This window comes from Eimeria necatrix, genomic scaffold (genome assembly GCF_000499385.1).
Source record: "Eimeria necatrix Houghton genomic scaffold, Enh_scaff10, whole genome shotgun sequence".
In the NCBI taxonomy this organism is placed as follows: domain Eukaryota; phylum Apicomplexa; class Conoidasida; order Eucoccidiorida; family Eimeriidae; genus Eimeria; species Eimeria necatrix.
This window is the reverse complement of record NW_013651812.1, coordinates 1-62,014: the sequence shown is the minus strand read 5'-3', so window position 1 is coordinate 62,014 and position 62,014 is coordinate 1. Positions and strand designations below refer to the sequence as shown.

Sequence of the window (62,014 nt, the reverse complement as noted above, 5' to 3'; positions counted from 1 at the left end):
CTGTACATAATGCATATCTATTGACAAGACCAGTCTGCGTCGTCAGGTTCGCTTGAGCATAAAAGCCTCTTCTGCAGGACACCGTAAAATTCACACTGCACTTTCCATACTTGAACCAGCGCAGTTGACTCTCCGTACGCACAATGCAGTACAAAGACTAATGATCTGGTGCCGTTTGCTGAGTATAAGAGGTTACTGACAGCTAAAGCGGTAACTAAAACGCATTAATGACGCCCAGCAGCGTGACTGTAGTGCACAGACACTACAATGGGGCTGGTTAGTGCTCTAGAGAGGATAGCTAGCCAGCGACCGACGAGGGGTCGCAAGACTGGAGGGAGACAGGGCCCTCTTACCAGACAAAAAGTAAGAAAAAGTGATTATATTTTATATGCACACGTGAATTCGTGGAATTGCGTGGAGACTGGGGCTGGAGACAGCGCCGGCGCCAGGGCAAAGCCTCCCTCCCTTAGGGACTAGGAGGCGAGCTCCCAGGAGGGTGCGAAACAGACAGACAGATTTGATAAACTCATGATTTTGTATCCTTAATCACAATAGCAGTAGTTTCTAGGGAATGGATTAGCGTAGGGTGCAGCTTATAGACCCGGCCCAAGGGACTGAAGCACGTAGTCGCAGCTGCGGGCGCAGTGCACTACAGTGACTAGACTATGCAAAGCGTTGCAGGCATGCACGGAGAGTGAAAAGTGGCACCGCCCTTGACGTGGCCTTGATAACTCGTGAGAATGCTGCAACCAGAGGATCAATGAACGCCTCGCGTAGAGACACAGCGTCACGTATTCTATCGCTTCCACTGACTGTTCCTTTTCAAAGGAGTACGCGAAATTGCCAGAAGTACGCTACAGTCGTCGACACTTTTCGAGTAATTAGTGCTCGGTGGAGCTGAAAGAATACATACGGAAGCCACTTTGGGACGCAGCAAATCGGTGGTGCATTGTCCGCCTCTCTGCAGACGGCGTCTGCCTAACTAAAGGTGTGCCGTTTCACCATGATGCAACAGCACGCGCCCTCTTCGATGGCAGGCACGTCAAAACTCACTTGTTTGTTTTCTGTATGAATGTAGCGGCGGCCACAAGGCGCCTAATGGGGTTTCGTTTAACAATTGTCCCTCTTTTTACCTTTTCTCTGGGTGGATCTAATTCCAATGGTCTCCTTAGGAGACCCCCGGTCACTTTGCAGAGCTTTTGTGTAATCTAGTTCACGTAGCATCGTCTTGCTGAGCGTTCGTCTGACAGCGTACTTGCAAGATTTCATTCTAAAGGTGCAGCTATGTTGTCCCGTTGCATAGCATCTAGGGGTTGTAATCCTGCTTGAGTAGGGGCAGAGGAGCTAACCGAATTTGAATTGGCTATTGTAAGTAAGCTGGTTCCAGTGCAAGCACAGTGAACCGCGACTGAGCGGATGAACGAGTCATGGAATTCCACATAACCAAAAATTAGGGGGACTCCTGAATGCCCGAGTGTTAGTGTCCCACTGGAACATAGAAGCGGGATACGCATAAAAACCTGGCGTTTTTCGAAAAATCCACGGCAAGGCCCTTGAAATGGTAGATTCCCGAAGCTGTACCATGGCTCAACGCGGCTTCTGTATGGCAGACAGGCAAACTGGTCTAGGCAGTTCGCTGCGCTGGCGGTAGGAAGTCGGTAGATGACCTATGTTGTTACTTTTCTAGAAAAGGAATAACTGAACTGTTGCTTCTGTGGACATTTAAGCTTCTCCTCTCGGTGGTGCTCAGCAGTGGAGCTCTAGCTAAAACTGAATAGGTGTGCGAGTGAGTTTTGTCCTGTGCCTTTTAACGCCACTCCCGTGGCTGTCCAGTGCGTTCTATTTTGTTGAGCATTTTTGCTGTCATGCGCTTCTGTCGTGTCAGCGCTTGCTCATCCGAAGCTGGTCTAAAGGATGTCCCCAGATGCCCGTCAAAACCGCAACCAGAAACTTGACGGTGTAGTAACGTCGCTTGTACACTGCGCAGATTCGCATTCTGACGCGTAGTGACTGCGTCTCAGGTTAAACTAACGCTCTCGTTTACCGCGAGCATTGTAAAAGAGCTTTGCAGAGCGGTTTACCAGGTCTCGAAATAGAGCACGGGTAGTGCATTAAGTGCCACGCGAATTAAGCAGAGATCAGGAGAACAGGGGGAATTCATCAGGATACTCATGGTGCCACGTTAACACCTACCTTGGCAGTGGCCTGAAGCAGATCACAACAACGTCTTGATGATAGTCTCTTACGAACTTAATTTGCGGCTGAGAGGTAATTTGCAGCCCAGAGGAACTCAGAAGCCGTTTTATAATGTCACTGTCGAGCTATTCGCACAGTGATTCAATATAATTTTATCCTCTTAGGGCTCAGGTTTACGCTGTGCCGTCTGTGATTGGCGAGGTGGAGCCCTCAAACCAGAACGAAGTCTTACTGCCTTACAGCTGCTGACAGAAAGTGCTGCAGGTGCTCCGCTAGCTGTAGTGGAAGAGAACAGGATAGTGAGTGGCGACAGCGACGTGGACCAGCAATAGAATTTGGATAGACGTCTCAGCTTCTACCAAATACCCGATGAGATCTTTGTGGTAGAGTTGCTCACGCGCAGTGTAAAGCAGGTGCCCTTCAGGAGAGAGAGATGCTGGCAAGAGTTGCCCGGCGTGGACGGATTTTTGGCTCAGGCATTCGGAACGTGCACTTTCCCGAGCCTCGTTCGATGCCCGCCTCAATTGGATAGCCCTACTTTACTCTTTGCTTTGATTCTAGCGAACGCTGGAAAAAGCTGTGATAGTAGCTGATGACAGGGAAAAAAACGCGGGTTCCTGTTCTATTGCAGATGTTACTCGGAACGGTTTTGACCTTCCCGGCTTTTTTTTGAAGCTGGTACTCGCACCGAAGACCTCCAAACGTCGAAGCTTTTGACGCTGATGGCGATGCGGCTTTTTGTGCAGTTGTAGAGCTTCTTCTTAGCACCACATCGCGGAGGTTATTAACAGGATCGCTCCAATGGCAAGGAAGCAGTGCTTTACGAGTTTTCGCACTAAACCGTCTGCTTTCAGTGATTCTCTTATCAGCTCGCTATGGGATTTAGCAAGAAACGGATTCTTGTAACTTCACGATGCAACGCGCTATTCTCGAATTGCTTCTCTAGAACGGCTTCTATATCATGCGCAACACTGTTTGTTGTGCGCATGAGCCTATGGAGCATATGAATGGTGGGGGCAGCGATCACAGTGAAGTTCGTAAGCGTCATTGCTGCTAGAAGCAGATGCTATTCCTTGTTCTGGAAAGGGTAGAAGCGCCTGCAGAAATGAGAATAAAACCCTGGGAAACCCGAGCCGTGTGTGAAAAGAATGAAATAGTGTGTTTATGCTAGAGACGCAAGGTGGCTTTGTGAGTTGAACTCACTTTCATACTGTAGAAGCCTTTTGTTATTGCTAAGCACCGGTTATACCCCCACCAGCAATAATGCTCAGCGAGGAATGATTCCCGCAGTGAATGTCAATTCCCTTATCGTAGATGGTAACGCTCGTACAGAGGTCTAAACTGTTAGATAAAAGCGTAGATATTTCTTAAGTGTGGGTTGCGGCGTTTCAGAGAGCTGTCAACACTTCTGATTTTGGTGTTCTACAGGGCTGCGGTAAAAATCTTTCAGCTCTCTAACTCGTCGGTGCTTTAATACTATAGAAGCCTTTAGTCATTGCTGTGGACCCCTTATACCACCACGAGCAATAATTCTCACATAGGAATTATTCCCGCAGTGCATGCAAACTCCCTCATTCTAAATGGTGAAGCTCCTACCGAGGGCTCAACTATTAGAAAATCGTATATTTTTCGTATATGTGGGTTGTGCAGTTTCATAGAGCCGTCCACACTTTTACCGCTATTGCTGTTTACATAAGAGCACATAAGGGACACTGCAACTCACGAAAGTAGGACTGTTCAATTCCGGCATGAGATTAATCATAGGTTCAATGAAAGCAGTTGCTACAGAAGTTGTTTAAGCCACCCGTAGACCTGCTCGTGAATTACCAAAACGAAGAAGTGAAGACGCCGACCAAGTGAGATTCGAGAGAAGTGATTCCGTCAAAGACTGTGCAATCGGATACTTTCTCAGGAACAGGTTTGCTGTTTTCTGACCTGGAAACTTCATAAATTCATGTCAGTGTCGGATCACCAGTGGGCGAGATCAGGGTTGGTCTTATGCTAGTTAACATAAAAAACTGGTCTTCAGCGACCAAAGAGCTGCCAAGCCATGACAAGCATATGGCGACTCGGAATTCCAATCAAATCGGGAATTGCTCTAGCAGTCAGGTAGCACTTTGCCTTCAATTGTTGTTTATTCACCATGGAGGAATCCAAAGCAGACAGAATGAAATCCTCATCCTGTTGCTGCCACTCTTCTGAAATGTATTTAGTCGAGATACATGCATGCAGGAAATAAGTGAAGACGGACTGTTAGTATATGGTAATAAGACTAGTTAAAACTCGGTGATGGAATACCTGTTCCTCAGACTGATGGATCCACCAACGGTTTCATCGCAGTGGTTTGGCAGCTTTTTTTTCTACACGGTGTCCTAGACAGGGCGTTTTTCGCTTGGAGATTGCCTGTGGGAATGATTATTCGGGGCGCGACGCGCCAAGTGGACGAACCCCAGCCATGTGAGTACCTGCTTTTCACTTTTGCACTTATGGTATCAATTTGCTGCGTTGGCTTCCTGCAGAGCAGCCGCGTTGTAGTGCTTGCGCACTGCACAGGCAGTCACTCATAATGGGACTTTAGAGTGCTACCGTCACGAACTTGGAGGGTGATTCCTTCATAAAACTTGAAAGCCTCTCATTTTTCCATACTTTCTCTTACTTTCTGTTTTGGCTTGGTGCCTTCAACGGGTTCCCCTCCAGACCATGCAGCTCACTGCTGTGGTCTCTGGGGACAGGTGTGCTTGCTACCTCACACTCATGCATATCCCTATTTAAATTAAAGAACCTGCCTAGGGGAAGTGTGCGCGTCTGAGATCTCCGAGACACCCTAGAACCGCGTGAAGCTTGCAGAAATATTCTTGGCGCTCTTCCGACATGGATTTGGAGCTTAATGTAGAGGCGCTTGCTCGGTCAGAAATGTGTATTACCTTGCTGCAAGTGAGCGAAGAGTTTGGAAAGGTTTTCTCAGCTCAAGACGTGTCTTCTCTGATCCCTTCCTGTTCACGCGAAACGTGCGCATTCGCAGAACCACCTGAACGCCTCATTTCTGACGGAGCAGAGTGCCTTCACCAGTCAAAGGGCTGCATCTGGGAGAGAGTATTTTTTTGCGTATCTTACTGACAAGACAGACGTAAGGCTGTAGCACTTTTAGGCTGATCGTGATGTACTAGATACGAAGTAATCTGGTATGCGCTTTTGTAGCACTTGTGGCGAGACCTTCGCAGTGCACTAGTTCTTTCTGGTGTGTCTGACCTTGCACCCCATTATGCCGGTTGTATTCTGCCTCACAATTATTCGCAGCGTACAGGTTTGATGGTTTTCTGGATACATTCACTGGGTAACAATCGTTCATAATCGACTATGGTTGTCCTCTTTCACCCAGTTACTTTCAATTCAAGAATCATAGTAGAGAAATTCCCGTGCCTGTGTGATGAAGTATATCTTCTTTCTGTAACACACTGAAATATCGGGACGTCGTTGCCTCTCATATACTGATGAGGAAACGAGGAAGAAAAAAGCGTTGTCCGAGAATTTCAAACAGACGAACACTACAGCTCTACTGCGAGATCGTGGTAGCCCGTTTATCGTCTCTGGAAGCGGACCAACTAATGCTGGTGACATTTCTCCGCATGAAGTACAGTCTTTGCATATGTTCCAAAGAAGACACTGCCCACTGAATGCTGACCGAATCAGTTTTGCGTTGTTATCATGTGGTATTCACCGCGTCATCATCCATATTGTTTCCCGCGTACTCGCGGATAACAAAATTACAGGCATTGGAATCAGCATGCTCATTGGAAGCTTTGGAATCACCAAAGCTGAGCATTTGTGCATCCTACGGAGTCACTTCTGTGCAAGAGCTTCGTTGAGAAGACATGCACTCAGGATTGCAACGTTTTCAGTACAAGTAATTCCCGCACGAAGAGAACAACCAGAAGTCTTGTAGAAGCATAGCCGGTACAAAATGTGTACATAGAGACATTCACAGCTACTGCTTCTGGAGACAGGCTTTGCTTCTGTCCATAATCCCTTGAACATATCTTTTTCATCCGCATCCCTAAGAGAATAGCGGATCCTTTGCGTTTCATTTCCAAATTTGTGATTCAAGCAATAAACTGCCTTTTCGGTTTCTTACTGTTCCCGGTGTTCCTTTAGAAAGGAAGCTTACGCAGTGGTTGTGCGTTACTAAAATAACGTTTTGCATTTACTGCGGCCATGGTAAAGTATAATGTGCATTCATGAATCTTTCTGAGAATGAGATGCTTTACGGGCGTGTAGCCATTCTTCTGAATAAATGTAAAAGTGCAGAACCAATGATAGCGCTTGAAGATTTTGAGTGATTGCACAAACAGTTTTGATCCCATAATGAAATCGATATTTCCTGTATTGAAAAAAGCAGTTTATGCCTTCAGGAACTACTGCGCGTAGAACTAGTGTTTCCCCCTAAGGTGAACACGGGCGCTACGGACAAACACACCGAGAAAATCGGCGGTGTACAACTGGTTTACCACCAGTGGTACGCCGCGGATTTTCTGGGTCTCTGCTTTATTCATGGCTGCAAAAATGTGTTCTGGCTATCACTTCTAACGTTGGTTTCTTTGTCTCCGAACGCCTTTGTCACGTGGTCACCAAGAGTGTTTCAAGATATCTACATAGCACACACATGGCCAGAGCTGAATAGCATGGAGCTGCTCTGCTTCACGAATGCTCAGGCAATTATGTACTCTCCCTCCAGATACTATATCAAAGACTATGCCCGCTTACAGTATAACACACTGTGCATATCTGCTCGCCAATATGAGCATATAGTTTCCTATTGCAAATCACACACGTTCCTACAATCACAGAAGCCAAATACATGGAACAGAAGAAGGACAGGTTAACCAATCATTTCTGTATTCTACTGAAAATTTCTTTGACGGGAAAACGTTTGCGTCAATAAAAGTACCGTAAAAGTATCATAATGATTATTCGAAGGGGAAAATCAATTCAGTTGTTGGTTTTCTTTACCTTCCCTCAGGTACAGAAGTCCACATATTGGCTAAGGCCCTAGTTACTAGATTTGCGCTGCCCACACAACATTGTCGCATTACTTACGGTGTAGAAGCAAATTTTGTCCCTTGCTGAGCTTACCGATCTGCATCCCTCAAACGCCGCAGTCAAAGACAACATACGACACAAGAATACTCAGATATTCCTAGGTCATACGTTGAATACACAGGAGACGCAAGCCTAAGTTCTATGTAACGTTGTTTATTCATATCCAGCCATACTGGTTTTCCATTAGTCCATTGCCATTGGCCTGCTAATATAACACGGCGCTTCGTAAAAACGGCACACGGATAGTGATGTTCAAGGTGTCGAATGTAGTCGACACCACGCAAAAAAAAAACAGGGAATAATCTTGTGTTCACTACAAAAATTGTCTCTGACCGCGCAATTGCTGACTGAATCCAACATCAGACAGCTTTCACTCTAGCTTCGTGTTCACCAAGACACCCACAGAACACAGGATTTTCAGCCCTCTTCACGCAAACAGCTCTATCTATTCTTTAATCGAATCAGCTGTGGAGCATCTTTTTCACCCTGAAGAGGAAACATAGGTACTTCTGTTGCTCATCAGGACACGTATCTATTCCCTAAATAAATTTGATTGCACTCTGCTGCTGTCTCCACCGGTCATAACGTCAAGAAATAACGACATTAGTTAGCATTTTACACGAGTTCTTCGCCGGTGCTCATGTTAGCTAACCTCACTCTAATGAAAAACCAATGTTGCTGAACTTACGCATCTCAGGCTTTCTCTGACCATTTCATACAGCTTTTTCCATCTAGGTATTTTTTCTGTATTAGCCTGATCATGAGCCCAAGGCCTCCGCTGTGACGAACATACACGGCTCTGCCAAAGCAGTTGGCTTCGTGATGTTGCAACAATTTTTCCACCTTTGGTAGCCCAAGCAAAAAATGGCGACGAACATTTTTTCATTAGCACTGACATTTTGGGAAAAAATTCATCCGCAGAGTCTCAGCGTAAGGGTCGGTTGTTCGCTCCGTTGTGCGCGCCTGCGGTTTCTCCAGATCGGCATCTCTCACGCTTGAACAATACGTGTTTATATTCACTCTTGTCAACACTAATTTCTTACTGAGAATTAGTTCCAAACAAAACAGAAACATATTCGTTCTTCCCCCATTATAAACGCAGAGTAGAGAATATTATTTCCCTGGACTCAACTTTAGCATGTCTGGGCATTTATGATTTGATTCCCCTGCAGGGATAAAATGCGTCTATTCATCCATTTCTTCTTTGATATGTAAAAGTGGTTACGCGAACCGCTTATATACCACATAATTGAATAGCGACGTTTACAGGCGTTCAACTCTGTCGTATTATCCTCATAGGAATAGCCGACGTTTGCTGCATGTTTTTCTGTGGCGGGTACTTAATACAGCAGTTGTCTACTGTCGAAAGGCTGGTCTCGCGAAGCTAGTGCCATAAAATTCATCTTTATATTTGTCCAGCAGTAGCGTAAAAAGAAATATATATAGGGAACCGTGGCAACAATTTGTTTGTTATTCTCGTTCAGAGTGTTGCGTTCTCAATAATCCCGTGTAGGTTATTATGGTTAAGCAAGCGTCATCCTTGCACAGTGGCTGCAGTACATGGAACGCTGCTCGCTTTGTCTAACTGACCTAGGGCTTCGCTGCTGAGGTTGCTTCTCCTGAGTAGGGCTTTCTAATAGCAGTCAACATGAACATACGAAGGATAATCAAGAAAACAGCCGTAGGTGTGAGCCGAAAGTTCCTCAGCGATTTGGCCCTCAATGAGACCTGCGTGGATGCTTTCCCCCTCCCAGGCAATACACCCACGCAAAACCACATTACCGCATTATTTACATAGGCGGCAAGCCTCTAAACTAGTCGATGCGAGAGAGCTCTCTAAGTGCCATTTCTTCGGAGCTTTGATAGAGAGAGCGTCGAAGTCTGCGAGAACTTGTTGGCTTCAGCAAGCTTACCTTACATAGACAATTATTCGTTTTATGGTGGGCAATGCGGAGCAGCTTCGCAAAAGCTTATTATGAGTGGAAACACAAGAGGTGTTGACAGCTACAACTCGAGAACAAATCAAAATAAGACTGCAGTACAGCTCATTACTTTTGATCCAGTGACCTCATACTCCCCTGATTGCGGATTTGTCAGAGATGCATGCAAATTCCATTATGCAGGATCGGCACACAAGCACAGGCAGCTGAAGGAGCAGAGAAGCGAAGCTGTGAGTGCCAAACGAACTGGAGGTGGCATCAGCTAGGGGCACTCGTCGCAGTATCATATTTTTTTTTCATAACATAAAAAAACATTAATCATCTACAGAGTCATTCATTATATTAATATGATTGCTTCAACAAAGTTTTTTTTTTCTGCAAAGTAATTCACTTATCATCCAGCAAATCGTGTCCGCGCTGTTTGTGTCCAGTGTCTTCTTTTTCGCTCTCGCCATTCTGCTAGCAATATGTAGATGCACTTGACCTATTGCGCATGGAGTAGTGAACAGCAATTTGCTGTGTTGGAAACGCTTTCTCAGTTTACCTCTGTGCTGCTGCAACAGGCAGGAGCATTTGGTGTGTTTTGCACGCATGCACACTCATATTTCACGGAAGCTCACTGCTATGTCGAGTTCTCCGAAGACATGTCTGACCCCCGTTTCTCGTTTCCTTATTTTGCGACTGTTTTTCATCGCTTCTTACCGTTAATGGAGGCCGGCACACGTCATTAGAGTACGCCGTGCGCAACTACAGCTTGCAAACAAACATTTATGCCAGCGTCACAAGCAGTAGCTGCTACGAAGCTGCAAAGACACGCTCATAGCAGGAATTCAACCTCGCGACAGAGAAACTTTGTGGTGCATAGCCAAGAAATTGGCACTCTCTATGGCTGAGAAGAGCTTCTTTGAACATACCTGTGCAAATGCAGAATATGGTCAATTTAAATCATACACAAAATATGCGACTGGACGCGAGGTTCCGTAGTCTTCATGCTGCCTGAGGCTCCAGCACCCAAAGTGCTCTCGAGGTCTTTTGCCAGAACATGAGGAAACCTCGTTCTTGCTGGAGGAAGCCTGTCGAAAACCTTTCGTGGGGACCACGCAGGACGCTTAGTTTCACATGAGCAACGAGCAGGTGTATTCAAGGAAAAGTGTTGCCGAATGCGCTTCTACTTGAACAATGACTTTCAGTCTGTTTGTTTCTTCAAACTAAGAGTTGGCAGCAGGCTTCGGGTTTCTTTCATTAACTTCACGGTTTATGAATTTCAGCGTCCAATCTCTTTGATAGACATCTATCTCGTCAAAAGGCAAAAAAAACAAAGAGTAAACTAACGATGCTTTGTCGTAAACATGGAGAAGCTGCAGCTGTTTTATGTGTTCATATTGTCTCTTTTGTCGTAATCTGTCTGTGACTGTTGCTACTCCTCAGCAGGGAGCAGCACGCCAGGTGGAACGGAATACCCTGAAAGAGTAGTCTTCTTCTTTAAGCTGAAACCGCTGCATATTTCAGCCATTCAAGGTAAAAGCAATTCAAACTTTTGAATAAGTCCAGGTGGTTCACTGCACTCCCGATGTGCAGGACAAAGGCGGAAGTTCAGGATAAGTACTCTTTTCACCAGAAAACAGCGCTGCGCCGCTAGTTCTCGAAACGTTGTCTATATGGAAACATCCAGCTAGAACAAATGGTCGCGCGTTTGTTAATTTGAATCTTTGAGATCATATGTTTACTCCGATTCACGAGGCCTTTGGGAGGAAAACACCAAGGCAACGCGTCCACTCCACTATGAAGAAGACTTGAAACCGGGAGCGCGGGGTTCCTGCGCGCCTGCAATGTTTAATGCTCATAGACAGAACTTTTTGCGGAGCGCAAGTAGCATTACTGCGTGAAATGTGAGCCCATCTCTGTGAATTGTATTTTCGTGTTCGAATACCCATGAGAGCCAGCAAAGGTGTTATGCTGCTGTTTTTGTGTAGCCTTTCCCTCACGTCAGATGCAATGAGGAACCTTTTATTGCATCATTCAAAACATGATGTTTGTAGTTCCGACGTTACGACGACATAGCAGACTCTGGAGATGAAACTCTGCTGCTTGTGGTTCGCCTGCCGTGATTTTCCTGCGAGGAAGATATTTCTAATGCTCATGTTAAAACGAAGACATCAAGGAGAGCATGCGTATGATGAACAACTTTGTTGTAGTCTGCTTGTCTTGTTCGGCAAAGGCTAAAAAAGCAGGTCTGCCAGGCTTGTTCTGTAAAGAGTAGAAAGCGCATCCTCCGCAGAGGTGCCCAGCCTATTTCAGTATGTAGCGTCTTACTGCCTGCAGGTCGACATCGACTGACGGGCACACCATTAGATGGATCTCCCTACAACACTTGAAGGGCGTTTTCTCCTGCTTTAGCCCTTTCCAGGACTCTGTGGTCTCACAGAACGCATTGTTGTGATTGCTGCGGGATTCGCTGTTGCCAAGTGCAACTACACGGGACGACAACATTCCTATTTCTAGCGTAGCAGTCGATCATGGGAGATCTTATTCTGAGAAACTACTACAGCATTCATTAAGCGCAAATCTATATACTGAATGTCTTCTCCTGGGCGTTACATCTTATGAATAGTATCACCTTGACACCGATATTGTCGCCCATTGTAGAATTGTACAACGCTTCTTTAATTTTTCACGTCACTGCAGAGCCTTTCTGAGATGGTTTTCGCTGCTATTTTCCAAGGTCTTCAGTCTGCGAATCCACGCAACCAACAGTGCAAATGGCTTTTACAGCTTTTTCTCCACACGTCTGACCAAACTTACGTGCTACTGCTTTCAACGTACACTAAAAGAGCTTGCAAACAGCGCTCATTCGTACATGTGCGCAAACTTCCTTTGCCTGGAAGTATCAGGCTGCATCAACGCACTATGTACAGTGTAGGCATTTGGACACAAATACCTTCATGGCTTTGCCTCAGAAAGGTTTACCGAGAGTCTTCTCACAGTTTTTTATTTGCTCATTACGGCTGCTTCACGTTCCACAGAAAAATCGTAGGAGAGGAAACTCATACAAGTCGTTTCCGCTTCTACGGCACTCCTAGCGTAAAAATGCGTTCTCTGTGCATTACGTGCATCAACAGCACACTTAAAAGCGTTCTCTGAGCAGCCTATTGTTTCTTCCCTGCATCCGAGCGCGGAGACATTGTTAAGGGAGAAGGGTTCAGGCTAGTTTCAAGGTCACAAGCAGGATTTAGCCCGTGAGGCATATAGGAGAGCATTGGTGGCTGCAATTATTGGAGGGATACCTAGTTGCGTTTCCTCACAAGAGCATCCTAGCCCTCTATGCCCAATATTTGTATGCACGCACGGCAGCCCGGTGAGCAATGCAATACAGTGTGACATCATCGGTGAGCAATGCTTGCTTCCCTCAAGACAGAAAATGACAGTCCGTTCATAAACGCACAAGAGGAATTCTGTTGTGGCTGCCGCAGCCAGAGTGAAATGCCTCGAGGCATTTCACTCTGCGCACCGCTCATGGATTCTCCATTCTCGGCATTATGCAGACTTAATGAAATACTTGCTTTTTCTTGGAGTTTGAGGGCACTCCGGCACCTAGTAAATGTAAATTTCCCCCTTGGGAAATAAATGCTTTTATTGGCTTAGTAATCACCTCGCTAAGCGAACAATCGTTTCTCTGTAGGCCTGTTGTGCCCGCAGATTCTGATAAAGCCCATATTTTCCCCAGAATCATCGTTAGTATTAGATAGCCCGATGCAAGCCTTTCAGGGTGACATTTTGTCTGTGATGCCCTCATTCTCCATCTTCTGCGTGAAAGGACCGAATACGCGAAGTTGATTTTTCTGTGTTTTACTTTGCTTGACGGCAGCTGCAGTTACTGCGGTCATCACTTCCTCCAGCAATAGTTCGGATACTCCTCCTAGTAACGAGCCGTACTCTCTATTAATACGGTGAGATCCAGAGATACTTTTTGCTGCCAGCTTCTATTGAGCTTCTGATTTCCCACGTTTTTTTGCTTCAAACTTTAAAGGACCTTCCTGTTGGAGAAACACTGTCTCTTCAGAGCTGAACAAGTCTGTGGTCCACCTTATCTTGCCTGCGTATACAGCTAATGGCGTTCGAATTTTATTTGATGTAGTGGCTGAGTCCCGGAAGTAATTCTACTTAGCGGAGGGAGTTGAAGACCTGCTTCACAGCGTTGGTAGGATAATGAATGCAAGCCCTTGTTTACGCTGGCAGTTGTCGGCATGGGCAACTGCCATTCATGATCTCGATAACGAAAAACAAACAACTAGCAGCAATGTATTTGCTTTTCATTGATTTCGAAGTGTAGACTCTAAGTCTCTCTACAAAAGAATCATTCTGCAACTCCGTGGCTCTTTCACCCAGGCCTCAGCGCACTAGGAACGCACAGCGACTGAAATTGCTCCAGCTGGTAATGAGCAATGTATCTCAAGAACTCCTGCAGCGATACATGGAAACAGGCAACTCCAGTGCAATCCTAAGAACCAGAAGTATTTAGTCCAATCGTTTTATGCGCAGCATTCCGCTAAGTCACCGTAACATGCTTTGATGGAGCAGCGATAAAATCAGGCATGAAGAGCAGCGAACAAACAGCGGAACAGGATGTACTTAAGTCAAGTGGCTTCCCACTAGGGGCACTTCGGTACTGCCCCAATTTGAAGCTGACAGAGATCCGTCCAGAAAGCTCAACACACTGTTGGCAATGCAGCATACGATGTGAAAATTCCATTGACTGAACTAGGTGCAAGCTTATTAAACTGAAATGACAAAGCTCCGCACACTTGGTCTGCGTCGTACCGTCTGTGTGCCATGGGAGAGGTATTGTACTTTACAAATAAGCTGCAGTATTTCGCTTCATATTACTTTGTTTCCGTGTGAACACTGCCTGCAGGCCAAGGAGTCGTGAACAAAATAAACTATTGGCGTGGACACTGTAGTACCAGGGGACGGCGTGGAGCGTACTATGCCTGCCTCTACGCCGGCGGACGAGATATATCACCTATTCGCGAAACGACAAATTCAAGTCAGCTTGTCACCAAAATAGATCTGGCCCACAACGTCGCAGGCTGATGCCTCGATGTCCTGAGAGTAGTCTGCCTCTGCGCCGGAGCGGTGCGTCCGCAACCGGTGTGGCATCTCGGTAAGTCTGCTGAATTATGCCGTGGCGTGGTGCCGTGCCTAGATTTCTGGCACTATGGAATCGACGCTAATTCTGTAGAACGCCCAGCTCAGCCGTCTATTGCTGGTCTTTAGATGCCCACCTTCTACTGTTGGCCTTTCGACGCCCACCGCAACCCATTGGTGTGCTCATGCACTACAACCTCCCCGCTGCCAAGCTCGAGGTCACCCTTGTGAGCTTATCGCATACAGTGCGCATCATTCCTGCGTGCTGTGGGTGTTCGCCCTAGTTGCATACACTATTTCCACTTATGCAGGAGGGTAGCCTCGTTTATGAATCAACGGTGCCTTAACCATTACTGCTACTTCGCTGTTGTTGTGAGTATACGTAATGCCTAATGCCTTTTGTTACTACCTAATCTGCTTAGCTTCAGAGCGGTACTGTCAACGCTGTAGCGAACACGCAGTGGACATGCAGGTGCTCATGCTGCCGCATGGGCACTGCCATCTCCCGAACCTCTTCGCGATACGAATAGGCATTAGAACACACAGAGGTGTTGGGCGGTGGAGGCTCGGGCCGGCGAGCATAGTTGGTGAGGCTCGCGAACACAGCACGCGCAAGCGAAGGCGGGGCATCTGGCACGGTGCTGAGGTCATTCCTTTGTGAAGCTCTCTTTGGTGACGCTTCGCCGCTTGACAACTTACTGTGCTTCATCATCAGAGCCTCGCTGATTACAGATATATCCCACAAGCTGCAATTCGGCCAGGTTCCCAGCAACGTCACGCGCATAGGACCGTGGCTGCTTCAAATGGAAGCAGGTCAGGGACCCGCGGACGGTCAGGAGCGAGCTGTGACACGCACAAGACGTTCTGGAACTCATACATGACCAGCAAGACTACGCTTTAAGTTGTGCCTATTATACACTGTGAAATGACAAAGGGGGCCAGACGGAGCATTCAAAAATTTGAGCAGTTGTTGGAGGCAGGCAAATGTTTCCTGCTGATCCACACTGTGTCTCCCACGGCATATTCCATTGCGTGTCGTCAAGAGTCCGTATAGGACATCTGCTGATACTTAGCGCGCATGATAGAGGTCTGGGTTCGGAATTACTTCGTAATTGGTGTTGCGAAAGTAGCATCAAGAGCGCCAACAGTGTCCAGGTCTGCCGCGGTAAGGGGATTTTCCCCAATCATGATCACGAAGGGTGAGAACTCCGTCGAGGAATGACCTGTAGCGTTTTAAGCTAAGTGGAGTCCCAGGAGGAGCTCCTCCCAGTCGTATTCATCGGACTGAAGGTATATCCGCAGCATCTGCTCTGCAGTGCAGTTAACTCTGCCGTTTTGACAGCGCCCGTTTTATGTTGAAGGAGTTGTATAGCTGGAGTCAAATGTCCCGATGAAAACGAGGATCGCTTCCAGAAATAAGCACGTGAGGGGATGGATGATAGCTGAAGAAACGGTTTTCCAAGGGTTCCACCGTATCAGAAGCGGGGTATGACCTCTTGATTGCAATAAAGTAAGCCACCTCGCTGCGGGAATCAACCAAGACGAAAGTAGAGTCGACCCTCACGGTAGTAAGGGGCAATTCAGTCATAAAATCGAGATTCCTGTGGTTCCGACGGCGCGACGGAATGAGGTGCTCTTGGAGAAAGCCTCTGGGCTTGTGGTTTAGTGCTTACGAGGTGCAACATTGCGTCCAGGACACAACATAAGCCGTGTTGGAGGCTCGCATGCCTGGGCAATAGTAATACTTGCTAAGAGTGAGGAAGGATTTCTTCTGTGCGCGGCGCCGTGCAGTTAAAGGGTCTTGATATAGTGAGAAAAAGTAAGTGACTTTCGCAGGGAACTGCAGAACGCCGATGCACCAAAGACCGTTGATGGAAACACGCAAGCACGCGGCCTCGTAAGGGAAGGAGAAGAGGCTGTTGCGGAAGTCGACGCGGAGGCCCTCGCAGGACTGTGCGATCGCAGTGGTAGACGCGTCACAGGAAGTCGAACATCTTTGGTACGAACATGACCAGCCTTCGCCATTAGGGGTGCCGGTACTGTGCTGCGATGCTGGCAACAGGTCTGCAGCAACAGGTATCGGTGGCGGCGATGCAGGCGGCAACGGGGACGGCGGAGCCCGTTTCCTAGGCACTCGAGAAAGAAGCCCGGCCAACACGCGGTAGTCGGCAGGAGCCCTTCGCGTGTTGAGGGCCGGGTCGCGCTGGCTCTGAAGTTCGGTGGCTGGGAGTAGTAATGTCAAGGACTCCACGGCAAGGCTGTTTGGCGGCCGCGGGTCGACAAAGAAGAAAGGCGCGATTGTGTCCGCGACCTGACTTTGCTCGCCTTGGAGATAAGTGCTGGTGAGGCCGGAAAATTGTCCAACGAAGTCAAGCCAACGGGGTGTGCACCTGCGAAGAAGCTTTGCTAGTTTGAGCTGCTGCAAGTGGATAATGGCCTGGTGGTCGGTGAGCCTATGACCTGAGCGAGCCAGGGAAGCTGCGTCCACTTCTCTACTGCTGTCAGGATGGTTAGTCCCTTCTGGTCTTAGGTCGAATATGTTGGTTAACTGGGGTTCATGACCTGGCTGAGGAAGCCGATTGGTTTGCCAGCTCGCTCACGGGCAGCACCGGCGTAGCCTGATGCGTCGGTATGCAACTCGAAAGGGTTCGAGGTATGGGGAACGTGCAGGGTGGTGGATTCAATTAAGCTTTGCTTTAGGCAACGCACCGCCTGTGTGTAAGTGTTCAGCCAACGAGGGGGGTGCAGTTACGAGTAACATCTGCAAGGGATCGGGCGGCATCACGTTAATTAAGGTCGATGAGCATCCTGTAGTACTTTACCGTGGAGAAAAACTGGCGCACCTGGGTCTGGTTCTCCAGCGTTTTGCGCCACATGCGGATAGTCTCTATATTATTTGCTGCAGGCTTAATGCCCTTTGCACGACTGGTCCACGCGAAAGACGTTCGTGTTGCGTGGATCTGCACTTACGGATACCGTCGCTCGGCAGATCCGGCCTATAGACAAGACCGTCGTCAAGGTATGCGATGACGTCCTGGCCGAGTTCGTCGCTGCAGACAGGCGTTTATGTTGGCTTGGAAGATAGCAGGCGCCCCTTTTACAACTATCGTGAGTGCATCCAGCGCTTGGTAGTTAACAGCCATAGGTATCTGGCGATCCCCAGTCTCATCATCCCCCCTATCTAACAGGATGGTGGAGGCGGACATGGGCGAGTACGTCGGCTTTATCCACCAATTTACCATCGGGTTGGCGATTTCCTGTTTGTGTGAGAAGAGATGGTCAGGTGTCACGCGGCAAATGGCCGGCTTGCCGACTTGGTAAGTAGCTTCCCGAGCACTAGGAGAATGCGACAGTCGTGTGGCCGTTTCGAAAGTAGCCCACGGGGACGGCTGTCGGGAAAGATGGCCCCGTGTGCGTGTAAGCAATGCATGCGGGGTGCTGCTCGACTCAGGCGGCTCTATCCATTCGTGGAACTGCGAGAACGTTATCTTAATAGTCGCCCATGGAAAGCCCTCCTCGACTGCCGATTACAGCTGAACTCCGGAGCTCAGGAGGCAGAAGAGACCAGTGTTCGTGGCATAGCGAGTGGCTACCGCGCAGCAGAGCGCCCATTGCCCTTCAACTGTTAATCTGGCAGATGTGGTCTCCCCAGTGTCACGCGAGGCTAGCACGAGGGACAACCCGTGTGAAGGATTTTCGAGGCCCTTCGTCTATATGTTTGCCTAATGAAAGCCAGCATCGAACTTGGACTTTGTCTTGAGCTCACTGTGGGATTTGGGACATTTTGAAGACGGGTACAGAAGCGCTATCGCTTCTTCCGATGTCACGCCCGGCAACTGTTTAGCCACCGAGTCCTACACTGGGTCCGCAGGAGTTCTGTGCGTCTCTTCGCTAGGGCCAGCCGCAATAGAATGGTCCAAGCGAACTCGGAGGATGGGCACACCACCTGCCATTCACATGGGTTCGCAGCTTGCCGGAATGAAAGTGCCATGCGACGTTACGTTCCGTCATCCACCCTAGCCCTAACACCAAGTCGTAGGGTGTCGGTGCTACGAAACAGTCGCCCGAGAAACGTTGTCTTCCACAACACATCGTGAACCCCTTCAAGATGCGATCAACACGTAGTTGGTGTGCGTTGCCTATCATAAAGATCCACTCCTCCGGTAGTTGCCACACGCTGAGCGGTAAGAATTTCAGTACTCTGGGGCTAGCGAAGCTCCTGCATGCCCAGGTGTCTAGGAGCGCATCGCACAGGTTGCCAGTCACTTCCACGCTGGGGACTGCACTCGTCCCCCTGCTGCACAAGACACCAAATGGGTTTGTCTCCTTTGCTGTACATACTTCGCATTACCGCAAAGGCAAGGTGGCGCCCTCCACAGATACAGCGCTCTCGTCATCTAGACGACCTCTCTCAGTCTGATTGAATCCTTTGTTGGTTCAGGCCTCGATACGGGACGTCGTTACGCAATCCGTCTTCTCTGTTCTTCCATAGTCTGTAGGCTCGCGCCTTGCGGTACCGTCGCCGCACCTGCTGGTAGCTCCCTTTCGGGCAATCTCATTCCCCAATCAGGGGAGAAGGGAATGGCGTTAGGCCCTATAGCTGCTGCAAATATCGTATCCTTGCCATAAGCGGTATGCCTAGGACGTCTCCCGCAACGCCAAGGCCACTACGTTTAAACGTTCCGTGACTTTACCAATGGGATACGTCGGCTCGTTTGTGAACCCGGCATCGATGTTCCCCCTTTGACGTGTAGTCGTGCCGCAGTCCCTTGCGTAGTGCTTCATTCTGCCACGACGCATGCGCGTTTCCCCAGAAAGTCGAGCAGCAGCGGCGCGCGAGGAACAGTCCCGTGCCGTATGCCACACGCTTTACACTCATAGCGCTCCAGTTACGTCCCATAGGGCGGGCGACGGAAGATCGTTCTCGTCCCTGTCAATACCGGGCGTTTGACGGTTCACGGTCGCCCACGGGGTCTACAGACCAGCTCGTGCCGCCAGTTGCGCAATTCCTTGTCTGGCTGCGAGGTTTCCAACTCCGCCGGCGCTGCCGGTGCTACTCTCCAACAAGGAAACCGGGCTATTCCCCCGCGTGTTAGCGCCTTGCACAGCTCACGGGATAATCCGGCGAGAAAGGAACTGGCGTGGCCAGCTGCAGGTATCAATGTACCCCCAGCAAGGGTGTTCGCGAACTGCGCCGCCTACTGCTGGTGGTCGCCCGTCCCCCACCAGCTGGCAAGTCGGCGTGGTACTTGCTCCCGGTCCAGATGGGTAAAGCATTGTAAGATGTCACACTTTAATTGGGCCCATTGTGTCATGTCCATGCTGGTGTCCTTCAGGTGCAGCCAATATCCCATGGCGTCCCTTCTAGATATTCTGCGAGCACGAGTTCCCATTTCGGTTTTTCTATCCTTTGCTTCGTAAAGCGGAGCTCAACAATTTTCAGAAAGCTCTTCATGTTTTTAGCGCTTTCGCTGGGTAGCTCCTGGTAGGTGGCGGGAGGATCCGGCTACCTCGTGTGGAACAGAGTGAATTGTAACTGTGCTACGTCCCATGCTAACCGTGCGTAGTGCGCGGGGTCACCGTCGTGGTTATCTCCGGTACACATGGCAAATGAGCGGATGGTATGTGAGTCCTAATGGCCGCCTTCAGCGTCGCTTCAAACGAAGTATTCATTTCCTTAGGGGGTGGTAGTGGAATTTTTGAATTCCCGAGGCTACTGTTTTCCCTCAGTGTGTTCACTGTATAGGGGGGTGGGGAGGTTCTAGACCGCTACGTAGGTACTTAACCGGCGTTCATTTCTTGCGCATCCTCTGCGGACCCTAAAAACTGTATAGTGAACGTGAACTCTTCGACCGTCTGGTCTGATCGTCTGGATACAGTACTGCATGCATTGCTGCTTCAAGAGGCACGTAAGTTCAGTTGTGGGATGCTTTGATAGGTATCCCTTTACCGACCATTACGTCCTTGGTACTGGCCACACTCTTTGCGGCTTGTTCTCTCGGAATTCTGCAAGCATTGAATGTAATTAAAGAAATAGTGTTATCAAGCAGGCCAGCGCCTTTTCAATCGGAAACTGACCCACAACAGAAGTGGACTGAGAGAAGCACGTTGTTTGCCCCGAAACCCGTGATGGTAGGATTCATATGCGGCTAAGAAAAAAAAAGCAGGCCAGTGCTGCAGCACTTGCCACAAGGCTCCAGCACTTGATTACCTGGTAAAGCTTCTGAAACTAGCAAGGGGGCTTAGTTCAAAGTCCGCCCTTCATTTACCGTCGTAGATATGAAATGTCCGCCTGAATAGGCTTCAGATTGTTGCTTGCACGCATTTCTGGAAATCGTTTTGCCCTTATGGGCGAACGCTACTTTTCGACTATTCGAATTAAGAGGTTTAGCCAATGAACGTGGAAGATCCTTCGAACATTTGCAGAGCTGCTCAAGGGGGGTATAAACGATTTAACGCCGGATTAAAGACTTGGGTGAACCAATGGCAGTCAACGCAGAGCAGTAGGAAGCACCGTCATCAGGGTTGTTCATGAGCCTAATTCGACGCGGCACACTGCACGGCAAAATGGCTCGTCTCTTACAGCAGACAGCTTCACACTGTGTCTTCACTCTTGATGCCACTCAACGGCGTCATCCTCGTCCCGTAGAATACACCGCTGAACTACCGGGAGCAAATACGCAAGCCGAAAGCAGCGCCGACAATCCTAAACTTCGTCGTAAGATCTAACATATCAGCCAAAAAGGGATACAGCAAAGGGTCATTTCCAGGGAAGAGGACAGAACGCGCTTCGGGGGGACGTCCTCAGTTTGCTTCGTGCTGCGCAGGCCCATTCGACCGAAGCATATACGCTTGCTTCTCATGAAGTCCCAGCCTACGCGGGAACGCCACAATCTCAAGCCCCATGACAAATGTTTGCCACTTGCTGCTGGAATGCTGCCAGCTGGTTGCCAGCCTTTGCTTGTTGCTCTTGATGGTGTTCTAGGCTCGTGAAGCTGCGTGCAGCTTCGTCGCCGCAACGTGTAGTGCCGACGAACAAAAGGGAGCACTTATTTTCATTCTAACATAATTCCGAAGGAATTGCACAGTCCAGATGCACTGTGACTATCCTCATGAATTAGCGAAAATTGCCTGCAAAAGTAAGTCAAGGCAAAGGTGGTCGCCGAGACCTTCACACGACATGGCTACATGACATGGACGAAGGCACATTTGAGTACCTACTATCCTGTGTACTTGTGAGCAGCGCCTACTCTCGTGGTGCTTAAGTTGTCCACGTCGATTTCAAAGGCCCCTGAGGTATGCAGCAACCACATGAATAGTTCCGGGCACAGCATTTAGAATCTTTTGGTAATCGATCGCATCTCTGCACTTGACTCGCGTGCGCTTGGCTGTTTCTTTAAAATTTGTACTATTCTAACTGCTCCGGACCAAAGCTTTGATGCTTTTCCCTGAAACGTTCTTGCTAAACACTAGGAAATGCCAGCTGCCATTAACGCGACCTTACGCGATGAGTCCGGTCCAGACTGCCTTACAATAGGCACAAAGGATTCATCCCATACAGCAGCATTCAGTCGCCAGCTGCAGCAGCTCCAATAAAATACGCAGCTAGTCGTTGTAACTATGCAGTCAAGAAGGGGAAGAGAGCTAACTCATTCACGCCTACAGGCGACCAAAGTAATCATGAGGGTAGACATATTCAGATATACCATACAGACATATTCAGATATACCATACTGGATGTTGATATTTGATAAATTCTGCGAATTATCGTGCTTCTGCATGCTCCAAGTGGAGTCGTAATCGTACCTTCTGCAAACTTCAACCGTCCTAGAAGTCCTGTTGTCTGTGAAAGAAAGCAATGCAAGAAGTTCATAGCATTCACCATGGTTACGCAAGTCCGCCTCTGTGATATCTCGTAAAGGACTCCCTATGTCACTCTGGTCCACCTGCAATGAAAGGATGTAGCCACAGTTTACATTGCCACTAACAAAAGGAATGAAGGTCTCCATGGAAAACAGAAGTTAAATATAGCACGCGTAGCCCGAGAAGCAGCGAAAAAAACCGGGTACCAATTGTGGGGAGTTCGAAGCGATTGTACGAGTCACGAAGGCAAATAAAGACCGCTCTCACAGTAACTGTAATCGGCAGTGCCATGAACTCCAAAGGCGTGTCCGTATGGAACATGGAAAATTGGCGAATCGAAAGACCTCCTCGGCGATGCACCTGCGAATTGACATAGCAAGCCACCGTCTGTGCCAATTCCTCTCACTGCTACTGTGGAAGACTTAAAATAACTGCTTCGCCGTAGGCGAACTGAACAATGCGGTAGAAGCACGAAAGTATCGATATCTACCAGGAAAAACAAAGCGAGTCTTGTGTTGAAAAATGAGGTCTCCGTGATGTTCAACATGCGAAATGATATCCTGAGGCCTTGTGGGCGTTCTGTATGCAAATAAAAGATGCATCCAAATATGATGCCACTGAATCTTTAAGGTACTGTTGCCATGTGAAAAAGGAACATTGCTGACCTGGATGCTTGCCGCTGTTTCCCTGCACTGAGGGGATACCTGTGTTCCCTCCTTCGCAACTCTTCAGTAGTACTGAATCGTTTGAAGGCCTAGCCATGTACGTGTGGCTTGACATGCCTCGCTGGTACTCCTCCGACTCTCTTTCAACGCTACTAGGAGACTCATGCCCTCCATTCACATGTTTTGAAGGTGCTGCACAGAGCGGCAACACTTTGTGGTGGAATACTGGGAAGCCAACCCCAAGGTGGCGAGCGGCTTCAGGGAATCCGGAATCAGGCCCTTGTTTCCAGAATCGCTTACCCCCCTCTTCAGGTATTCCCACAAGAAGTGGCTCTTGGAGAGGCGCCTGAGGTGCCCCCGAAGAATAATGTTTGGAGCTTTCAGACTGGGTTCGATGGCGACCAGCTGAGATCGGAGGACTTTCGCCAACAACCAAGGTGGTGCCGGATGCTGAAGGCTCCAGAGCTGAACTACGTTTACTTGGGCGAGAAAATCACACAAACACAATACTGAATTACAAAATGCGTAAGAACGGTCCACTGAAGTAGTGCGACTAATTCCCCATCGCAACTGAATCTCCATCATTTTTATAGCATCTTGCATAGCGTGAGGACGGATATAAAGTGCAGGTCAACCGTCTGTGCAACTATGTGATTTTGTGTTGTCATGCCTACCCAGTAGAAACGACAAGCTTCTGTGTAAATGCTAGAGCCCATTTTCTTCTTGCTGCAGAGGAAAACTTCTGGAACACTAGGCCCAAGATTAAGGAATTTAGCAGGACGCCCGTGACCACAATGGGGGTCACCATGAAGCTTGAGGAACGGCACGAAGGGTACCTACGCAAAATAAAATGGTGTCATAACCCCTACACAGCATTTCGTACTGAATGGAAAACCTTTCCAGAGCTCGTGCGGTCCTGCAGCCAGTAGGCGTCATTCGCAGCACAACAGAAGAGTGAAAGGTGAGGACTAGCACATGGGGAGCACGGGAAAGCTAGAATAATACACATGTATGTGATGAAAAGCTTCAGCCTGATGCATGCACAACGTGTTGGGTTGTCAAACGACGCGAGAAGAACTAGGGTACCTCGGGCTCCCATAACCAATGGCGAACATAGTTTCGACGACGAAGAAGAAGTAGTCCCAGTTTGAACTCGAGCTCCCGAGGCATTCATCTGCCCTTGCTTCCGTTGCAATAAAAAGAATCACTGAAAATGCACCCGCAGCACAGAAATGTCGCTCCACCAACTGGCAAACGGAAATCCCGAGTGGCTCGCGGGGCAGAAGGCCTGGGGCTGTGTTATACTCGTCAAATATTCCATAGGCATCTTCTCTTTCGTGACGCAGTCCTTCCCCCGTAATGGTCCCACTAGTGCATTTTGTTAGGTTTACTAACGCGAGAGAATTGCAGCGCAGATGACCACCGTGATGAAGACGAGTGCAACCAGCGGAAGCCATCGAAGGGCGAGGATTGCGTGGAATCTATCATTAATAAGAAATTCGACATATCCGCCCGACCGCCGGAAACGGTGCTCGAGGTTAAGCCCCCCATCTCTTCTGACGAAATCCCTCCGCAAAGACAACGTGTGTGTCGCCGGGGTATCCTCGTCCTCGGGGAATTCCACGTGGAACGAGCGAATCCGCACTGTAGAACCCCACTCTTCCGGTGCTACGTGCTTCACTCCACCATATCCGTGGGAGTCAAACATTATTTTGAAGTTGTATCTTATTTCGTTGTGTTTAACTGTGACAGGCTTGAGCAACAGCCCAAGTTGTCCATACTTCTGAGGAGTCCAGCGCAGGAACTCCTTCAAGTCTGCATACTCCAAGGAACCCTTCGCTCTATTTAGCAAACTAATATTTGACTCATGACTTTCCGAATGGGAGCTTTTCACCAGGTCCACCAGTGGAGTACAGTCAGCTTGGCTGAATGGCAGAAGGCGAAAACAAGGCAAGGAAAGAAACAACGGCACCGCCAAGGTGGGCCAAGAGGAACAGTGTTATCAAGATATTTATTTCGGTGGAAGTGATGGACTTTTTAACGGAATGTGCCACATACACTGTGTTCACGACAGCGTGGGCTACAGCATGTAAAATACAGGAAGCCGAGCATCCCGAGACAGCCCCAAGTAAAAGCCGTTGAAATAAAGCACAATCGCCTTCCTGATCGTCTTGAAAACATGTTTTTCCTTTACCTTACTGACTGTTAGCTGCTGTTTTCGTTGGGCTGTATTGGCGAGAGAGTGACCACAGCAGTCCACTGGGGGACAGTGAGTTTGACAGTCGAGTGCGCGTTGACACGAAAGAAACGGCCTTCTGGTCAAAGCCCTGAGAGCTGCAAATTGAATTTGTTTGCATACACGTCCGTCGATCGATTTGTTATCCCGGTGGGTGGGAAGGCGTTCCAGGTCTGAACTACCTGGGATCGAACAGAAGCGTCTCCGACGTCCAGCTCTGGTGTCGCGCTGCTGCCGCAGAACAAATACTTCACTCGTTACATTTCTGACATTAGAGCGTAAAACGCAATATGCAACGCTGGCTCCCACAGTGCTCGGCACGTACTAGACTACTTCACGCCGCTTCATGCGGGTTTTTTGAACTCGCATGAAGCGGTGTGTAGCCTTCGTTGTCGTCCATTTGTCACCAGAAAGGCGAAAATTTCATGGAGAAAACAATTTCTTGTAGCTTTTTGGATAGGAGACGTCCTTCGGAGGGGCTGTGTATGGAAGTTTAAGCCAGCCCTCTCCTGTACATCTCACGCGTAGCCAGTTGCCATTTGCTGCGTGTGTGAGATGTCGAAGCTGGATTTGTAGGCCAGCAATGATTTCTGCAGCTTATACAGCCACAAATGTTTATTATTCCGCCCCGCTTTGGCGGGAATAAGCTTTCTAGCGGATTCTTTAGGAGAATATGCCGTAGGCAACGTACACGAATTACTTGAAAGGCTTTTGGAAGAAGAATGATCTAGTCATACAGTTGCAGCTTGGTGATGCTCTGCTTACTTGCGTATTCATGAAAGGGGAGCAGTGCAAGCAATCTGGCAGAACTTTAATCCAAACGGTGTTATGGCTGTATCCATTTGAGCTGCTATATGGGATTGTCGCATGTGATGTGCTAAAATGAGATACTTTAAACTTGTGCCACCAGCAAAATCTTAGAACATATCTAGTCTTACTAACGATCAAGTTGTCCAGAATGTGCCGTGAGTAGGTATGTGCTGAACATGGGGGAACAACGCCGGTGATGACGCCGCAAGCATGCTGACGGAACGTATATTGCATACATGAATCAAATTGGCTGCTTGATATCTTATGCTCCTTCCTAATGTAGAGACAGTAGATAAGGCCAAAATGCTGACTGATGAACTAAAGCTTTAGCGGCAACAGGCCCAACCTTGTTCAGATGCATGGCGATTTGGTTTTGGTATGACGCAGAGTCATGACATGCTGCATGCGTGGCACTGCACGCGTCAAAAACAAAACCTCATTCGACACATTTCCGGTGCTACTGATTGTTAGGTCTCCAGCGTGAACGCTGTGTCTCTGCCTCTTCACCTGGGAATCAGGAGTTAGTCCCACTTGTTGGAATGTTGCACTGTTAAGTAGATGCCTTAAAGTCTTTTCTCAAGCTCCCTACTCACCTCCAAAGGCTCAGCGGTTCCGGTTGTCTCGTAGAACTGGTTGGGTGAAGGCACAGAATCTAGTAGCAGGGTGATCAAAGACAGGCAATAACCAGGTCATAGAACTCAACGTGGGCATCAAAAACATGGCGCGCTGCACTAACCATTAAACACAGCATAGATGTTGCATGTTGTGCTCCAAAATTGCCGGGAAAAGGTCTGGAGTTCTTGAAGACCCAAAATTTAGTGGCTAGCGGAACACTGGAAATGGAATGGCCATACGAATGAACGAGGCCAATGAGTTCCATCACACTGTAACGTTGCTCACTGCATCAAAGGCGCTTCAGCCAGTTACATGTACTAATTTCCCTCACCCACGTGGTCTGAAGAGACGCAACATCTTCTGCCACAGGGGACTAAAGAATGGAACTTGAACAAAAGAGTGATTGTTCTGTAGCCTTACGAAGCGTTTCACAGATTAACAGACCCTTACATGTAAACGACACGTTTCGTGTAGCAGGAATGGTGATCCGTGTTGTGCCCTTCATGTGCACCACGTATGGCCACTCCTGCTGCACAAAGCGTGTTTACCACAATGCATACGAGACAGAGACTCTCCTGAAAAGGCTTCCTTCCGTTGCTGAATTTTGCAAGTGGCTTCTGGATAAGCAACACTGGCGTGCGAGTCAAGCAGCGCCAACTGGTGTAGTGTCAGTAGTCACAGCATTTCTCTGCTATGGTCACTGGGACTACACCAGTTACCTGAGTGAAATGGCTGAAGCAAAGAGAGGATGCGTTCAGCAGGACCTCAGCAAACGACATAGAAGTGATGCATCTGGGAAATGCTTAGAAAATGTTTCGTGCCTGGTATGCTAGATCTCCACAGCAGACACGCCAGCCAGGAATTTTACTGGTGCATCTGCGTACGGAATAACAAGCTCGAATGCCTGCAAAAAATGGCGACTATTGCGGACAGAAACGAGTTCAAGCCTAAACCTTTACTTTTGTCTTTCTGCTCAGTCTCTTCTCTACCGTCTATGCTATTTCCACACAAATGAGGTGCGCGATTGATAATTGTCTGCGGGCACCCTCGTGCCCATTCTGTTGGCAAACGTTGTACGTTGCCCCCGTCACCTCCAGAACTCGCAAAGCAGTATGGTCATTTTTTCACTTCAACGATAACGAGTATTACAGCACTAGAAACCACAAAAATATTATCTTCATTCACGAAAACCTAACCGTAGGCCACACTGGAGGACCGTAAACCCGCCAACTCGCTGATCACCGTGCTTTCGCTGTCCACAGTGCGTTTCTCCAACCCTGAAACATCTAGAGAATTAGCTTTACGTGTAGTGCTTCTCGTTAAGGGCAGCGGTATGCCCAAAATTTTTAATCCTCCGGTCATATGGGCTCAGTTTACGAACGTCAGCAGCGGGTCCCGATCAGCAGATTATTTAGCTCTCATCGAGCAAGCTTCCTTAACGGTCAATTAATAAGAAGAGTTGGTCGCTAAGATGTTATGTGAACTGTTGGCGAATGAATCTACCTATACTGCGTCGCGTGCAAGGCGTAGCACCAGGTCCGCATGCCTTGTGGATGCATATGAGATGTGGCGCCTACCACGTTCTTCAAAGGATAGCAGTTGCAAGTACCAGCTGCAGTAGGCGTGCCGCCGCCGAAGCGTGCAGTTCAACAATGCAACCCACTGATGATCTTCAACGTAATATAAATCATCGAATGGATTTAACGTAATATTAGAAAGCAGCGCAAAGGTGCTTTGTTCTCGTGCGAACAGGCCCATCACGGTTCTGCTGTGTGACCTAGCACTTACGACTAGGAAAACGCACTGAAGTTACAGCGCGCAGTACGGTCGCACAGAAATTGAGAAATGCCCGGGTCAACAAATGTGTACCTGCTTTTAAACTGTACTTTGAATGATGTTACTTGCTTTTTATTGTCCAGGCAACACTTTCATTGGGTCCCGTTAGGTATGAACAGTTCGAGCCACGCAGACAGAAACACGGAAGAGACGGCCCGAGCCTAGCTCTGTAAGAACTTGGCCTCTAGCGGCAATTCGATATATGCGACGATGATGCGTGCTTCATGATTCTGCATCTGTGCATTGGCAGTTCTATAAAATGATGTACTATGGGCGAGCGAGATCTGGGTAGTGAAGTGAAAGGCACCTAGGTGCACTGCAGCAAGCTAACAACAACGTTATCCATCCCTCCGTCGTGGGAAACTGAGTTCTTATAACATCTTTGCTGAGTGCAAAATTGCGAAGTAAAATAGAGCCACTTCCCCCGAGATGGGACGCAAAGGACGGTAGATAGTCTGGAATTCCGTCCTTGACAGCAGATGCTCGCAGCAGACGCAGAGTCTCACGCAAACAAAGAATTGAACCTCCCAGCCTTTGCCAGAATGCCGGAAGAAGAGGCGCTGGATCTACAACAACGTGCTCCGAAGGTGCCCAAAGAATGTTCTATCCGATTGGGCTCTAAGCAGGGCTCGTGAAATGCCCATTTTTCCTCTGCTTTCTATGGTTGCGCAATTTTTCTTCAAAGAGCATCACAGGCGACGTCTGTAGCCCCATGTTGCGCCTCTATACTCCTGGCAAAAACGGCGATTTCTGTCTGTATACGCGCTTAACGTGACCACATCTGCTTGACAGACGACGAGTACACACAGATTCGCTCTCACGCGCTTATGAAGTTGTTTGGTCAAATGCTGCATTTTGCATGGTACGAGGAGTAGGGTGGCTAGTGTATACGATTAGTGCCAGCATTTCGTTGGCACCCTAAATAATACTGCAGTGACGCTCATTTAGGCAGTATATGGGCTGCCTTTACCGCATTACAGTTGTATTTTCATAGCTACGATGCTGTGAGACATTGGGGCTTCGTAGCCCTGATGTTACTGTAGACTGAATTTTGGGTAAGAGCGTATAGAATAAAAGTGGTGAATTCTAGGATTACGTTTCGGCTAATGTGCTATCGAGTGACTATGCTGTGATTTTGTGTGGCATTTCAGTTGGTTTACGTGTGAACACACACGCGACAGTGATTTGAGCATCTTGGCACTGTCCGAAGGTGCCGTCCAATGGTGCGTACGGAAACATTTTGTACGTGGCATCCATTGAATTTTATCCCGGTGAATTTGCTTTTAGATTTTTATAGTTTTTCAAACTAAGGCAAGGAAATAACTGTTTCACTTAGAAGAACCGGGTCTGTAGTAGCAGACTAGTTTCAGGGTTCTGCTAGTTCCGCCACCGGCTGTGGCTGGCAGTGTAGTGCGCTGCACTACAATGTTACTCTAGAGCAAGCAACAAATGTTTTACTATTTAGTAGTACAAGGGAAAAGCACAATTTTAATCATGTTAGCTAGAGAAACGTGGCTCTGGTTGCATACTTGGCTGCTGGCGCTGTGTTGGCAGTGCGCCTACAATGGCATGCTCAACGGGAGACACAGAGTGTCTCAAAAGAGAATAACAATAACAGAAATAATACTAAATATGCCTTTTTGGTGCAGCGCGTTGTGAATCTGACGGTACTAGATGTGTGCGCATCTCTATAGCTGGACCCTTGTGGGCAGTATCCACACTTCAGGCCAGCGGCGGCAAGAGGGGGAGAACGTCTCCTTCAAGCACGCAAGCAAAAAGTCTAAAAGCAAGCATGCCTTCTTAAGGCATTATTTGGTGGCGATGTAGTTCAGACACGTGCGCACGTATGTTGCCAGTTGCGAGTTCCGTGTAGCGGCGTAGCCCGGAATAGCTCACAGCAGTACAGTGCAACCTGGAAATGCCTTCAGGAACATGTACTTCAGAATGAGTAAGCTGAAATACTCAGTAGAGGTAGGAAAAACTCGAAGGGTGTCTACTACTATCTACTACCTCAACCTACACAGTTCTCAGTGTTACGGCCTGGTCTGGTGTGCACTTCACCCAGGTGCGGCTGACACGAGGCAGTGAAGCTGCACTGGGAGGCACGTCCACTTCTTGAGGGAGAATATTCAGAGGAATATAGAAACACACTTGAAAAAGCGACTTACAAGGACGTTGTCTGGACCGCTTTTTAATGTGTAACAGAGTCTCAGCCTACTGAGGATATTAGCCTACGCGGCCAAAACAGAGGAGAGACGTGGGAGCCGGGCTGGGCTCAGCTCACTACAACGTGATCCGTGAGTATGAAAACTGAGTTGCACCGCTATGATTGGCCAAAAGGATAGACACGTAGGCACGGCTGTAGTTCTTTGTTACATGCCTCGTGCACAAGACACTTCTGAAGGATTCTTGAAGCGTTCTTTGCGCGAATCCAACATGTAAGAAATTTGTCCTTCAGCTTGCTTCTTTTTGGATATCTCGGGTTCAGTGTGGCAGGTTTTGAGAAAAGATTTTACTACTGCAGAGAGTAGCTCCTACGGGCGAGGATAACCGCGCAAGCCTCCACGTGTGGGGGTCTTTACAGACGGAGATAGAAGAGGCCTCCTGCCTGCAAATTGATGTTTTGATGTAATGCCAAAGTTACTCCGACAAGGGAAAGCAACTTCTGGCATAAGAGAGAATGTGGGCCCTTGAGTAGATCGGGCAGATATTGCATTGTGGGTTGGCGCCGCAGGATTAAACCACGCAAGCAACCCTCTTTGTAGTGAGCTACTCAAAGCTCATCGCCTTGCTGTCTCTCTGTTTTAGACTACTTCGCTTTATACCTATCATAAATCAGTAAATAAACTGCCAAAATATTATAATGGCTTAAACAGCATCATTTTTCGCTCAATTTTCGGAGAGATACATATCCCCCCAAATGTTTTGAACTCCTGGGCTCGCCACGATCCATTAACAAATACTCAACTGAGTTTCCTGCCGAATACACCCTTCTACACTTGATCTTAATGCCGGGAAAGTAAAAGGAAGAAAAACCCGCAAATCCAAAACTACAACCTACTCCGTGCATCGTCGCAAGGCTTACAACGTCAACCACTGCAATGACTGCGACACATATCCGACACTCGCAATTGTTCTCACGAAAACAGAAAACTCCGAAGCGAAATTATCTGTGCTTACGTTTAATGTGAAAGTAAAGAACAAGGGTCACAAGTGCGCCTCGTGCAGAATATGACTAGCTGCGAATGTAGGGCCACTCACCAACTTCCGCCTAGCGCCATTAAGGGCCCTGCCACAGCATAGGTGAGATAAAGGCCCCCCGCTGTTTCGTTGGCTTGCGTACCTAATGAACACGCAGGTTTTTAACTCATAGTGTAAAAGCCAATGACCGAAATGTGTACGTGTTGAATACTGAAGATGTTCCTCGATCGTGCACTGCTGCACTAGCTACTCTTGGAATAAATCAGACGCAGCCCTCCGCATGGATAGCTTGTTTCATATCATGTGCATTTAATATCTTCTGTTCCTCCAGGCTTCATACAATACAGATTTAGAGTCTCCTGTGCTAAGTCTAATTCTTAACCTTCTCTCTCAGCTGTGTTCCAAGCCCACTGCGCTGCACGACTTGTCTTCAAAAGCAACCCATTATTAGGATCAACGAAATCTGTAATATGCGGAGTACTTCCAGCGTTAGTCTAGGAGCTACAGCGCCATCAATGGTGCAATTTTAGTCCAAGAACCCTTAAAGCGTGGGACACTGCCCTTCTTTATACAAGCCCTTTTTATCGGTACCAGCCACTTATGTGATTTGTAATGAAATATATCAGATTGGTGCAAGTGGCTTATTACGCCTCCAGTTCGTGCTATCTTGTTCATTTCGACGGCCGAGTGATCGTGTGCACGTGGCAAAAATACTTGACTTCACTGCCACGCGTAGGAGCGTGGATTCGACATGATATTAAACCTATGAAGAGATCAATTTGCACCGGCGCCCTCAAACAGATTCCATGTGTTACAGGGTGCAGGCTACATCAGACGCTGTCTGTAATGCACAGGTGCCAGGCACTACACTGTCAGCGGAGGCTGAGCCGACAGATATGCATCGAAGGAGAGCAAATGATGCTTTCAAAGGAGAGCAGCAATAAAAAAAAACAACGTGATCTATAGTATCCGAACATTCTTGACAGTTTTATTCTGTATGTTACTGGAGCGGGTTTCACTCTAAGGAGGCTTGCCTGCTTGCCCTTCGGGCCGAACGGCCGTGACAGAACATGACACTCACGCACACATTTGGGACGGTACAGGTTTTCCTTAGGATAGTATTGAAAAACTACTGACAATTTTTTCAAGGCCGTTAATTCTTTTTAGTACACTTAGTAAAGTCAGCTGTAGCGCGGTATTTTGGGTGCATCGGACCGAGGGCTCCCCCTCCGCTGAAGGTCCCCTGCAGTGCGGAAGTGACCCTCGAAAGGTGTATCATTACCAACGAGGCACACAACTTAAATATCTCCATAAGAAAATACCTCCTATAATTTAGAGAGAAAGTCGAGCCTAAGCAGGCTACTGTGAGGTGCGGCATTATTGACGACTGCTGTAGATCTGTTTCATTGGGTGATTTTCTAGGAGCTCTGTATGCTGGCGCAGGCCTTCCATAGCAGTAAAACTGTTCCGTATTAGTTGAAATTAGACGCTATTGTTAAAAATATACAAACTTAAGGGGTTTTCTAGTAGTTTTTCTGCGTAGTCGATTCATATTTGAAACCGTCCCTAGAGAGCCGCCACATGCAGCGAAACACCTTAATATCTTGTGTTTGTCAATTCCACGCGCGACCAATGGTGCGTTATATCTTTTTAAAAAGAGGTTTCCAGACAATGATTGCATTACAGTCCACTTTAGGTTACGGCTATGGTGTGGGCCGCGTTCGCAAGCCCACATATGACGCCTGTCTATTTGTTGAGTGCAGGTCAAAAGCAGATAAGAAACGCGAAGATGGCTTCTCTCGAGCCTCTTGCAACGGTAACTCGGTGGGTGGGATTTGTCAGCGGAGTGTTGACGATTATTTTATGGTGCTTCCAGCTATCGTCAACTTCCCCCTCCATCTCCATTGGCAGTGACCCTCTGAAGGACGTTAACAAGATCACATGGAGAATGCAACTTTTCTCATTCGTTCCTACCGTCTTCATTGACATTTGGACTCCTTTTGTGATGGGAGCTTGTACGCTTTTGGCGCACTTCCCCTCCTTCAACTTGAGCTTCATTAACGTCAACTTTGCGCACTACTTCATATGGTCCTTCTTGATGGCGTTGTTCGGTAACATGGGCTACGCTGGAGTTGTGGGAGTTGTCGTAGCTTCCGTTACTCTGCTGTCCTCTCTCCTCAGTTTAATTTGCGCGTTCCTCTACGATGGCACTGCTAGTTTGAATTTGGGACGCTAAATATAAGCAAAAGATTAATATTCTCACAAGCTGCTTCGTATCCCCTGTGGCGATAGAAGTATATGCATTTGAAGCTTTCACGCATGAACATAATCCGCCGAAATATGGTTATTGCCTCCTGCACTTGCGCATCAATTGTTTCCGATGTGTTTTGTGGCCATTCGAGCGGAAAACTGCCGCTTGAAGCACAGCAACTTGAAAGAAACGCAACAGCCCGAACCGGCGAGGACGCTGCCTTATTTTTTGCAGCTTTTTCTTCATGAAGTGGGCCTCTACACACGAATATTGCGTAGATTTGTCTTTGACTCTGCGCTACAGTTCTCTAGACCTCCGATGACCTCTGCAAAACAGCTAGCTGCTTTAGTTCATGTAGCAAGCACACAAGTGAAACTCTAGGAGAGCCATAGCCTAAACGATCAGTTCAAGTGCTTCTGTGTCACAAGTGCTTCTGTGTCACTCTGCTTTTTTCCATTCATAATTAGCTTGTTCCACTGTGAGCTGGCGAGATAAACCGTGACTCACAAAATGTTTCATCCACTTACGCTTAGCTCAGGGTTTCAGCAGCAATCCTAAGGCCCTGGCACGACATGTCCTGGCTTAGTGTTAGCTGATCAACTGGCTAGCATTCCAGAAGCCCAAAACTGCAAAAGACACGCCACTGGAGGGCAGCAAAAAGCAAGCATTGAGGTTCAACACGATACTAGGCACCTGGCACGTGAAAGTCCGCCAGTGGGTGTTTACTGCATTCTGCAGAAAAAGTCATAACGGCTGGTTTTGCAAAGCAAATGCCAAGGCGTCAAGCTGTCTCGTAGTTTCTACATACAGCTTGTATTCTTCCTGGACAGGCGTAATGTCAGCCTTCAGCCTCAGGGGCCTGCCGTGTTCCTGTTTAAAGCGAAGGTGATATGCTGCAAGTTTGTCACCTAGCAAGCGGCGTTCCCGCTTCAGCTGGTGCAGCTGAAATGTCATTTCTTCCCGTTTCTGTTGCAAAAGCTGCTGCCTGTCATAGGCAGAGAGCTTACTCCATGATTTCTCTTTGGCAATTACAGGTGACCTATGCCCGCCACCGCTGTTCCCTAGTCGTTGGGCTGCCTTGGGGCTGAGGCCGTCTGCAAGACGCAGACTTCGGCTCTTCCTGAGCCTCTTCATGGCGCACGTTGGGGAATTTGTTGTTGGGGAAGAACTGGCGCTAGGACTTTTGCGTCGCGTACTGGTGGCAGCACTTGCGGTGGCAGTCTGTGATGCGGCGGCATCTACTGCGTTTGGCGTATCACTTTCAACAGCAGTGTGCCCGTTTCCTTCTGCTGCCATTAGATGCTCTATGCATTGTTTAATACGCTGGTAATGCATGTACAATGGCCTGAGCGGCTCCTTATCTTGCTTTAGCGGTTGGCGTCCAAAGTATGAGGCAAAAGCGGTGTTGTACGCCCTGAGTTCCTGCTTCAGCCTTTTCTTTGTGATCTGCAGCTTGTGAAGATCCCCTTGCCTCCCAGGACAGCCACCTGCAATAGGCACGGGCCGAGCCGCCTCAGGTATCCGATCGCCGGAGCTGCTGTTTGCAGGTCTCTCTGGTGCCTCTCCACTCGCTGCGAGAAGTCTTTGCTGGCAACCCAGCAGCCATTCGGCGGCGAACGCACTTAGCGGGTCCTGGCTACTATCTTGAGCGCTGCTGCAGCGAGCAGCTGCAAGTGCAGCAGCAGCAGCGGCACTTTTTGTTGCACTGTCCACTTCAATGTCGCCTGAGCTTTCCTGCAAGAAACCCATAGAGCAGAAGGAGTCAGCATTGGAGCCCAAATAAAATAATTTAAACATACTACGAAACGGCTCCCTATTCAAGGATGTGCACTAAGTACTTGTCTGCTCACCATGAACGGTAAAGACTGACACGCTGGTGACGAAAGAGAGCCTTCAAGCTGCTGCTGCTGCTGCTGCCGCTCCTGAGTTTGCACCTGGGAGGGCTGTTTCGATTTGACGTGCGAAAGTTTTGCTGTAGTGTTTATCCTGCAACCGGTGCTGTGCAACGCCCCAGCAGAAGCGCCTCTAGTTGCAGAAGCTGTTTTTTGGACCCCAGCTGCTGCACCCTTCAGACCGCCACTATTGACGCTGCTGCTGCGGATAAGAGCTGCAGCCTCCCCTCGACGCCTCCCAACAGCCTGCCGCTTTTGAGGCGGCCCCTCAGCACGAACTGCCGAATCCCTTGTGAGTTGCAGACTTGGGGCTGGCCCTCTTGTAACTGCTGGAGCTGGCGTCCCAGTTGCCTCTGAGTACATTCCTCGAAGAGCTCCATGTGATTCTGATCTTCGCTTCGTGCCCTTATCTGTGTTTAGTTTCGCTGCGGCTGACTTGGGCTGCTTCGCCGTGTGGGACGGCCGCTGCTGGTGCTGCCTGCATTTTTGCTGGTCCGCAGAAGTGAAGTTCTCGTCGGCCTTTGTTGCATCTCCCGCGGGCTCTTGCGTTTGTTCAGCGCAAGAGGAAGGCAGATGCGTCTTGGGTGGCACCAGAAGAGCTTTCAACGTTGCAGATGAAGCCTCGCGCCCCTCCGTGCGAAGCTGAGACTCTGACTGGAGAGAAGCACACCTAATCTGGCCCTTCCGCGGGGTCGCGAGGCTCCGCTGAGATTCTATTGAGGGCTGCGCGTCAGCAGCGACTGAGGCCGTTTGTTCGGCCCTCTCCTGCGGGTGCCGCAAGGGGAATGGCCCTTCCTGCAGAGCGGACACAGGAGCTGAGTGGCTGTCGAAGTCGCTGCGGAAGGTGCTGCAGCGGCTACGTGAGCTGGGTGTTTGAACAGGAGAAAGTGGGGAGCCGAAGTCCTCGGAGTCCTGGTGGCCTGCTGCCTCCTCTGGGAAAAGATGCGTAGGCAGTGGCGCCGCACCAGCCTCCTTCAGAGCTCCCACCAGCAACAGCTGGTCTAGAAACCCCCCGACCGGAAGATAACGCTCCGGATTGGTCAGGCTAGATGACGGGCCTGTAGGCCCTTTTGATGGCGCGGGAAACAAGCACCATCGCTTCACTGCATCTCTGAGACCAAGGGCGACCTGCAGCTGCTCAGCCATTTCCGAAGATATCCAAAACGTATAGCAGCAGGAACTTGACGTTGGTTAAAAACGTCCAACAGGTGGTGCTAGTGGCCATTCTAATGCTTGAAACCGTAGGAAGCCCTGTAGCTGACCCAGGCCAGATCAGCCTGGGCCGAAACCAGGATCTCCCCAGTGTGTCTTTGAAAGTATCAAGCTATAGTTTTCCACTGAACAACAGTGACAATGTTACTTCCGTCCAACGGAAAATTGTGTTGGCGGTGGTAGTAACGGTAGTGCTACGGTTTGTGTTGCAGTTGGTGGCTGGGGCCCCTTGTGCTGCCCAAGAGCTACCGGGGTAAGCCGAAAAAACAATGAACATCTTCGTGCACAAAGAACACTAAACATATGTAAGCATGCTTACCTTCCATGGGAAGGAAGCGGTTTTTACTTCAGAACAGCAGCTCATCCGAGCCCAGCTCAAGGAAGCTGCAGGCCTGGTGGCTCACAGCCGACAACGGCATTCGCTTCTGTTCTCTTGCTTCATGCACTTGATTGTGGTAATCCCATTTATTTTTCTCTGCTCTACGCAAAACTGCGCCGCTGGAGGAGTGTACCACATTCAATGCGGTGCCTTTGTTTCCATGGCGCTGTTTTGAAGATGGTTGGTTAGCTCCGTAACAACGGACCGAGAAGTTCATTAGCAACAACAGGCTGAACGATGCTGGCCGATCTGCCAGAGAATATTTCATAACCTGCCTAATGATGCGAAGGCCATCCCTGTGTTCTTCCCAACAAACAGGGATCATGGTAAACTACGATTCCCGCAGCAGACAACATGTTCTTCTTTCGCACATGGCTTGGAACTTCGCTTTGCTAGAAACCGCATCTGAGCAAAGGAGGCCAGATGAGTCAGTTCGAAGTCTGAATGAGATGCTGTAGCAATCTCAGTAAGTTTACAAACGTGACGATTCGATATGGTCGTTTTTCTTATGCCTGAGGAAACGCCATGACGTAGATGGCTTTTCTGGTGATTCGGATAAAACACAACTCTTAATGCATTGGTTTCATTTAGGAGCTTTGGAAGCCCCTTCCTTGACTGCAACATGTGGGGTGCGATTGCCCGAATCCGCAGCTGACGGCTTCGCTGGCTGCAGCTGTACGGGTTGCATTGATTGGAGCCAGACACAATGCGGATGATCCTATATAATTACTCGCCTCATCTTGTCTGTTGTTGTATGCTCATTACTTTGCATTCACGTTGCTTTGGTAAGTTGTGTGACATGGGCAGTACAGGCTAATGGGCCCACACTGTGCCACAAACTGGATAGCAACATTTAATTTCTCTTGCCAGTTTTGGACTAGAAACAGCTTACGACCTACGGGCTAGAACAACCTGACGGTTTGACGTGGTAAGCTACTAGCTTTTTGTGGGGAGCCGCTTAAAGCGCCTTAGTACTATGGCAGCTGCCTGTGGGTGGCATCTCCGTAGCCGCCCTGCCGCAAGAGCCACAGACATTCTATACAGCCCCAATGCTCCGAACACCTGCAACTAGAGTGCGGAGTGAGATGCTTTTTCTCAGTGACTCACAGTGCGGGCAAGAGATGATCCATGCGCCCAGTTTGACAAAACACCGGCACTGTGCGTGAAAATGCAGCTCGGTGTCCTGCTCTTGTGTTACGGGGAGGATACCTCCTAAAACTGTTTATATGTACATAAGCGGAAAGACTGTCAGAAGCTACGTTCAGCAGAACTAGGACCAGTTCCAATACTCATACCATGAGAGAGGAAAGAGCCTCTCATGCAAGTTAAGTAGATCTTTCAACTGCAACTTTTGCAGCTCTCGCTGTCCTGAGCTAGCGATAGAGCATCAGTACGGGAATGCCGGCACTGCTGTTCTAGCGCTGCGTAGCTGAGCGAACTGCAGCAACTGTGATAACTACAGTTACTCCAGAGGCATGCGAACGAACAGAAGACAAACCCTTGGCATCTCCGCCGCTGGCTAGTTCTGTGGTTGCTATCGCTGCAGTTACCGGCGGCTGCCTGAGTGCTTTCAGATATTTCACGCGATCGGGCTAGCAAGGAAGTCACTACGGCGTGAAAGCCTCTTGAAGACACACTGCAACGCAAAGTGAAGCCTCACACTGGGCTCCCCCTCTGTGGTCTCCGGCGTGTGGCAACTGGTAGATGGGCTTTATTTTGCAGCTGACAGTGGAAGAGCTCTTGGTGCTGTCAGGGCGCTGGTGGGAAAGACTGCAGCAGGAACAACGGCGTCGACACTGACTGTCCATGTCTCGCAGCGTTCAAGCCGCTGCAGCAAAATGAATTCAGTGAAGGGGAACCCCCCCTGCGGCAGCCGCTCCAAAGCCACATGCGCTGTCCTTGCAATATACAGCTCCTCCGACAAATCCATTAAGCTCAACAAGAACCTCAAGACGCGTTCACACGTCGAGATGTGGCAAAGAGTGCGTTGGGTGCACATCGGAAGCATAAGGGCCCCTGCGAGAAAATAGCATCTGCATCTTTGGAGAGCGCAAAAGACGGTGAAAGCGTCAAGGGAGAAAGGAGGGCCTCGGAAGCTGTGGCGCGTTTGGCAGCCACTATGGCTGGTACAGTAAAGACAGGCCGCTCTGTACGACCTCTGAGAGGAATAGGCTAGCTGGAAGAGCAGGCAGCAGCAACCAAGGCACGGGCCACGAAGCTCAAGTAAGTGGAGAAGGCGTGTACTGCGCTGTGAGAAGAGCGCTTAGATACTTGCTGCAGGCCCTGTTAGCCCTGCAGGACAGCTTAATACCCGGAGCAGACTCAGGCGGTAGTGCCAAAAACGGTTCCTCAAAGGAAGTGGAGAGTTACAGTCAGCACTGAAAATGGTCCTCTAAGGACTTGGCCAGGCGGTGCAAAGCCCACGGAGAGGCTAGGAATGAAATTGCGAAGAAGTGGCCTTTGAAAGACGCTGCTCAGGGTGCAGCTTTCGGGAGTACAGCTGCAGTCGCTAGGTCAATAACTCAGCGATGACGAGGTATATATGGTAGACTAAGCCAAATATAGACCCAGGGAATTCGCGAAACAGGCCCTGCGAGCCGCCGTGTATTCTTCAGGAGTGGCGAAAGGCAAGACACAAAGAAAACGCCGGATTTCTTCTGCCCTTGTCACCTTTAGGGGACCTCAATCAAGAATAGATGACAATGCCCGCCAGCGGGTAGAGGTGGGCTCTTGAGGGCTCGAAGCAGTGGCCGGAACAAAGATGACATTACTGAGTTTCCGTTAGTTGGGCTAATCGCGGTGAAGCGAGCTGACACTGCAGCTACTGTCATTGCCTGAAGAAGGCGGCGATTCGTTAAAGGCAGCTCTATGACAAAAGCATGCCAACGAGGGTCACGCTGCTCAGGTGCGCCTTTGGGAAGCTCTCAGCAAAGAAAGGATACTTGGAGTCGATGTTGAGAATGGCTTCAGCATATTCATCTTTCCTTCTGTTTCCAGGATTAGGGCCTGAGAGGTTTTGCAAGAACTTCGGAGGGTGAAGCGGCTCGAGGGCGACGGCCACAAGTCCTACTCACCGCTGTGTGCTGCCTTCCTCACATGAACGCAATGTACACACAAGGTAGAATTATTTCTTGAACAGAGACACAACAATAAGACCTTTATTGTGCCGTAATACCAACGCCTCTCCCTTGACCCTCCAGTGGAGAGGTTGTACGTCTGCAGGTTGCGGTTCTTCTGCTTCCTAACCAGGCCTACCGAATGCATTTTGGATGTTCATTTGCAATGCTAAATTCTTATGAGAGTACTACTTTTAATTAGGATACTGTGCCTTGTTCACATTTCGAGATCACGGAGTAGGAGTGGGGGTCGGGGGCTCCTATGAGGAACCTATTTCGTCTTGGCACTGTTCCCTCCTCTTCTTTATCCATTTTCTCATATCGAGATGCTACTGTTATCTAAACACATTACCGATTACTCTATTAGGGCTGTATTAGTGGAAATACATGTTAATGGCTCAGACAAGGTCGCGGTTGTGTCGGTGACGGGAAGGGCAGCGGGTTGGGCGCTCGGTCTCGAGAGCGGCAGGAGTAGCGTTCTACGGCTTCCTCTGTTTATTTCCCAAATGGACTTGTTTTCTCTGCGTTTATTTGGCTCATGATTACTCTTGGAGGTTCCCTTCCCTGTCCCTGTTGCGTAGCCTTCTTCAGGGTTTAATACTGCTTTTCCTCCTCGATCTCCATGCGTGCTTCGGCAGGCTTCTGACCGCTTTCCTTGCGTAGAAATGCCACCAGATTTCTTATTTTCCGGGCACTTCCTGTAAACCCCACAGCACAGACGTTCCCCTTGCCTCTGCTTCTCCCCTGAATTGTTCCTGGAGTTGAGGGGCAGCAGACCTTGGCGCTTCCCTAGACACAGAAGAACGTTCCGTTGTTTAGAGTTATCTTTGAGGGTTTATTTTCAGTGCAGCAATTACAGTTTTGTTGCTCTGTCAAATTCTACAGCTGGGAAGAGACCGGCTAACCAGTCCCCGCTGCGCCTTTGTCTGTTGAATGCGCCAGTACTGCTGCGCGTTCCAGCAGGCCACCGAGCCAGCTCCAGCGGAGCCGAAACAGCCGCAGCCTTCCCCTCAAGTTTTCTTCTCAGGCCGCTGTCAATCAACTGTTGTTTACCGTTTTTTGCGGTGGACGGGGGCGACTGCAGTGCGGCGGCGCCTCACGTCGTATTCATTGCAGACTGCAAACACATGCACCTACTAATCTACGCTCTTATATAAGGCAAAGCCTTGGCGTCTTTGAATCACTGTGGGTGGCGGCTGGAGTCTCCGAGCCACGTCTCGTTGTGTGTTAACCGTAGACAAGCGCTATGGAGATAGGAGAGGCCCCCACCCGGTGAAGTAATTCCCAACAGCGCGTTGCCGCTGCTGCTCGATTCTGCAGTTGCTGCAGTTCCTTTTTGAATTTCATGGTTGTATCGCTGACTGCGTGTGTGGGGTGCTCTTCAAGTGGCAGTGGAGGGGTGAACAGAAAGGTAATGGGGCCCCAAGTAGCGTGTGTTGGGCTGCTGCTCCTCCTGCTCAGCAGCAGCAGCACTGTGTGTCTGTGCAACACTTCGACCGCGAGCTTTGACGCGGGTAATGAAGTCTCTCTTTTGACGAGCCCCGGGGGGCTAAATGGCGGCACTGCGGACGCGCTGGAAGCACAGTGGAGCCCTTCGGAGAACGAAAGCGTGGAGAAGCTGGGAACAGCGGAAGGAGCAGCAGAGGAAGCAGCAGCAAGAGCTGCTGCTGCTGCTGCAGTGGAGGCGGAGGGCAGCGCACAGCGCCTAGTCGGGCGCAACAGCGGGACAGCAAAACCAGCAAAGCGGCTGCTCGGGACTCTCGAGCTGGCCCTCCAGGCGCTGCTGCTGCTGCTGCTGTTTGGCCTTCTCGCCCGCTGCGTAAATGCGTGGACGCAAGTCGGCCAAAGACAGCAAGAGAATGCCCTGGAGCTGGGACTCGGTGTCGACGAGCACTTCGCAGGTGACCCTAGTGAGTCGCTCGCAGCAGCAGCAGCAGCAGCAACGAAGCCAGGTGCGGAGGCAGCAGCAGAAGAGCTTCAAGTTCCAACAAACGCAGAACTTTTGGAAAGGCTAGCGCGGGCGCGGGAAAGGCTGAAGCTTGCGCGGGCAGAAAGTGATGCAGCAACTGCAGCGCTGCATGTGTCAGTGGGCGCAGCTGGCGGCACTGCAGCAGACGCAGCGTTAGTAATTCAAAGAGCTCAACAGGGTATGGCCAAGTGGAGGCGCCGCGAGGAACATGTTGACTTTGCTGAGGTTGTAGACTCTCCTGAGGAGCTGCGGGCAGCGGCAGAAGACGTGCTGGCGGAGCTGCGGGCGGAGGTAGCAGCAAACAGCCAGGAGCTGCAGCAGCAGCAGCAAACTTGGCGGATGGTTAAAAAACGCAGATCAGTCTTAGACGTGGAGATGGGCAGGCTGGAGGAACAGCTGACTGTTTTGCAGGTAACCGCGCGGCCAGAAGCAGCCGAGGCGATCAGAGCGGAGAACCAAAGACGGAAGGAGGATCTGCAGCACCAACTGGCTGTTGTTGACGAGGAGCTGGAAAAAGGGAAAGCGACACTGGAAGAGCTGCAGCTCAGTGCCTCGACCAGCCGAAGCCGAGGGGTGCATGTACAGCGGGCTGAGGAGGTGCTGCCGGAGCTGTCGAAGGCGCTGGATCTCCTAGTGGGGCCGGCTAGTGAGTCGGACTCTAAAGGACCTGCAAGCAACGAGGACATTATGAAGGGCACGAAGCTGTATCCTGAGGAGCAGGAGCTGCTAGAGACGAAGCGGGAACTGCTGCGCGTGGAGGGCAAGCTGATGACGGTCTTAGCAGAAGAACACGCTTTGAACGTGAAAACTGCAGAAACGGGGCTGGCGCGCTCCATTTTGAATCAGCTGCGGAGCCGGGCGTGGATTCCCGAGGGGGAACAGCCGGGAACCCCGAGGGAAAAGAACTCTGAAGAAGTCGTGTTCGACTCCTTGTACATGGAGGCCAAGAGGCGAAACGTGCGTCGGGCCGAGGCATTGCTGCAGGACTTAATGTACAAGAAGTCGCGGCTGAAGCACCAGAGCGGAAAGCTGCAGGAGCAATACATGGACTTGGAAGTGGAGGTGAAGTTGTGCGAGCGGAAGGTGGAGCGGCTGAAGGAAACGCTAGTGGAGCGGGTGCAAAGCCCGCTGGCGTACGGCATAGCTGAACTTTCGCGCTTAAACGAGAAGATGCTGAACAGCAAAGAAACCGTTGCTGTGATCTTGGCTAAAGCCTCGAGGTTCGGGCCTGGTCTCTTCGCCAAAATCCCCCAAGACGCAGTGCAACACCGGTACTACAGCCGCCACCTCTCGCCCTTGGCAGATGACCTGCTCACGGCAGTTGAAAGCATCCTTGATACCGGTCTCCAGCTGCGCTTCGCCATACGCAAAGCAGCCGACAGCCTCGTATCCATGCAGCTAATCGAGTTCCTTCAGCAAGACGGGCTGGAGGCGCTGCTGGCCGCCGTTGTGGGCGGCCCCAGCTCGCCAGAGCAGTTGGAAATATCCACTGCCCGCTGGGACGCCACTGTTAACCTGAGGGCAACGGCGGAGGAGCGGCTGACCACTGCAGAGGCCAACGTGCAGAAACTGCAGGAGGCCCTGGCGCGTCTTGCGACTTCGCGGCGGTGGTTTCCTAGCCAGGTCAGCAAGGAGCTGGCGGCGCTGTCGTTCATAGCCAGCGAGAGAAAGAAAATTGAGTACTACAGAGAAGTCCTGAATTCCTTGGCCTCTGTGACTGAAGAAGATGTGAAGAAGCAAGTTCAGGACATCTTCCTCGAGGCTCTATGGACGGCGCTGCGTCGCAGAGCCATGTTTGGCCATGATGAGACACTCCTTCTAGCCGTGAGCAGAATTCATACATCCAAAATTGATTTGGCAGAGGGCAAGCTTACCGCGCTGTCCGAGGAGCTCTCGATGGACGAAGTTTACTACTCACCCGCAGTCACACCTGGCGATATCTTGGCATTTATTCCCGATTGGAGATCCCCCTCGCCGCCCCCGGAGCTTATACCGGAAACCGTGCCCAACGTCCTCCAACTTAGGCGCCCGCAGAGGAAAAAAGAGCAAAATTAAACAGAGAGAGCTCAAAGTTAACCTATCTACGACTGCGCTTGCAGCATGGCGACACCCATGTTTGCGGCCTTTTTAGAGGCAGCGCCAGTAGCTATTTTATCTATACACCTTTGTCGTCGCGGTGCATGAATACATGGCCCAGCTGCTGCTGCGGTTGCTGCTGATACTGCCCTGGTCTTCGTCTCTCCTCGCCTCCGTCACAGGCGGCGCTCCGACGCAGGCGGAATCAACGGTGGTCCCATACCTAAAGAGATGGACTGCCGGGTCTGAGCGTATAACTCGCTGCCTCCTCTTCTGTCTTTTTTTGGCTGCCGCTGCAGCCAAAGAGAGATGCATAAGCCGCCACAGAGTCGAGACAAAGGTCTCCTCTTCCGGCTATTTCTTAATACAGGTCGCCGCAGCAATGAGGCGCGGTCTGGCGTCTGACGCTGCTGCGGCAGAAGCACGTGGAGGGAAACGCAGCAGCAGCCACTCTGGCGCTGGATCTCCGCAAATTTACCGCAAAAGACCAGAGCACGCCAAAAGCGAGGAGACGCCGCCTCAGCGGAGCGGCTGGGTGCAGGAGCAGCAGCAGCAGCAGCAGCAGCAGCAGCGGAAGCGGCATGTGGATCATTCGCTCGCGTGCTGTGTACTGAGGGTTCTTTCATGTCCACGCGCCGGCAGTGGCGACTTGACGGAGCCTGTCTTTTGGTGGACGGGTTGCACAGCGTGAACTGAGTTGTGTAGTCAACCCAGTCCGAGGCCGTAAACCCAACACCCTGAAACACAGAGCAAACAATGCATTTGGGGCGCTGAGCAGCGCAACGCCCGACCGCTCCAGCGGATTCACTGAGCTTTGGGGCGAAATTTTGAGGAGTTTGTCGCAGTTTTAGTTCGAGGGAGTTGCTGCCTTGTGGTTCAGCTCGCCGGCGCCTTAGTTGCAGCGCACGTGCATGAAAGTGCGTGAATTTCGTTGTATCTCCATGCAGCTTCGATGCACTTGGAATGCGCGTGCATGGTATTTGCGTCCACATGCATGTTTACCAAGACATGCATGTGCATGCGCATGCCCACATATATATATATATATATATATGATTGGATGTTATGCATATGCACTCATACCTGCCCAAATTTGTGGAATTCGTTGTGAAGCGTGTCGACTATATATATATATATATAACAAATTTACACTAATGTGTATGTGTACGCACATGTATGCACGTATGCAAAATGATGCCTTGTCTTTCGAAGTTGATCGTACGCACGAGCAGTATTGTAATAATGTTTCTTTTGACATTGGGGAGAATAGGTTTAGCTGGAATCAAATGCGCGGAGCGAGCAAAGCGCTGGATGTATTTTATTGTGCATGAAAAACGGGGGCTAGCGGGACGACACTGTCCTTCAGCACATCCTAGGGTAGACTCTTCCGAGTTGTCCATGCGCGCAACTCCGCATAACCGAAATTAGAGGTTCGCGCACATATGAACGTTACAGGGATGGTGAAGAAGCTGTTATTTTTGCAGCCAGGGCGGCCTTCGGGGCCACCTGGCGACCCAGAGGCTCGTGGCCCTCCCGAGGCACTCTGCAGGAAGCAAAGCCAGAAGGCGGCCACGTGCAGCCTCCTTCAAATTTCTGGTCAAGTTTATATTTCACGCGAGTTGGCTAGCTGGGGAGGGAGTCTCGGGGCAGGAGTACGAGGGGGTGGCCCGTCTGGCGCTGGAAAAAGCCCACAATTAGCTACCCGTGCAGAAGTTTCGAATTGAGTACTTTAAAGAGTAATGATTTGAACAACTGGCTGGGCCTGGGCGGGGGTTGCAGCGACACGGCCAGCCAGAGGGGCCCACAGTTTGCTTCTAGCCAACTTTGTGGCAGCGTGGCAATTGCCAGCACTTTGTGCGGCTTTCAGTGCAGCCATATTTGCACGGCATAGACGCGCAGCCGTTGCTGCGCACACCCAAGCAGGCCATTCCTAATGAGTGAAGCCTCTTCCAGATTACCCACACATTGCTTGTGCTATTTGCCCAGCAACGCTGCAACACAGCGGAGGTAGCGGCGACTGCAGCTAGGTGATCAGCAGGGAACGTGGCGAGGCCTGCTGCTTATGTCGGCAGCGCTTCAAGTTTAAGAGCCTCTAAACAGTCTCTTCTTGAAAAAAATGCAAAATGGTCTAAATCATTGGGTTAGGGCGGCGTAGAAGGAGGTCCACTGGCCCTTTGGAGCTGGGGCTTTGGGAGGGGCCCCACAGCGAGGTTCGCAGCTGGAGCTGCTTTGCGTAGCGAGTAGCAGCGGCTGCAGTTGCTTTTATTGTTCAAATTTGTCTCATTTATTTAGAAGAACAGAACTGTAGTTCTCAATCTCTAGCCCGCTCCGTACCACCAGCTGCTTCCGTACAGCCTGCGGGCAGCGAACATGGTTGGGGGCCCCTCGTCGGGTAAACAGCCAAAGGGGGGCCCTGATAAGGCCCCACAGGAGCCTCAGAGGGCTTCTGCTTCTCCAGCTGATGCAGTTAAGGAAGACTATAGAAGTGAAGGCGCTGTGGCACTACACGAGGTGCGGTCCCTGCCAGGAGGCCGTGAGGTGTACGTACAGGTCGGGGGCATCTTCCTCCTCGCTGACGCTTCCACCGCCGAAAGACGCCTTCGGCAGCAGCAGCAGCAGCAGTGAAGAGCCGCTGCAGCAGCTAAGCACAGCACCGGCAACGGCTTCAGCAGCAGCCGCTGCACTACTACCTGCTGCAGCGCACGTGGGCAAGACAGACGCGTACTGTGACCCCGGTTGCTGCTGAAAGGCAGCAGAAACGCTGCAGCAGCCGCTGCTGCCCCTACAGCCTGGCGAAGGCTGCATTCCCAGCGCAGCAGCGCCGTTCTGCGCAGCGAGACTTCAGCAGTATATATGGGCACAGCCCGGCTAGCTAGCTAGCTAGCTAGCTAAGTGGATGCAAACTTGATTAGTAACTGAACTCTTATACCGTTTTTCGGCATGCTTGAAATAACGGGTTGCTTCCCGTAGCTAGCTAGCTAGCTAGCTGGCTAGGTAGCTAGTTAGCTAGCTATCTTGTCAGCTAGCGAACTAATTCGTACACAACTAGCTGCTTCTCCGTGGACTGCTCCAGAAAACAAATAAGATGGAGACAAGAAAACGCCCAAGCGTTACTGACATCGCAGCTGAAGAGCTGCCGCACCCACACTGTACACAAATGCCCGGCAGCTGCGGGCTCACTCAGTAGCCGTAGCCAGTGCTGCTGCTGCTGCTGCTGCTGCTGCTGCCGTGTGATGGCCAGCCGCTGCTGCCGCCCCCGCTCTGCGCGCAGCCCTCACGAGTTGACTCAGGGCGGCGCTAGCTAGCTAGCTAGCTAGCTAGCTAGCTGCGGTAGACACGGCTAGTCGTCTGGCTAGCCAGCCGCCACCACTTGAAGGGGAGCCACTGCGCGGCGAAACATTCGCCGCAGTGGCTGCCGGGCACTCCTTCCTGTTTGGCGTGGACGCTGCTGCGTGCCGGAGAGTCGCTAGCCAGCCGTGTAGCTAGCTAGCCAGCTAGCTGGCTACACAGCTGGCTAGCTAGCTAGCTAGCTAGCCAGATAGCTAGCCGGCTTGTTCAGCAGAACACCGCGGTGGGAGGCCCCCCGCTGGCGGGCAAAAGACCATTAGTCAAGCGGGTCTGTAGATCTCGCCTGCGTCCACATACTCTTGTCGGCTGCTGAAGCTGAAGTGGAGCCAACTGCAGAACCTGTAGAGGCTGGAGTGGCTCCTGGGAAGCCAGAGGTTGCCCCTCCAAAGATGTTGGCACCCTGGGTGCTTAGCCCCCAGCTCCCAAATCCCTGCTGCTGCTGTTGCTGCTGTGCTGCTGCTGCTGCTGCTGCAGCGAAAAAGCCCCCCGACGCCGGCTGCTGCGCCGCCAGAGAGGCAAAGCCAGTCCCTTGTGAAGCAAATGCAGAAAAGCCACCTGAAACGGAACGCCGCATGCAGCAATGACAGAGCAAGGCCTCAGCAGCGTCAGGAGCAGCAGAAGCAGCAGCAGCAGCAACGGCAGCATAAGACCCAAACGAAGCAGCAGCAGCACAGGCGCAGCTGCTGCCCTGCGCCGCTCCAAAAGCGCTATCGACGCTGAAGCAAACAAGGCACCTAAGCAGCAGTGCCGCTGCTGCAGCGGGGCCAAAAGCTGCTGCAGGCGCTGCAGCGGGGCCGAAAGCTGCTGCAGCTGCTGCAGCGCGGCCAAAAGCTGCTGCAGCTGCTGCAGCGCGGCCAAAAGACACTAGACACAGCAGGCAACACAAAGAGCAGCAAATGACAGAGCCACTCACCTTGCTGCTGGTTGTTAGAAAAGGCCGACCGAGTTGCTGACATATCGGGCCCTCCTCCCAGCTGCACGTCGCCCAGGCCGCTGCTGTTGCTGGACTGCAGCAAACAGGCATAGAGACCAAAAGGAAGCAGCAAGTTAGCTGCTGCAGCAGCTGCTGCAGCAGCTGCTGCAACAGCTGCTGCGACTGCTGCTTCAGCTGGCAGCAACTGCAGAAGCTTAAAGGCAGCGTCAGCAGCAAAGCCAGCGCAGGCGAAACTCACCAGCCCGAAGTTGTATGTTTGGCGCTGCCCCACTGACAAGTCGCTGACATTAATGTTGCCGAACGAAATGCTCGGTTGCTGCTGCTGCTGTTGCGGCTGCTGCTGGGAGAAAAGAGAGCTGCCAAAAGGAGAGGCAGCGCCTGCTTGGGCTCTTCCCGCTGCTGCAGCGGCAGCTGCTCCAGTATCGCCACCGCCGCCACTGCTGCTGCTGCTTCCAAATATGCCGGGCCCCAGGATTCCCACAAGCCCGCCCTGGGGGGCCCCCTGTGAGGCACTTCCCCCAAAGGGCCCACTGGAGCTGAAGGGCCCCGAGGCTAGTGCAGATCCTTCGAAGCCCGAAGCCTGCGTCGCTGGTGCTGCTGCCAAGCTCTGCCCGATGCTTTTAATGTCTAATGGCTTGCTGCTGTTGCTGCTGCTGCCGAAGCCCCCGCTGAACAGACTTGGAGGCTGGCCCGACGTCTGTGGAGTGCTGCTGCTGCTGCTGCCGAAGAGGCCTCCGCCGCTGCTGCTGCTGCCGAAGAGGTCGCCACCGCCGCTGCTGCTGCCGAAGATGCCCCCACCAGCACCGCTGCTGCCGCTGCTGCTGCCAAAGAGGCCACCACCGCCGCTGCTGCTGCCGAATAGGCCACCCTCTTTGCCGGCCTCGGTTTTGCCAAAGACTCCCCCGCTGCTGCTGCCGAATACGCCACCCTCTCTGCCGGCTTCGGTCTTGCCAAAGAGCATCCCGCTGCTGCTGCTGCTGCTGCTGCTGCTGCCGAAAAGGCCACCAGAGCTCCCGCTCTCGGAGCCCCCCTTGGCGCTGGGCTGACTGAGAGTCCCGAACGGCGACATGAAGGAACTGCTGTCGCCTTTGGCAGCAGCAGGAGCAGCACTTTCTTCTGCTGCTCTTCCGTCGCTGCTGCCAGCGCCCCCTGCCTCTTTGGGGGCACCCCCCACGGCCTCCTTGGGGGCCCCCTCGCCATCCTTGGGCTTCTCCGAGGCCGCCTTCGCCGGCTCCCGCACCGCCGCAGCCTTCGTAGGGTCTGGGGGCAGCAGAGCTTTGCTGGGCTCTGGAGGCAATACAGCTTTCGTGGGGTCTGGGGGCAATACAGCTTTTGTGGGATCTGGAGGCAATACAGCTTTTGTGGGATCTGGAGGCAGTACAGCTTTCGTGGGATCTGGAGGCAATACAGCTTTCGTGGGATCTGGGGGCAATACAGCTTTCGTGGGATCTGGAGGCAATACAGCTTTCGTGGGATCTGGGGGCAATACAGCTTTCGTGGGATCTGGAGGCAGTACAGCTTTCGTGGGATCTGGGGGCAATACAGCTTTCGTGGGATCTGGAGGCAATACAGCTTTCGTGGGATCTGGAGGCAATACAGCTTTCGTGGGATCTGGAGGCAATACAGCTTTCGTGGGATCTGGGGGTAATGCAGCTTTTGTACTGCTTGAAGGCAATACAGCTTTCGTGGGATCTGGAGGCAGTACAGCTTTTGCTGGACTTGGGGGAAGTACAGCTTTCGTAGGATCTGGAGGCAATACAGCTTTCGTGGGATCTGGAGGCAGCACAGCTTTTGCGGGAGCTCGAGGAAGCAAAGCCTTAGTGGGGTCTGGGGGCATTGGGGCCGCTGTGGGGGGGCTGGGTGAAGTTTCTGCTGCTGCTGCTGCTGCTGCTGCTTTTGCCTTGGGGGCACTTCCTGGGGGGGCTGGCTGAGTCTGTGGGGGGCCCGCTGCTGTTTTGGGGAGCTCCCCTGGGGCCTCTGCCTCTTTCGCAGCAGCAGGCAGCAGCAGGGCCCCTGGGGGCCTCGCAAGGGCAGCACTAGGGCTGTCGCTCTCGGAAATATCCCCCGCCAGCTCGTTGCTGTCGCTGCACACACCACCGCCCCTTCTGCTGCTGCTGCTGCTGCTGCCGCGCCCGTAGCTGCTGAGGGATTCTCTGCAGCTGCTGCTCTCGCTGCTTCTGCTGCGGCTACTGCGGCTGCTACTGCGGCTGCTACTGCGGCTGCTACTGCTGCTGAGGCACTCCACATCGCTCCAGCCTTCTAGGCTGCTGCCTAACGTTTCCCACTCAGTGTCCAGCTCTCCCTCTTGCTGCAGCTCTGCTGCGGTGTCTCCTTCAGCTCCCCCTGGAGAGAAACCTGCTTGCTGTTGCTGCTGCTGCTGCAGCCGCTGCAGCAGCGCACGGCGGCCGGCTGCCTCTCGCGCGCGGGAAGCAGCCTCCTCCTGTAGCAGCTGCTGCACCAGCTGCAGCGGAGATGTGGGTTCCGGAGACTTGAAGGCATCTGCTGCGCCCGCAGGGGAGAGGGCAGACTGCAGCTGCAGCTGCAGCGACTGCTGCTGCTGCTGCTGCTGCACCAACTGCGCTAGCTCCTCTGACTCTGCACAAGGGTGCTTCTGAGGTGGGAGCATCATCGTGGCCTGCTGCTCCACAGCAGAAAGAGATTCTTCCAGAGTAGCAGCATCCTGCTGCAGGCGCCTGCAGCAAGCAGCAGCAGCAGCAGCAACAGAACACATCATGCCCAACCGTTTCGCATAACCCTAAGAACTCAAGAAGATGCACAGCAGCAGCAGCAGCAGCAGCACAAGTCAGCAAAGCATCACCTGGCTCTCTGCATCAGCTCGAAGATAGCATTCTGCTTCTCTTGCAGCAGCAGCAGTTGGTGCTGCTCTCCCTGCTGCTGCTGCTCTCCCTGCTGCTTGCAGCTGGCAGCACGAGCATCCTGCGCTGATGCTGACTCCGGTGCTGCTGCTGCAGCTTCCGCAGCGCCTTCGTTGCTGCAAATGAAAAGTGACTCCCTCATGCGACTTCCCAGTGTCTGTACAGCTTGAGCAACATCTTGCTCTGCTGCTGCACCGCGGCCCGCCTCTCCTGCTGCCTCTGCTGCTGCTGCGGCGGACCGACATTCACTGGCCTGCTGCTGCAGCGGCTCCTCCGTCTTCGCCTCTAGAAAACTGGAAGGCAACATGAAGCGAGCGCCGGGTCTGCACGGTTGCCTGCTGCTGCTGCTACTGCTGCTGCTGTGGCTGCTTTTCGCAGCAGGTGGCGCCTGCATGGCTGGCTGCTGTTGCTGCTGCAGCAGCTGCTGCTGCGAATGTGTCGCGTCTGGGATCGCATCGCCAATAGCCTCCAAGGCCAAAGCGTCAGCGCGGCTTAGCAGCAGCTGCACCCGCCGCTGCTGCTGCATCACTGCAGCACCGAGGCTGCAGAAGCACAACAACACACTGCAGCAGCCGCTGCAGCATGAACTGCAGCTGCAGCACGAGCAGCAAGCACTGCAGCAGACACGGGACACGGAGAAGGAAAACTAGCAGTGTGAGGGGCGGCAGGAAATGCAGCAGCAGCAGCAAGAGGGTAGAAAGTACCGCTGCAGCTCCTGCTCCATTTGCTGCGCATCGTGAGGCGGCAACTCTCGCATGCTCTCAGTCAGCGCCAGCTGCTCTTCATAAAGCTGTACTTGCATTAATTGCTGCTGCTGCAGGCGCAGCAGCAGCTGCCGCAGCTGCCGAGCCCGCTCTTTCACAGCCAGCCGCTGCTGCTGCCTTTCCTCTAGCGAAGAGCCACCAGCAGCAGAAGGCAGAAGCAGCGCAACGTCCTCCAAGTGCTGCTGCTCGTCAGCCATGAGAGCCAAAAGGCTGTCGCCTTCTTGCAGCTCCTGCTGCAGCAGCTGCTGCTGCACCAACAGCCTGCTGAGAATGCGCCGCACTCTGCCGCTTGCCTTGGCCTGCGTCTCCTCCGTGTCTTGAAGGTGGGACACGCGCTGCAGCAGCAACTGCTGCTGCTGTTGTAGCTGCTGTACTGCCGCCTGCAGCCCCGCCACCTGCGAAGCCAAGGTAGGCTGCTGCTGCTGCTGCTGCTGCTGCTGCTCTACCTGATGCCGGTCAACTTGCTGCTGCTGCTGCCGCAGCTGCTGCCTGAGTGAATCCCGTGCTGCAGTGCAGCAAACCTCAGACGCAGCTAGGCGCCACTCAAATGCACGCAGAGCAGCAGTAAGAGGAGCAGCAACAGCAGCAGCGAGAGACCCACGGGCACCAAAGAGCTCTTCGCCGTCGGCCACCTGCAAAGACACCACGCAGCTGGCAGCAACAGCAGCGCAGGCATCTGAAGCAAAAGCAACAGCAGCCGCACTAACAGCAGCAGCAGCAGCGCGGACAGGAGCCGGCAACAGGGCCACCAGCAGCAGCCACTGCTGCCCTGCAGCAGCAGCAGCAGCAGCAGCAGCAAAAACAAACCTGTCTTAGAAGCTCCGACACCTCCAGGTGTTCTGGAGAGGACTGCAGCCGCTGCCGCCATCTGCTGAGCACGCTTCTGCTGTTGCTGCTGCTGCTGCGTCTGGACACAGCAGCACGCAGCGCCTGCCCTGCTGCAGCAAGAGTGGCTTCCCTCGCTGCTTTGCTGCTGCCGCTCCAGCGCTCCTCGTCTGCAGCAGCAGCACGGCTGCTGCTATGCTTGCTGCGCCTTTCTTCTTTGTGCTTGCTCTGCCTGCTGCTGCTCTTCCCAGCGCTGCTGCTGCCATGCCGCATCCCGTGTGTAGCCTGTCTGCTGCTGCTGCTGCTGCTCCTCCTACCACTCTTGGTGCTGCCTGGCTCTTTGCTGTGGCTCCGTGCCTTATGTCCTTTGCTGCTCGTGCTGCCCTTCCTGCGGCTGCTGCGGTGCTTGCTGCTGCTGCTGCTGCTGCTGCTGCCGCTGCTCCCGGGCTTTTCGCCGGAAGCATCCACCACCTTCGCCTCCTGCTTCAGCGGTTGCTTCCCAGAGAGCCGTTGCAGCCACAACTTCATTTGCTGCTGGTCTTGCTGCTGCGGGTGCTGCTGCAGCGGCGGCAGCAGCGGAATCTCTACAGACTCCGTGTCTCTCACCACGGCCAAACAGCGGTCAGCGAAGTGGACAGTCACCTCTCCTGCAGCCAGATGAGCAGCAGCAGGTGCAGCAGCAGCAGCAGGTGCAGCAGCAGCGACCGAAGCAGCAGCAGCTGCAGCCGCAGCTGCCACCGCAGGAGCAACAAAGTGCCGCCACAACAGCAGCAGGAGCAGCAGCAGCAGCCACCAAAAACGCAGCAACTGCAGCAGCTGCTGCCGCTACAGCAGCACCAAATGCAAAGCCTGCAGCAGTGGCTGCCGCCAGGCATATACGCAAGCGCGCAGCGGACAGCTCCACCAACGGGGACCTTCTTGATCAGAGGGCCAGCGCTAAACCCTAAACCCTAAACCCTAAACCCTCGGCAGCCAGCCCTAGGCGCTTACCTGTCGACTCGGCGATGAAGAAGACAGCAGGGGAGGTCAGGAGGGGCGTATCAGCATCGGCCTGGGGCACAGCAGCCAAAAAGCAACCCTAATCCTAAACCCTAAACCCTAAACCCTAAACCCTAAGCGCTGATATGTCTGCAACGAGCAGCAGCCGCCTGCAGCAGATTCGCAGGCGCTGCTGGTGGCGGAGCCGCCCCACGAGGAAACGCACAACGAGGGTTTAGGGTTTAGGGTTTAGGGTTTGGCGCTTGCCGCTGACCCCGTCTCTCATAACCCCGTCAGTGAAGCCCGTGAAAACCCCCAAGCCCAAAGGCCCCGCCTCTTCGTCTGCTGTCTCGAGGCCCTTCCCCTCCGCCAATAAAACGGAGCTCCAAAAAGAAGAAGCTGCGAGAGGCAAACACCCACAAGCCGTCACGCGCTGCTGTGGCTGCTGCTGCTGGTGTGGCTGCTGCTGCTGGTGTGGCTGCTGCTGCTGGTGTGGCTGTTGCTGCTGGTGTGGCTGCTGCTGCTGGTGTGGCTGCTGCTGCTGGTGTGGCTGCTGTTGCTGCTGTGGCTGCGGCTGCTGCTGTCGCTGCTACGGCTGCTGTGGCTGCTGCTGCTGCTGTGGCTGCGGCTGCTGCTGTGGCTGCTGCTGCAGCAGCCCTACCTTTTGCTTCTTCCTGACTGTCGCCCCAGGAGAGCCTTTTGCTGCTGCCTTGTGGCTGGCGCACGAAGGCGTCGCAGACAAAGAGTGAGAGCTGCGTGGTGTCTGTACACCTCACGCACACTGCTCCCCAGTCCCACAGCGGGACAAAAGCAGCACTTGTTGTTGTTCTCACCCGCCCAAGGTAGATCTGCAGCAGCAGCAGCAGCAGCAGCGCAGCAGCAGCAAACGCCGTGAAGCAGCAGCGGCAGCTGCCCGCAGGAGCTGACCCAGGCTGTCCGAATGGAAGCCGCAGCTCTTGAAGGCATGGGCAGCAGCTAGCAGCAGCAGCGCCGCAATGCGCAGCAGCAGCAGCAGCTGCAGCAACTCGCCTCGTTTAAAGCTGCCGCAATCGGCATAAGTTGAAGCTCCTTCGGTGCTTCTGCTGCTTCGATTTTGGCAAAGAGCAGCAAAGAAGAAAACTGCGCATCCTCTACCTCGAGATAAGCGTCCTCTTCAGCAGCGCTTGCAAACTGCTGCTGCTGCTGCTGCTGCTGCTGCTGCACCTGCTGCTGCTGCTGCCCTTCCTCGAATTCTTCTACGTCTGCCTGCCGCACTGCAAACAAAGCTGCTAGGAAGGGACCAGCAGCAGCAGCAGCTTCGTCGCTGCCCGCAGCAGAAAAGCCAGGGGATAACCAAGAGAGGCCTAAGCAGCGGCCCTTGCTGAAGCACAGCCACGTCGCAGCAGCAGCAGCAGCAGCTGATGCAGCAGCAAAGCCAAGGGGGAAGCCAGACCTTGGGCTAGAGCAGCAGCAGCAGCACGAGCAGCAGCAGCAGCACGTGCAGCAGCTGCAGCACGCGGTGCGCACCCTTTAGAAATGACTGCTGCTTCCGAGTCCAGCGGGCCGTACAGGCCAGAGATGTCAACACGAGCCAGCGACAAATCGCTGCTGCAGCAGAAGCTGCTGCTGCTGCTGCTGCTGCTGCCACTCTTCAGAGCCCAGAGAGCCAAAGGACTGCTGGAGCAGAGCAGAGCCACAGTCTGCTTCAAGGGCCCCTCCTTGCCAAGCTCGGTGACCCCGGTAAGTGCTGCAGCAGCAGCAGCAGCAGCAGCAGCAGCAGCACGGCATGCAGAACGTGCAAAGAGCGAACGCACGGGCAGAAAGCATACCGTGGAACCGTATGCTGCTGCGCTGCAGCAGCAGCAGCAGCAGCGCTCGCAGCAGCAGCAACAGCAGCGGCAGCAGCAGCGGCAGCAGCAACAGCTGCAGCAGCAGAAGTAAAAACAAACACACAGGAAATCCTCAGCTCCGGAGACACCACAAGGTGCACATCTCCCTCCCCATCAGCAATGAAGAGGCCGCTGCTGTAGGTATTCAGCAGCAGCCGCCCATCTCCTGCAGCAGCAGCAGCAGCAGCAGCAGCAAAAGCAGCAGCAGCTGATCCAGCGCCTGCTCGCGCTGGCAGGGGGCTCAAAGAAGCTCTCCAAGAAGCAGCAGTGAGGCGAAGCACCAGCAGCAAAAGCAGCATCAAGGCAAGCAAACAGCAGCAGCAGCAGCAGCAGCAGCAGCACCTGTCCAGGCAATGCCAGTAATGTCCTCGGGCAGCACGGCTGCCTCAATCCGCGGCGACGAGGGTGAGAGACAAGATGCTGCTGCTGCCTCTGCTGCAGCTGCTGCTGCTGCTGCTGCTGCTGCTTCGGGGGCTTTTGCGCAGGCCCCCACCTGCAGCACCAGCGCCCGCCTGCCAGCAGCAACTCCTAGAAAGCGGCAGCAGCTGCTGAGCAGCAGCGCCGTCACTTCACTCTCCAGCTGCAGCAAAAAGGCAGGCGAAACACGCGGGCAACTAGCAGCAGCAGCAGCAGCAGCAGCAGCAGAAGCAGCAGCAGCAGCAACTCTCGCTGCGGCGGCAGGCAGTGCGCGGCGCCGTGGGTTTCCCGCTGCTCAGGTGCGACAGAAGTGCGGCGTCAGCGAACTAGCCACAGCAGCAGCACCACATGCAGCAGCAGAGGCAGCAGCAGCAGCAGCAGCAGCAACGGCAGCAGCAGCAGCAACGGCAGCAGCAAAACAAACCTCTATAGGCGGGTGGCGAAGCTGGAGAAGTCCTCGAGCAGCAGAGACAGCGCAATAAGGGAAAACGCGACTTCCGCATCCCAGAGCCAGCAGGCTGCAGCAGTGCAGCACGCACAAGTTGCTGCTGGCCTTGCTGCTGCTGCTGCTGCTGCTGCTGCTGCTGCTCTCGACAGAAAGCCTGTAGGCTGCGACAGAAGACAGAAGAGAGACGGGCAGAGGGGCTCTCGCCTCAGCAAAACCTCAATCATGCTTCAAGCAGCAGCAGCAGCAGCAGCAGCAGCAGCAGCAGCAGCAGGTGCTGACCGTGTTGGAATTTGAGAGACCGGCAGTCCTCATAACAATCCATAAAGTACGCTTCCTCCATCTTGAGTGCTGCAGCTGCAGCTGCTTCGCAACGACAGCGCTGCTGCTGCTGCTGCTGCTGCTGCGGAGGCTGCTGCAGCTTCACGTGCCGCTAGCGCCCCTGCTGCTGCTACTGATGCTGCTGCTTGCACAGAAAGTGCTGCTCATGGAAAGGCATTCGAGGCACGCAGCAGAGCTGACACCTCGGACGCGTCGCTTTGCAGGGCCGCCAACAGCAGCAGCAGAAGCAGCAGCAGCATGGATGGCTGCTTGATATGGACCCCTCTTACGCCCCCGTTCACTGCTGTGCTGCTGCCGGTTTCCTTTGCTGCAGCAGCTGAGGGACCTTGGAGGTGCAAGGCCTCACGGGGGGCCCCACGAAGGCAGCTGCTGCTGCTATGGAAGCAGCAGCAGCAACAGCAATTGCTCTACACTAGCTTTAAATGCGCCTCAAATCGTAAAATTATTACTGCAGTGATTGCCGGTGGTGTGGCGGTCTCTGCAAGGCTAGTAAGAACAGCACGGAAACGGTACAGAGGCCCCGAGTCGTTTGCTGCTGCTGCTGCTGCTGCTGCTCTTGCCATTCAGCATGCCGAGATGCCGATGTTCCTATAGAGTGAAGCCGTTTGGTTAAAAAGCTGCTTAAGCATTAATAATGCCTTTTAAGGTATAACATTTCTATATATGCACATACTTACTGCTGCTTTTGCTGCTATTGCTGCTGCTGCCTGTGCCGTTGTTGCCGTAGCTGCCTTCCGCCGACTCAAAAACAGCGAGTTGCTGCGCAGCAGCAGCAGCAGCAGCAGCAGCAAGAACCTTACCGCCCGCGCCTATTTCAAAAATATTGATTCTCTTCAAGAGGCCTCAATAGGACCTCCTTTGCAGCTCGCAGGAATGTAATTTGGCTTGCTGCTAGTGCTGCTGCTGCTGCCACTGCTGCTGCTCGAAGTTCGAATGCAGCCGTTGCACTGGGAAAATAACAACCCAGAGAAGCTGCAGCACAACCTCAAGCAGGAGACAGGCCTTTTAAAGTCGGTACTTCATCTTGCCACCCGCTGCTTGCCTTCGTGACCTCTCCAGCAGCAGCAGCAGCTGCTGCAGCGGCGGAGAAGGCGGCAGCGACACACCCGCAGCAGCAGCAACTTTTCCCGCCATTACTTCTTTTTCAATCAAAGTGACTTCCCTTGAGGACGGGGCGCCAGCGCCGGCGTCGAATGCCGTCCGGCAGCAGCAGCAGCAGCAGCAGCAGCAGCAGCAGCAACTACGCATCGAATTCACCTGTAGCCGGTCTCCCAACTGGGCAGCAGCAGACCGCTAAAGAGCAGCAGCCGTATGAAGAGCAGCGGCAGCAGCTACGCAGCGAACGCAGCTATTGTTTACCGCGCATCTGAGCAGCAGCGGACACTTGGCAGCAAGTGGTTGACTTTCAGCAGCAGCAGCAGCAGCAGCAGCAGCAGCAAGGCTGCTTGCGGAAGGTCAGGCCCCCACTGGGGCTACTGAAGCAGGTACAGCAGCAGCAGCAGCACAAGCAGCAAAAGCTGCACCTCGCGGCGCTACGATGCAGCAGCAGGACGCCAGAACAGTTTTGTCGGCGCCTGAGCTTTCTCATGACAGGTTTTTGAAGGTACTCCTGCTGCTGCTGCAGTTGCTGCTGCAGTTGCTGCTGCAGTTGCTGCTGCAGTTGCTGCTGCAGTTGATGCTGCCGTTGCTGCTGTTGCTGCTGTTTGAGCTGCTGCTGGCTGCTTCAGACACTGCCGCGGCTTTCTGGGGCGGGTACCTGTCCCGTTGCTGCTGCCCTGCTGCACCTTCAGCGGCCCCTGCTGCTGCCCAGTTTGCTGCTGCTGCTGTTGCTGCTGCTGCTATTGCTGCTGCTGCTGACCCCAAATTACGTGTTTTGCTGCTGCGTTTGATTCTTCAGCGTTTAAACGAAACTCAGGAGCGCAACTTTTATTACTCTTCCCAGTAAGTCCGAAAGTGCTGCTGCAGCAGAGCAGCAAAGGGCTGCTGCAGGTCGCTGTTGCAGCGCTGCAGCACTGCAGCAGCAGCAAATGCTGCAGCTGCCGCTGCGCTTTTGTTTGGCCGTGCAGCACAGTCTTCTGCTTTCATTGACGTCTAGAGCAGCACATACCGCTGCTGCTGCTGCTGTTGCTGCTGCTTTTGCTGCTGCTGCTGCAGGCATTCAGCAGCTAGTGGTGCTGCCACTCCGAAGCAGCAGCTGCAGGATAGTATGAAGGCTGAGCACTACATGAGTGCCGCCGCAGCTCCTTCTTTGTTGCATGCGGTGCAGCAACACAGTCAGCAGCAGCAGCAGCAGCTTCTGCAGCAGGAGCACCAAATGTGGGATTCCTCGCTGCTGCCGCCGCAGCTGCTGCCGCCGCAGCTGCTGCCGCCGCAGCTGCTGCAGCAGCAGCTGCAGCAGCAGCAGCAGCAGCCGCAGCTGGGGCAGCGGCGCTTCTCCTTCGCTCCCGGCGGATTAGACGTTTATTATTATATTCCAGTTCGCCGCGCTTCAGACGGCATAGTGGGGACAGCAGCGCAGCAGCAGCTGCATCAGCAGCTGCTGCAGCAGCAGCTGCATCAGCAGCTGCTGCAGCAGCAGCAGCAGCAGCAGCAGCAGCAGCAAGGTGGCATGCATGTGAGGGTGCAGAAGCAGGGAAACTGCTTCACGTGGCTTCCAGCTGAAGGTCACTTCTACTCTCCTCTAGAGTCGCTTAGGCAGCAGCAGGAGATACAGCAGCAGCTGCAGCAGCAGCTGAAGCAGCAAATAGAGAAACAGATGGAGAGGGACAAGCTAGAGCAGCAGAAGCGAAATCTGCAGCTGCAGTGGAAGCTGCAGCAGCAACTGAAGCAGCAGCAGCGAGAGCAGCAGCAGCAGCAACAAGCCCTGCTGCTAAGTCAGCTGCGACAGAAAGAGCTCCGAAGCTTTCACATATACTCTGACGGAGTAGGCGAGGTGCCGCAGCTTCCTCAGCAGCAGCAGCAGCAGAAGCAGCAGCAGCAGCAGGAACAGCAGCGTTGTCCGCAGCAGCCGACGCATATTGATGGGCTGTGCGAGGCGAACCGCGCCGCTGCTGCTGCTGCTGCTGCTGCTGCTGCTGCTACGCTTGATGATGACGACGGCTGCAGCACCAGCAGAAGGTCCTCAGACACAGGGCCTTGCTGCGGCATAGGGGCAGCCCTCCCAGCTTTCCTTCAGCAGAAGCTGCAGCAGCAGCAGCAGAAGCAGCAGCAGCAGCAGCAGCAGCAGCAGCAGCAGCGGCAGCAGCCAAACGTGCTGCTGCACATTGCAGAGTGGCCGGTGAAGCCGCCCGAGGCGAGCCCAGACCCGACTGTGGAGCTGCTGCGGCAGAAGGTGGAGCGGCAGGAGCAGCTGGTGCAGCAGCAAGAAGTGCAGCAGCAGCTGCTGCGCCGCCAAGTTGAGGCACTGCAGCAAAGGGCACGCCTGGAAGCTCATCATTTGGAGAAGCTGCTGCAGCAGCAGCCAGTTGCGGGCCCTGAGGAGGAGCCTGCGCTGGACGTTTCGACTCCCGAGAGCCAGCAGCGGGAGCAGCAGCAGCAGCAGGAGAAGCAGCAGAAGGCGCAGCAGCAGCAAGTGCAGCAGCAGCAGCTGCAGCAGCAGCTGCAGCAGCAGCTGCAGCAGCAGCTCCAGCAGCAACGGAAACTGGAGCAGGAGCTGCAGCAGAAGCAGCAGCTGCAAAACAACGTGCATGCTGCACGCGGAAGCACAAGTGAGCTGCCACTGAAGCAGCAGCAGCAGCTGCAGCAGCAAAAGCAGCAGAGAGCCGCTGCGGCAGACCTCAGGAGACACGAAGCATCCCTTGCTGCTGCTGCTGCTGCTGCTGCTTTTGTCTGCAGCTAATGCGTCCCAGATCATCGCAAGTGGCCCTCCGCAAGTGAGACTGGCTGTAGCAAAGTGCTGCTGCTGCTTCGGGGTGCTGCTTCTCTACGCAGCTAAAGCTATCGCTGCTGCTGCTGCTGCTGCTGCTGGTGTTGCTGCTGTTGCTGCTGCTGCCGCTTTGTTGGCCCCGAGGATTGTATTGCTATGGGCGGTTTGCTGCTGCTGTTGGTGCGCTTTTGCAGCTCATGACCCCCGCATTCTGCTGCTGCTGCTGCTGCTGCTGCTGCTTCTGCTGTTCGCCGCAGAGCCTTCAAGAAACTTTCCCAGTAGAAATTTACCACCTGGACCGCGAAGAGTCCCCGGGGGGCCCCCGGGGGGCCCCCGGGGCCCCTGGGGTTGGGGGGCCCCCCGGGCGGCAGCCAACTTGCGACATTTTCGACTTGTCAGAAGACATGGGAGTGCTGCCGCTGCAGTCTGCTGCTGTTGCTGCTGCTGCTGACGACTGGCTGCTGCTCACTGGCTGCGGCAGCGGCGCTGCGGGGCAGCCCCAGTACCCCACAGAGGCGCAGCTGCACGGCTCTGCGAATTCGCACACAGACACAGAGACGGACACAGCAGCAGCAGCAGCAGCAGCAGCAGCAGCAGCAGCCTCCAACACTTCCCCTTCATCATTACAGGAAAGCCCGGAGGAGGACTTGAGCCCGCAGGACACTGTGAGGAGACTGTCAGGACGCGGCTCATTCGGTGGGGTGGAACCTGCTGCTGCTGCTGCTGTTGCTGCTGCTGTTGCTGCTGCTTTTGTTCTTGCTGCTGCTGCTGTTGCTGCTGCGGCGGCTGCTATTGCTGCTGGATGCTGCCTTTGCTGCCACTGCTGCTGGATGTGTTCTTGGTGCTGCTTGTC

The 62,014-nt window shown here is 52.3% G+C and overlaps 8 protein-coding genes across 8 annotated transcripts; 5 read left to right on the top strand and 3 right to left on the bottom strand.

The window, feature by feature from the left end:
* Positions 1-17,567: 17,567 nt before the first annotated feature.
* On the top strand, positions 17,568-18,007 carry ENH_00003310 (hypothetical protein; the record flags this gene model as incomplete). Its single annotated transcript, XM_013578038.1, has 2 exons — positions 17,568-17,695; positions 17,830-18,007. The coding sequence occupies 2 exons, from the start codon at positions 17,568-17,570 to the stop codon at positions 18,005-18,007; spliced, it is 306 nt and encodes a 101-aa protein (XP_013433492.1).
* A 3,591-nt stretch (positions 18,008-21,598) lies between these two features.
* On the bottom strand, positions 21,599-25,681 carry ENH_00003300 (hypothetical protein, conserved; the record flags this gene model as incomplete). Its single annotated transcript, XM_013578037.1, has 8 exons — positions 21,599-21,669; positions 21,883-21,956; positions 22,185-22,324; positions 22,509-22,601; positions 23,207-23,252; positions 23,993-24,113; positions 24,302-24,831; positions 25,665-25,681. The coding sequence occupies 8 exons, from the start codon at positions 25,679-25,681 to the stop codon at positions 21,599-21,601; spliced, it is 1,092 nt and encodes a 363-aa protein (XP_013433491.1).
* A 7,712-nt stretch (positions 25,682-33,393) lies between these two features.
* ENH_00003290 (hypothetical protein, conserved) lies at positions 33,394-33,840 on the top strand (the record flags this gene model as incomplete). Its single annotated transcript, XM_013578036.1, has 1 exon — positions 33,394-33,840. The coding sequence occupies one exon, from the start codon at positions 33,394-33,396 to the stop codon at positions 33,838-33,840; it is 447 nt and encodes a 148-aa protein (XP_013433490.1).
* Positions 33,841-34,599: 759 nt separating this feature from the next.
* On the bottom strand, positions 34,600-36,893 carry ENH_00003280 (hypothetical protein, conserved; the record flags this gene model as incomplete). Its single annotated transcript, XM_013578035.1, has 2 exons — positions 34,600-35,589; positions 35,706-36,893. 2 exons carry the CDS (start codon positions 36,891-36,893, stop codon positions 34,600-34,602), a joined length of 2,178 nt encoding a protein of 725 aa, XP_013433489.1.
* Positions 36,894-41,799: 4,906 nt separating this feature from the next.
* On the top strand, positions 41,800-44,478 carry ENH_00003270 (hypothetical protein, conserved; the record flags this gene model as incomplete). Its single annotated transcript, XM_013578034.1, has 1 exon — positions 41,800-44,478. One exon carries the CDS (start codon positions 41,800-41,802, stop codon positions 44,476-44,478), a length of 2,679 nt encoding a protein of 892 aa, XP_013433488.1.
* A 2,391-nt stretch (positions 44,479-46,869) lies between these two features.
* Positions 46,870-47,124, top strand: ENH_00003260 (hypothetical protein, conserved; the record flags this gene model as incomplete). Its single annotated transcript, XM_013578033.1, has 1 exon — positions 46,870-47,124. The coding sequence occupies one exon, from the start codon at positions 46,870-46,872 to the stop codon at positions 47,122-47,124; it is 255 nt and encodes an 84-aa protein (XP_013433487.1).
* A 979-nt stretch (positions 47,125-48,103) lies between these two features.
* Positions 48,104-57,297, bottom strand: ENH_00003250 (Extensin-like protein (Precursor), related; the record flags this gene model as incomplete). Its single annotated transcript, XM_013578032.1, is given in 14 exon segments — positions 48,104-48,402; positions 48,761-51,474; positions 51,600-52,199; positions 52,362-53,053; positions 53,229-53,893; positions 54,237-54,297; positions 54,499-54,813; positions 54,817-54,987; positions 55,254-55,584; positions 55,731-55,950; positions 56,157-56,258; positions 56,435-56,672; positions 56,934-57,118; positions 57,237-57,297. Coding segments are annotated over 14 exon segments (6,654 nt in total).
* Positions 57,298-58,607: 1,310 nt separating this feature from the next.
* Positions 58,608-61,857, top strand: ENH_00003240 (hypothetical protein, conserved; the record flags this gene model as incomplete). The annotated part of the gene is made up of 4 exons (XM_013578031.1): positions 58,608-58,750; positions 59,451-61,003; positions 61,131-61,168; positions 61,419-61,857. Coding segments are annotated over 4 exons (2,173 nt in total), but the record flags the coding sequence as incomplete, so codon positions are not given.
* Between the last annotated feature and the right edge of the window lie 157 nt (positions 61,858-62,014).